This window comes from Spea bombifrons, chromosome 5, assembly GCF_027358695.1.
Source record: "Spea bombifrons isolate aSpeBom1 chromosome 5, aSpeBom1.2.pri, whole genome shotgun sequence".
NCBI classification, from domain to species: Eukaryota; Metazoa; Chordata; class Amphibia; order Anura; family Pelobatidae; genus Spea; species Spea bombifrons.
In genome coordinates, this window is record NC_071091.1 from 80,202,471 (window position 1) to 80,274,559 (window position 72,089).

The following is a 72,089-nucleotide window of genomic DNA, read 5'->3' on the forward strand; positions in this document are numbered from 1 at the left end:
GTGACCATGCTGTACAGTGTATTGGCTGTATAGTGTATACAGTATATACAGCTTCTCAACTTAATAAAGTTGGCAACAAATATATAAACATAATATAAATGAAAGGTTTTGGTAATACAAATTGACCAAAGCATAATTAAGCTCACCCACCACATCAAGTACTATATAATTAGTGTAAACAAGGGAAATGAATCTGATGGGATAGGTCACTAAGTGTGATTGTTTAAACTGTCTCTGCAGAAAAGGTCCCGAGTGACAAGAAACATATATTAACAGGTGACAGAGGAAGCCTTGTGACAGCTTGCTATGTTATTGGCAGTGCGGTGCCACTGAATGTCAAAAGAAAAGGTAGGATAAAGGTTTCTTATACTTTTGATTCATATTTAAATAATTGGCATATACCACTATTATTACATACAAAGTAAAATAATATACAGTATATTTATTCAATTACTTTTTTTTTTAATGCTTTAGGGATATCGGGGGAAAATCACACATTAGTGACCTTGATCTTAGGTGGTCACAATGTTCATCCACGCCAGAGATATTGCTGTGGCTCACATAGAAGACCGTACGTTCTTCAACAGTGTGAGTGTTTCCAATCATAGTCAAGAGATTGCAAGAGACACTAGAGCTGTCCAGGCTGTTCTGATGTCCTGTATGATAACTGTGACTGGTACTGGAAATGCTCTTGTAATCCTTGGATTTGTGACAAACAAAAAACTGAGGACACCCAGCAATTATTTCCTCTTGAATCTTGCTATTAGTGATTTCTTCACAGGTAAAAACTCAGGTACAATAATATGTTTGTAGAAAAAATAATTAATAATAAGTGATTCAAAACTGATCTCATGCACACCACAAAATCAGTTTGACTAAAACACATTAAATTTAAGTCATATTGAAAAATACTGTATTTGCTCGATTATAAGACGACCCTGATTATAAGACGACCCCCAAAATCTGAATATTAACTTAGGAAAAAAAGAAAAAGCCTGAATATAAGACGACCCTAAAGGAAAAAAGTTTTACCAGTAAATGTTAATTCATGTAAACTATTTTTTTTAATAAAAGCTATGATTGAGAAAAATATTTTTTTTGTTTTTATTTCCTTGTATTTTCCAACCTGTCCCCCAGTTACGCACATCTGCCCCCAGGCTTGCCACACCAATATGGCACTATGGCCCATGATATGCCTTTTAACCCTCTATATGCCACTGTGCCCCATGGTATGCCTTTTGACCCCCTATGTGCCGCTCTGCCTCCAGAAATGCCTTATACCCCTATATCTCATTCTGGCATTTAGGGGGTTAAAATGCATATTATGGGGCAGAGTGGCATATAGGGAGGTATAAGGCATTCCAGGAGGCAGAGTGGCATTAAGGGAGTTAAAAGGCATTGTATAGAGCACTCTGCCTCCAGAAATGCCTTATACCCCTATATGCCACTCTGGCATTTAGGGGGTTAAAAGGCATATTATGGGGCAGAGTGGCATATAGGGAGGTATAAGACATTTCAGGAGGCAGAGTGCTCTATTAAATGCCCCCTTAACGCCACTCTGCCTCCTGAAATGCCTTAAACCTCCCTATATACCACTCTGCCCCATAATATGCCTTTTAACACCCTAAGTGGCATATAGGGGTATAAGGCATTCCAGAAATGCCCTATGCCCCCATTTAACACACACACACACACTTACCGGTGCTTCCAATTTCCTGCTGTATTGCCGGGGCAGCGGGTTGACGTCTCCTTCCGCTGCAGCCGGAAGGAGGTGGAGTTGGCAGCGGGGGTTTGTCTGCGTCCATTGCGCATACCTTCCCCGGCTATCAGAGATCAGAGTTCCCCGCACCGGTGCGGCACCGACGGACTGGCGCAATAAGTATTTCATTAGGTATAATAGTGCTAAAGTCACTTTTTACACAAACCCCCCAAATTGTCCTGATTATAAAGATCAGTTTGACTTATAACAAAAGAATTGTTTCTTAAATAAAATAATGATATCTCTGTATTAACTCTGATACTACTAATCTGACTAAAATATATAAAGCACAGAATATTCTGAATATATATAACTGTAAACCAGAATAATTTTACATATTGAGTAATGGTAGTGATCTCTGACTGCACAGCATTTATCCTAACTCTGATCTTCTTTGGAATAAAATAGTTATCTGACCCATTATATACTTAAATATTGTATAGCTTATGCTTGTATCTGGTTATTCAAATCAATGTACTGTATAATTATTTGTTGAAAGAAAATGTGTTCATTTCCTTCTTGGAAACCTGAGTAACACATTCTTTATACAGAAATGAATCTGACAACTTTTGTACTAATATTATCCAAAATGCATGACCCAAAAAATATATCTGACCCAAAAGTATTGAAATAAACCATACTTTGAAGTAGAGCTGTTTAAAATGTAAAGTTTAATAATTCATGTATCATATGTGATCAAATATTATATATAATTCAGTATTCAGAGGTATTTTGATTTTGATAAAAAATTTCCAACCCATATCTGATTATTTTTTAATGTGTAGGAAGCAAGAGACATTTGCATTACGACTTGATATAAGCAATTACTATTATAATATAAACAAATTGTGACATTGTATAAGCAGCCACAGCTCAAACATTCACAAATACATTGATTCTCCGTGTTTTCCAAAATTTGGGCATTTAGTACATTGAATAATTTGCTATTATAATTATTTAATTATAATTTTTGTTATAAATTTAACGCGATCAATAATTAATGAATTATATATCTTTCTTAGGTATCTTTTCTCTTCCTCTGTATTTGAACAATTTCATCATCAATGAAGAATGGGTCCTTGGAAAAGCTGTTTGCAAATTGTGGTTGACAATTAACTATACATTGTGTCAGTGTACAATTTACAACATAGTTTTAATAAGTTGTGACCGCTTCTTGGCTGTGACCAAAGCCGTAAGTGTTTAACTCCCCCCCCAAGCATCTTATACCATATTGAAATGCGTTTATGTCAGAACATATGTCTTTTAAATTCTTACATTTTTTAAATTGTATTTCTAAAAATGAAGCAGCAAGAAACATTTGTGAAGAAATATTCTTTGTAAACTGAATTATATTGCTTCTAAAAATTGAAGGAGCAGGATATTTAAATACGGAGTTAAATCCAACATATGCACAGGTTTAATAACCAAAGCAGAGGCCTTAACCCCTTCAGTCCCAGGGGTTTTTGGTACCTCAAAGCCCGGAGCAATTTTGCCATTTTTGCGGTATGTCGGTTCAGCGATTATTCTCCTTTCCTGCGAATAGTGTACCCATGTAAACTATAGAGCTTTCTTTTGATACCATAGTTAGATGATTAGCTAAAAATTTTGGATGAGAAATTTAGTAAAGACTAGCGAAAATCTGAAAAAACACCCTATTTTTTATATATATATTTTTCCTCTGAATCCTCACAAAATTACGTAAAGTGATGAAAAATCCCCTCCAAGTTTATTAATTCAGGTGTCCTGATTTCAGAAATACCTAATTTATATAGAATTTCCATACTTCCCCAGCACATCCCATAAGGGAACATAATATAAGGTGTACATTATTCGTAGAATTTTTACATATGATGGGATTGCAACTCTAATTTTATACTTTTTAGATGTTGTGTTAGGGCAATGGGATGTAAGGTTTTTTTTATTATTATTATCCTTTTTATATTTTTGTATTTTATTTTTTGTATTTTGTTATTTTTTTGCACTGTTATCAGTGCAGTGTGGTTAGAGGTCCTTTTAGGGACCTCTTGAACATGTTATTAATGCCAGTGATGTCACAATGACATCACTTAGCTCACTTTATTGTTTTTTAAAATTATTTATTGTATTATTTTAGTGATTTTTTTTTTCTTTTTCTAAATCACTAACAATTTTTTTTCTTTTTTTTTTTGCTGATTCATTTTTCATCGGAGCAATCTGGAAGACCCTGCAGGGGATATCCTGTCCTCCGATGACCTTCCGGGTGATGTCAGCAGTGACGCAACCCGGAAGGGAATTCCTGATCATTTAATAATGTAACAGTTTTCCAGCATTCGCGGAAATTACTGGCTGAATGTGTTCTCCAGATATGTAAGTCTCTAAGGACTGTTATAGAATCCAATGCTGATGACAAAAAGGCTAAGACTGAGACCAAGAGTAAGCCAGCTTCTAGAAAGAGTTTCAAGCTTGAGCCACTTACCAAAGAGGAGAAACAGAAAAGACTGAAAGAGAATTTGTGCTTTTGTTGTGGGGAGACAGGGGAACCGTAGCGAGACAGGGGAACTGTAGCGAGACAGGGGAAATTAGAGATAAGCAGCTCTGCAGCCTGAATGGGGCCTGACACTGGTTTACCACTTGGTCTAGGACCGGCCCTGGCTCCAAGAGCCCTTAGTTCCAAACACCACTTGTGGTCTTTGTAACAGGGTTTTTAAGAGGACATACAAATTGGCAGGACATATATAGAAAATGGACAACAAGTGCAGAAGATTGTTGACATTAGTGGAGGCTAATTGGAAGTATGTATATATAACACTAAACCCACTCCTTTCCCCCTTAGCAGACATCCAAGCATGTATCTAGCCTGCCTTCTGGCCTTGCCACCAACACACATTAATAGATGGAACTCCTGGATGTTTTGGGAGAGAAGCACTAATGTCCAATAGATAATTTACATTTTACATTTTGGCTTTTTCTACTTAATGTAATGCACTGAACTAGCATACATAGTTTTATATACAGTGTTTTATATAACTGTCATCGTAAGCCTTTCCATCATTTTTATATAGGTTAAATATCGAGATCAGCAGAACAAAATCAAACCAGCCTTTTTGAAGATGGCTGTTGTGTGGATTTTAGCCTTTTTGAATTTTGGTCCAGCAATTCTTTTTTGGGAGTATGTTGTGGGTTACAGTCTTGTACCCAATGGTGAATGCAACCCTGAATTTTATTACAGTGGAAATTACCTTCTCTACTCTTCAATCTTTGATTTTTTCACCCCAATGACTGCAATAGCATTTTTTAACTTAAGCATATACTTTAACATAAGAAGACGTACAAAAGATAAAGTTGAAAAGAATGCCACAGATTCACATGACAATGGTATTTTTGTCATTCAGTCAACAAATGGAATGGATCTGTCCTCTACAACACGTACGCACTGTGCATCCCCGTCATGTACGAGCAAGAAAAGTATGTTGCAATTCATCACAAACATTTGTAAGGGCAACACTTGCAAATCAATGGAAAATAAAGAGGAAGTAAAAAATTCGGCATTATCAAAAGATAAGAAAATGGCAAAATCCTTAGCAGTTCTTGTATGTACATTTTGCATATGTTGGGCTCCATATTCTTTCCTTACGATTGTCAGGGAAGCTTTTTGTATGATGTGTATATCTCCTGAGTTATATAATGTTACCTGCTGGCTCTTTTTTCTTAACTCTTCAATTAATCCATTTTTATATCCATTGTGTCATCCTGCATTTAAGAAAACCTTAATGCAAATGGTATGTTTTAAAAAAAGTGGTCGGGAGATTCAGTGTTTAGTCAAAATAACAAAGCACTGATATTAAAATAACACTAGTTGGTTTGGAACAGAGTTATATAAGTGTGTTATAGTTGCTTTTAGAATGATTTTGTTGAAATATATTCTTATATATATATATATATATATATATATATATATGTATATATATATATATATATATATATATATATATATATATATATAGTCTTTTAAAGGGCATGGTAGTACCGTGTTTCCCCGATAGTAAGACACCCCCGATAGTAAGACGTATCGGGAGTTTCAGAGGGGTCGGCTAATATAAGCCGTACCCCGAAAGTAAGACATATGTCTTACTTTCGGGGAAACACGGGGGATTTGCTGGAGCAGCAATAATGTTTTCCGTGGTCCATCAGGACCAGGGCCGGCCTTTGGGGTGTGCGACCTGTGCGACCTGTGCGACCGCACAGGGCGCCACACTCCAGGGGGTGCCGCCGCGGGGTCCGCCGCAGCGCGGTCCGACGCCACTGCCGTCGCGGGGTCCGCCGCAGCGCGGTCCGACGCCCCTGCCGCCCCTCCAGAGACGGACAGTAATGTCCGCCGCTGGAGGAGCAGGCTCGCAAGGGAGCAGTATCGGAGGTCTTTAACAGACCTCCGATACCGCTCCCTTGTGATCCCCAAGGCAACAGCTGCTGTGCGCCGGGGTTTGCTGCCAGATCCCGGCGCACAGCACTGAAGCCGCGCCCACCGGTCTCCGTGCCCTCTGACCCGGAAGAAGAGAAGACAGAAGAACTAAGAAGAAGAGCGAAGAGGCGGCAAAGAAACTGAAAGAGGAAAGGTAGGAAAGCATAGAGTGACAGTGAGAGTGGATTGGTGTATATGTGTGGATTGGTATATATGTGTGGATTGGTATATATGTGTGGTTTGGTATATATGTGTGGTTTGGTATATGTGTGGATTAGTATATATGTGTGGATTGGTATATGTGTGTGGTTTGGTGTATATGTGTGGTTTGGTGTATATGTGTGTGGTTTGGTGTATATGTGTGGATTGGTATGCGTGTGGATTGGTATATATGGACAATTTTTTCCCAATATAAGACATACCCCGAAAGTAAGACATAGTGGGGCTTTTAGGGATAAAAAGAAAGTAAGACACTGTCTTACTTTCGGGGAAACACGGTACTATTTACCTCCCAAGTGTACTTATTTACAAGGGACTCTTTGAGACTGAAATCCTCCTATTCCTCCTTCTCCTGATGCCCCTCTTTTCTAGGAGCTTAAGTGTATCACAGTGTTTTGCAGCCCTGAGTCACAATGTGTGTATAAGCATCAAAAAATGTCTTAATTCATTTTATTTACATAATATAAATTGTCATCTAAATTGATTACTCAGTTTAAGCATTCCCTTCCCATCATGAAGGAAGCAACTTTGTCTCCAGAATTCCCATTCAGCTCCCCAGTATCACATCTTTCCCCAATCAGCCCCTCCCAGTGTCACCTCTGTCTCCTTTCAGCCCCCCATGTCACCTCTGTCCCCATTAGGTTTAGTTTTTTTTTTAACTTATGTTAAACCACATTTGAATCACATTTGTATTTTTATTATCAATATGCTTTAGAAAATCAGGAAAAGATGGGCTGATTCGGTGGCACAATGGGCCACTTGACTTGACTTGCCCCCAGGCCTTAGGCTGCCAGCCCTCCCCTGGTAGAGGGAGTCATCCAGCTCCAGTGCTTATGCTGTGAAGAACCCTGCGTTCTGTCCCAAACATGCCAGTGCAAGAGTATTGAGGTATGTGGGGGGCTACAAAACAGTATGTCATGGAGAAAGGTTTCCCCAGGGTATTAGGCTCCAGATCTTGAACCCAATCCCTCATATTAATGCCAGCTGAAAAAACTGTTCCAGTATTAGCTGCTGCACACACTCATCAAAGGTGGTGGACTGCCACCCCTGTAATTAGTTGCAACAAGCTCTTCCTAGCATGAATGCCTATTCCATATGGTCATCAAAAAGTCAATTCCGAGTCTTTCTGGATTGTTGACAATATGTATCTATCATAACAGCTTCTCGGCTGAGAAGCTGCCTCTTTACTATCTCATAGTTTCGGCTCAACTATTCCAGGATAGCTCCATAGGCTACCAGCTACCAGCCAAAATAGGCACTCAGTCTTAAGAGTTCATTTTGCTGAAGCTGACATAATCTCTCAAAGTCGTTTAATCCGTCTATATCTCCAATGGAATTGTCAAAGCTCTTGAAGGACTGGTGTGTGACTATGGTGAAGGTGCTGCTGGAAAACTCCAGATGGAGGCCTTACTGTCCTCTGCTGTCTTCATGTTGTTGCACTCCCGTCACGTTTTCACATTTTTTAAACTTTTAAGTTGACAAATGTTTTACTGATATGTTCGCTTTCTCACCACTGATTCCCAACAGTGTTTATGATGGACATCTTTTTTTTTAATGTTTTAATAATTTACGTTCTAATGATGTGAATATTGTTCTCAGTGAATACCACACCATGTTATGGAATTCTCTTTGCCGAAAAGCAATCCAGTTAATTCCTTAAAGTCTGCATAGTACTAGGGTTCATCATATCCATAAAAAATATATGCATAGAAGTTCATCCTTTGTTTAAGATGGAATCATGCCTCATCTAGTCTTAATAAGCGATGTTCTGTTTCCTGTCAATGGAATGATAATGGCCTCATATGGATCTCAAATTAAACTTGTGCATGCAGATTCATACAAGCTTTTTAATGAGTTTCGAATCCTTGAAAATGATTAGGCACCCCTCAAAGAAACAAATGAAAATGAACAATAAAACTCTGAAAATTTGTTAGGATTTGTTTATTAATTTGTCTGTTTTGGCACCATTACAACATGTTATTGCGCTCTTTCTATAGGGAAGTGGACTGTTTATAAGGGCACAGAATAAGAGATTGATTGTCATGAAGTGCAGAGACAGTCTCATTGGTTATGGCTGTGATTGATAGCCTATGGGTTTTTTCTTTATTTTTTTTTTACTCTGGCCAATCAGCATTTATAAGTGAAAAGGACAACCATAGACATATAAGCTTGAAACAGTGTCAAGCATGACTGGCGTAACATCGAGTGATCTCAACATTCCCCCTATCCCCCACTTCAAATAAAGACGCACAATCGCATGACATTCTTTTGACAATGTGGCCACAGTATTTATTAACAAAGAACATAGATATAAACAATAGTAAAATGAATTGCACATTTTCTTAACCTCGGCTTCCAAGTAAAACCTGCAATACAAAAAACACCCTATAGCCTGAATTATCCAATAACCACCAAGTACCAGCTGCAGCCATACCAGCTCAGTGGTCAGACCGACAAACATATCCGTTACAGTCCCTGTGAAATGTTGTAAGAATGAGAGAGGCAGGATACATGTCTGGGCAGCAAGCGTAAGGAAAGGGTATATGCGTCTAGACAGTTTTCAACTTTCATTTGAGAATGCCCACTTATTTGTGTTCCTGCCTAAAATCAAGTGATTCGGACGAACTAACAGTGAGCAGTTCTTGTTCAGCAGTCTCAGTGTTTGCCCATTATTGAGTCTTTAAACTAACAAATGGATCTAAAATATGAGCTATTGCTGTGAATAACAAAAACTTCCCAGTTTAATTTTTTACATTTTTCTCACTAGTAAAAAATAGTGGATTTGTTAACATTAGTGTTAAAACGACCCATATGGCAATAGAATCCAGGTACATTTCTGTCTAAGAACAACTAGTAATAATAGATGGAGATCAGCATGGGGCCAAATGGGATAATGTTATTAAGTTATTTAAAGTGATGTACATCCTGCAGAATATACTGGCCCACCTTGACTAGGCCTAGGGTGGTGGGTCTGGATGCTACAAAATCAGAGGCAGGTTGCCAAAGTTTTGTGATAAAAATTCTATTCTATTACTTCTAAATCACTCAGTTACAAGTGAGATCTGTAATAACATGATGTACCTGGTGCCACACATCCTTCAAAGGTGGAGTGCCAAGATGTGAAATCATATCCAGGCAATCGGCAGAAAGAACATTGGTTGTGGAGGTACATCTTTGGGGTGGCCTCGGCGCTGCCCTGGGTCAGGCCTTGGACAGTGCCCTACCTAAATACACCACTGGTCTAAATTCTCTGCTAAAATACTGTGGTCCTAATCGCTTCCATGGACTTACAGATACTATCTCCCCCTATCCTCTACAAACTAGGCATAAAGGTATTACAACTGCTGTACTGGTAACTGTTTATATGAAAAAAAACAAATTCACATAAATCAACTGAGTAAATCAAACCAGATCAAACCGAATGAAACAAAAACATGTTAGATCCAGAGTTTAGAAAAGTGTTTAAAAAGTTGTCCTATTTGTCAGAGCATAGAAATATGAAACTAGATTAAATGGAAAAAAAATGTTATAATTTCCAGACAAACAAAGAATTCTCTATAGATTTTCCTTTTATTAAAAAATATTATTGCGTATCTAGGAACATAAGAAAAAATATTAAACAAACATTGGTACATTATTAAAAATATATTAAAGATCAACCTGCAATACATTTTCCCCATAGGTCATCAATATGAAAAAAAGGAAAGAAAACTACTAGGGTTGCTCAAGAGATTGCCCAGTTAAACATTTTATTTAGAGATGACAAGAAAAAAAAAGAATATTGGACTATGTGAAAAATTATTTGTCAAAGGACTTTAGTTTTCAGGCTGAGAAAATGTTGTTGATGGCGGAATTCCATAGCACTGTGCTGCAAAGTTGCTGTCTGTGTCTGTCTGTGTCTGTCTGTGTATCTACCAGATCCATGTGTATGTTGTCTTTACATTTGTGTTTCTGTATTTCTGCGGCAATTTTACCGTGTCAGTGGTGTTCACCAATATCACCTCCAGCCTGGTACTAGAATCGGTCTATAGATACCACGATGGCAACTAATGTAATGCCATAAACATGCACCGACCCAGAGTTCCCATTAAAAAACACAAAGGGAAATGCTGCCTAAACTCATATCTTTGGAAGGAAAAAACCTTCTGGTAATATCCCAGAATGTTAACATAAGAGCAGGACAGGTGGATGTGCCATGCAAGTCCATCCCTAACCCACAACAGCATGCATACTCCCTAATCATACATCACTCCAATTATGGTTGACCTTTAAGCTTGACGTACAACCAAAATCATGTGAGATGAACAGGAGAACCCTATTGCATTAATGTTTGTTTCTTGTCAAGCTGAATGCCGTTGGGTAAATACATCATGACACAAAATGAAGGGTTGGCTGGTGAATATCTGTATGATTTCTCCACTTTCCTGGCGTCTGTAATTTCTGGTGCACATGGAAGGAGCAGAGAAAAGGAAAGTGAGCAACAATACGTTTATTCACAACAAACTATTCTACTATAAATTATGTTTGTGTTATCTTTGATTCTTTAATCAGATCATTGTTTTTGGCATAGCCTAAGTAAAGAATTGCATAATCAATTGTTGATAATGTGTTCATTTTTAAGAAACATTTAAGATGCTGTAATTTTATTTATAAATTATGTGGTATGTGATTTTCAAATGAAATAATTAATTTTCCTGTCTTCATAGACTCATTCGTTTCTTGTGACTAATTCTACTCTATTCACCCTTTATGTAATTACTGCAAGCTCCTCCCCCTGCTTCCCATTGGTCGACAGGAGGTTCCTCTTGCCATGTCCTATAGGTTGTAGAGCAAAATTTTGATTTGAGAACTACAGACACAGAGAATATTAATTAAAATAATGCCTACATAAAAGTGGTCAAACAAAAACAAATATTTTGGAAAAGGATTTCGTTTTATTTGGTTGTGAGTAGTTTATAGCATAAATTCCCTTTGTGAAACTATTGATCTAAAAATATCTAAATGCTGTCCTGAATATAAACACTGCTGAAAACTTTGGTGCTGCTTTGCACAGAGTTATTAAAAAATAAGGTGCCGGGATATTAATGGAATATAACTTGTAAGGAAAAATTAGGATGTAAGTATGAAAGTGATTAAATATAATTACCATATTTATAAAAGTATTTTAATAATAATTAAATGTATCCTTTTCAGCGTTATTTTACATTTGCATTACATGATTGTAAATGCATACCCTAAAAAAAAACATATAGATTCTGGGGTTGTCAGGTATTTTAGGCTGAAAATATGTATATTATAAATTAGCATGCTATACAGCACTAAAAAACAAAATAGAATCAGAGCCATCTTGTTACCTTTATAGAAAGTGATGGTAGATAAGAACCAGTTAGCCCATCTAGTCTGCCCAACCGATAAATATATATATATTATATCACATAAAAGTATTATTTTTTTGTATGTATTATTATTTGTTTTAAAAAAAAATTCCTATACTGACAGCAAAAAAGTATTGTGATGCTAAGTGCCTTATTAAGTATATCCTAATTAAATCTATGGCCAAAAATGCAGAACGTGGGTTCCACAGACTTGCTACATTTGCTAGACATGTGAAACTAATTAATAACTAGAATTGTGCATGACGCCCAAAATAATTGTTGGTTTCGCCGTTCACTAATTCGTTTTGGGGAAACTAATTTTGTTTCCTGCCCTTTCACTCCAGATTAAATGTGAGGGCTTTTTTTTTTTTTACTTGGAGACGAAATTCAGGGCCAAAAACACATCTCTCACTCTTTGTCCCCCAGTCTTGTCTGAGCCCCTACATCCCCCTCTCTTGTATCTGAGATGCAGAGACAATGCTGACAGGGAGCAGGGAGCAGTATGTGAGACAGTGTCCTATTGCATGGAAAAAATCCAATATAAGTTGGTGTTTTTAAAGATATTATTAAATGTTTAATTTTAGAGTGATCTGAGATAGGGGTTTTTCAGTATAGATATGTCTAGCATTGCAATGGTTAACTATAGCCTTTTTTCTTTTGCAGTGAAACAATGGTGTATATAAGCAGCACACACTTCCCTAGTATCTCACAATTAGAAGAAAAGTATACAAAATAGAAAAGTGAAGATGTGCACTGAAAATAATCAAATAATGTCTAACAGTGAAAAAACACTCTGTGTAAGATAAAACAGACACTCCAAATGTATATCAGTTCTCCTTCACAAAGGATCAGAACCTCACAAGGAGACAAAGGGAATAAAGTGCATTGTGCAGTATTGTGCAGGATTGTCTGTATCAGGATTAAGCACATATAGATGGGGGTATGGGGTATTACTCCATTTATGTTTTCATTTTATAGATTGTGTTTTCACAATAAGTTATATCTTGATTAGCTATCGTTGTGGTATAATATGTTGTTTTGAATTATACATTTTGGCGTGATCTGCAAAGCTTTTGTATCAGAGATAAAATATAGGGTATGTCTCTACAGTAATATTGCGGGTGTGGTTCTAAGATAATGAATAGTGCCAGAATTTTGCATATATGATAAAATATCATAAAATATTAGTTTTGCATATTTCATATAGTAATTATTCCTAAAGGGTGCTGCTGAAATGACCAACGAAGAAATCAGCACACAACACAAGAAGCAAAATAGTATTTAAACTGACCTATCTGAGGCATAAATAGTAGGGATTCAGTCAGACTGTATAGCCATATATTGCTATGTCCGACACTACATTAAAGCTTCTGAATTTTGGCGAGTCCTAACTATTATGTGGCCATATTGCTTATCAAGGAGCTGAATTGGTGGGACTTCTCCCTTTTAACACACTGAGACTCGCATGCCATTTAAAGCCCTCTCCAGACACCATTAATGAGGCACCAGTTGGTAGGTTTGGTCAGAATTTGCAAACATGTGCAAAATATACAGAAAAGGGAGCACAAATTAAAAAGCATACATTCAGATTCCAGGCTGCTGCTGAAATGACCAACATGTACACACAACAAAGCAAGAAATCAGCACATTCACCCAGCAAATACTTTTTTGTGTGTGTGTGTGTTTATATGGCATCACGCAGTTGCTGCTGATTTGCCGGCTGTACAACCATGATGCGAATCTCCCGCTCCACCACATCCCAAAGGTGCTCTATTGGATTGAGATCTGGTGATTGTGGAGGTGCTCATTGTCATGTACAAGAAACCAGTTTAAGATGATGTGAGCTTTGTGACATGGTGCATTATCCTGCTGGAAGTAGCCATCAGAAGATGGGTACACTGTGGTCATAAAGGGATGGACATGGTCAGCAATGATACTCAGGTAGGCTGTCGCATTTCAACAATGCTCAATTGGTACTAAGGGGCCCTAAGTGTGCCAAGAAAATGTCCCCCACACTAATACAATACCACTGCCAGCATGAACCGTTGATACAAGGCAGGATGGGTCCATGCTTTCATGTTGTTGACCCTGCTATCTCAATGTTGCAGCTGGAATCGAGACTCACCAGATCAGGCAATGTTCTTCCACTCTTCCATTGTCCAATTTTGGCGAGCCTGTGCGAATTGTTGCCTCGGTTTTCTGACAGGAGTGGCACCCAGTGTGGTCTTCTGCTGCTGTAGCCCATCTGTTGTGCTTTCAGAGATGATATTCTGCATACCTTGGTGGTAACGAGTGGTTATTTGAGTTATTGTTGCCTTTCTGTCATCTCGAACCAGTCTCCCAATTCTTCTCTGACATCAACATTTTTTGTCCACACAACTGCCGCTCACTGGATATTTTTTATTTTTCAGACCATTCTCTGTAAACCCTAGAGATTGTTTGTGTGAAAATCCCAGTAGATCAGCAATTTCGGAAATACTCAGACCAGCCCAGCTGGCACCAACAACCATGCCACATTTAAGGTCACTTATGTCCTTTCTTCCACATTCTGATGCTTGGTTTGAACTTCAGCAAGCTGTCTTGACCACTTTTACATGCCTAAATGTATTGAGTTGCTGCCATGTGATTGGCTGATTAACTATTTGTGCTAACAAGCAAATGAACAGGTGTACCTAATAAAGTGGCCAGTAGGTGTGTATGTATGTATGTATGTATGTATCTATCTATCTATCTATCTATCTATCTATCTATCTATCTATCTATCTATAGTTGTCAGTGGTCCTGCAGGTTTATCCAAATATCATGGTTCTATTGCTAAACAGCACTGCTTAAAAAGGATATGAATGATGTTGTTAGTAGAAATGAGATGAGTCTTTAAGCTTTATAGTTTATTAAATCAAATAATAATACACTGCTGTCAATCCTCCTGCAAAGAGAAATTAGTAAATAGGTATTATTGAAATCCATATCTTGGTTTAGACAGAAATTATGGGACACAGTGGATTTTACAGTGGAAACAGGGCATAGCTATTGTTATGGTCATAATTCTAGATTTTAATTATCTGGTGCTTGGACTCCATCACAATAAAGCTTCATTATGTGGGTGATTATATTTATTTAATTGAAGCTCTTTGAACTAGGTTCCAGAGCAACTTAGATCATCTTTGCAACTGAGAATTATCTGTTGATGAAAATCATAAACAGCATTTGCATTTGTGATAATTGATGGAAACACGTTAGACATGGAGACTTCACTCGCAAAGAGTGAGAACTAATGTTTATATGTTCCAGATAAATTGGTTACTACCCATTATCATAAGCATTGCAATTCCACATAAACATCAATCAAATCTATTTGAGAGCTTGAAGAAGTTACAATGGTGCACGCAATGCACAATAGTAAACTATCTCTCTCTCTCAACATCAGTGTTGCTCTAAATATCATTAAAATAATATGTGCTTTTAATTATGTTTAGTTGACTATTAGTCTAAAAGTGAGATTGTGTACCTATTCTGCTTAAAGATCCCCAAAGCTTCCAAAAAATACACACTTGTCATATTTTCAGCTAATGTAAATTGTTGTACAATAACCATTAAGCACTTGCATGAACTTTGGGGTTCTTAAGCTAGACATGTGGTCATATGTCAGCAACGAGAACATTATATGAAGGAAGATGGATAACGTTGTCATCAACTATGAGCATTACAATTATTTTCCATTGTCATGGTTCCACCTATTCTGACAGATGGCAACATAGTAAAGCTACTTCACTGTAAAGTTTTTGGATACAGACTTCAGGATCTTAATGAGCACTGAAGGCATTTTACATTTTGGGGTTTATACTCGAAAGGGAGAGTATTTTCCAATCTCATTGACTTCACTATAAATGGGGTTTGTATAGTTTACTGCCTCATACCCATACTTTAAATAAGTAAGAACACACACAACTTAATCAATAAAGAATAGGGGTTTATACATTATTTCAGCCAAACCATAATATAAAAACAACATCAATTCATATTATTTTATTAAATAAATAGTCCCAGGTAGGAACATCAGCGAGACCACCCACTGACGTCAGTGGGGAGTCCTGGCCGCTACCCGCAAGGGTAGGCTCCACGTAGCTGGAGCCCACAAGTGCTCATCTCCCAAACCTCATCTTGCAGCTTCTGTTGCTGCCCTAATCCTAAATGAATGGAATGAATAATGGACATTCTCTAAAATCAACTCCCCTAAGCATAATTTTAAAACACTTATAAACTGGAATTTGGTTAAGGGCAAACCATTCTGGTGCAATATAAAGGGGGATCCACTATTTGGATGAATTGCTAAATAAACTAAAACTGATGCTAATGGGCCACCAATGCTGAACAATGATAACCAATTTACTGTATCGAGCTGATCATTCTGATCATTCTTGGACCTGCTGATGAAGACTCATACCTTGTCCTCACTAATGAAGAAATTATCCATTGTGCTCACTAATGAAGAAATTATCCATTGTGCTCACTAATGAAGAAATTATTGAAAATTGTGCAACACTTGAATCTGGACACCAACTCCCCAATGTGCAAAGCTGGAAAGAATTTAGCCCAGATATCTATCAAAATCAACCCCTGCTATACTGTATATACCTGATCTGGAATAACCCTCCTGCATAAGGTATAACACAAGTGAAATTGCAACATCTTTTTTTTAACCTTCCGCAGATCCACTCCCATAGCCATATTGTAGCTTTCCCAAATTGAACAAGTCTTAAGGTAATCTGTCCCGGTAGATTCCGCTGGACACCTTCCTCTTCTGACTGAGGGATCCTCACATGGAATGCTGAGATCTGCATGAGAGAAACAGTGTCAGTGAATAGATTACTCTTACCTGGAATATGCCTAGCTTTAAAAAAATCTTAAGCTTAAAACTGTTTAAAAAACTATTTTTCTCAATAAACTCAATACCAGTTTGCTGTTAGAATACTGATTGAGCTGATGACCATAACTACACACATGTTGTCACAACCAAACATGAGACGCCTTCCACATTACTTCTCTTCAAGTACAGAGCAGCTACTATAGGGAATAACTCCAACAAAGTTAGCTTTTTTTGTCAAACCTTCCTTGACCCACTTGTCCGGCCAGCACAATGTCTTGCTCCATATATATAGTGGATAAAATCATCTTTACCGTTGTGAAGGGAACATATCGGCCATAAAGATGTCTGGAGTGTTAGCAACCTAAGACCCATCACCTATTCATGACCACCCTATGAACCCATAGAAATTCTACCTATTGAGGACAATTCAGACCATGTACCCTGTAGGTTTTAGGGTAAAGATTTAGGGTACATGTTTATAATAGTTGGTGATGGTAAAACATATAGGTATAACCACAAATTAAATTTTATTACACTGTTTAAAAGTTATCTTTTTATAACTACAAATACAAAAAAATATATATATGTGGCGGTATAACCACAAGGGAGAAGCTTAACCACTAAGAGGTGTGGTCATGATATTGTGTGGCTAAGGGGGATCCATTACTTTTAGTTGTCCGGGTCCTTGGATGGTGTCCGCACCTGGCTGTGGCTGCTCAGAATGTCCATCTCTCTGGTGTTTTAAAAGACTGTTTGCGATGATTTAATTGGGGCCGCAAATCAACTCTGCCCCTTCTGTTGGAGATGTTAAGTAAAATTGAATCCAGTCATAATAGAGAATGAAGACAGAGACCTCATAACACATTGTTTCATTCACTAGTAGATATTTCATACTGTATGCAGGGCCGGCCCAAGACAAAATGCCGCCTGGGGCGATTTTTAAAATGCCGCCCCCCCCCATTATCTACCCTTCCTCCCCCCGCCGCCTCCCCCCGTACTTACCTTTCAGCAGTCCTGCGGTGAGTCTCCCTGCTCGGTCTCGGTGCCGGCTTGTAATGCTGAGCGCCGGAAATGACGTCATCTTCCGGCGCTCAACATTACAAGCCGGCACCGAGACCGAGCTAGAGGGCTCGCAGAGGAGAGGGGCGCCGAGCGGGTACTGACGACTTAGTAAGATAAAACCACTCGGCGCCCTCTTTCTCTCTCTTCTCGGCTTTAAAAGGGCTTGGGGCGGCAAAGTGGCGCCCCTTCAAAAGTGCCGCCTGGAGCGGTAGCCCCACTCGGCTCCATTGTCGTGCCGGCCCTGACTGTATGCAGTAGTGCATTTACTTTCAAAAATAGCTCTGTTTATTTTGCGTCACCAACATTTTTCTTTCCCTTCTATTCTAACTTAACAGTGCTTCAAAAGGAACACATCGCATACAAAGTATGATGTATCTGTATGTATTAATATATATTTGTTATATATGTGTTAACCACCCCACTTAACTTGTACAGAACTGTGTAATTTGTTGTTATTTGTTATGTTACCATAAAATATTAATAAAGTAAATTATTACAATTTTGGAAAAACACATTGTTATGTGACTTGTATAAACGGCACTCTGTAAAGTGATTTTGCATGAGGAAACCAGAAGATGTCACTGTGGTCTTATGCATCTATCTCCTTGTCTGCTGTGAAATTAAATTAACCTAGCAAAACTGGTATAAAATCATTGTGTTCTGTAGTCATTACAAAGGTCATTTGTTATTATTATTTATTGATTTATATATCGCCATCATATTCCACAGCACTGTACAATGTGCATGCAGGACATAACAAGAAGTGCAAAACATAACAATTTGGCCTCACAGAAAGAAAAGGTAAAGAACGCCATGCACCATGGTTTTGTAGCCAAATACTGAATGTTAACAATTTCAGAACAACTTATTCAACCATTCTATTTCAAAGGCTTCATTTTTTTCTACAAATGTGGCCCAATATTTATGCAAAGTGGGATGAATGATAGAGCAGGCAGGGACACAGCACAGGTCAAACAAGAGCAGACAAGACTTATGTTAGGGTATTAAATCAGTTTTATAACCAAAAGACCAGCCCTGGCACCCAGATTGCACACATAGGACTTGCTCCAGCATGCAGATTACATACATAAGGACTTACCCAACACCAATATTGTATACATGGGACTGACCAGCACCTAGATTGCACAAATAGGGCCTGCCCCAGCACCCAGATTGCATCCAAAGGACCCAGGTTGCACCCACAGTGGATGTCCCTCTCAGTTTGTCTCATACGCACCCTTTATTCATTGTATACCCTTTAGGACCAAAACAGTAACAGTAATAGATAGACTGTCAAAATACACACGTATACTTTATCATAACACACACCTGCCCATGCACACATACATGCACATTCACGTTTGCCCCTACACATAAACACCCTATATTACACTTACCCTTGCATCTACATACTTGCTTGCCCTTAGACATGCTGGCCCTAACATACAATTTAAAAACACAAGCATCTCTCTCCTCTTTCTCATAATTTCTCCCCATCTCATTAACTCTCCCATTCTGTCCATCTTCCCATTCCTGTTACCTAATTTATCTCCCCTTTCCCTTAATCTACCCCCTTCTCTTTGATCCTCCTCTTGCTCATTATCTCTACCATTATTTTTATCTTCTCTTGCCCTTTTCTCTTTATCTCTCCTCCTATTTCTATGTACCCTTTCTCATTATGTGTCTTCTTTCTCCCTACCTCCTTTGTCTCCCCCTTTTCTTTCATCCCCTTCTCATTATCTCCTTTTTCTTTAGCACCAGCAGCATTGTGAGGGAGCGCAGGTTAGAGGGAGATCCAGTGAATCTCCAGTGACTCTACATCTCTTCTGCAGTGAAAGCACCATTGCATAGATCTGTGGTCTAGGCTGGCACCTACCGTATATACCGGCGTATAAGACGACTTTTTAACCCCAGAAAATCTTCTTAAAAGTGGGGGGTCGTCTTATACACCGGGTACTTACCAAGCCGGAGGTTCCCACGAAGCCACCAATCTCTAGGGGAGGGGCGAGTGAAGAAGCCGCCTCCCCTGGGCCGGTCTTCAGGGCCGCGGCGAGGTAGGTGCAAGATCGTGATCTCCCCAACTAGCCCTGATCAGCAGGGCTGGTTGGGGAGATCACGACATCCCTCTAACTAGCCCGACATTAGGGAGCTCGAGGTCTGGCACTTCAGACCTCGGCTTCCCTGCTCTCTAATCACTACGCTCCGGCTATTGATGCCAAGCGCAGGGATGACGTCATGTCCCGGCGCTCGGCATCAATTGCCGGCGCGTAGTGATGAGGGAGCAGGGAAGCTGAGGTCTGAAGTGCCAGACCTCGCGCTCCCACAACTGGATGGAAGAAAGAAGACAGAAGATAAGGTAAGAGATGGGGAGAAAGGGGTGTGAGTGCAGTGTATGTATGTTGGTGTGATATGGTCAGTGTATTTGTAAGCTTGTGTGTGTATATACACACACACACATGTGTGTGTATATATATATATATATATATATATATATATATATATATATACATATATATATATATATATATACATATACATGTGTGTGTAAAGGCAGGGGTGTGTGGTGAGGGCAGTGTATAAATGTGTATGTATGGACAGGCATATGTGTAGATATATAGATATATATATACACACACACATATATATATACACATATATATATATATATATTATATATATGTGTGTGTGTAAGGGCAGTGCATGTATGTATATGTCAGCAAATCAACCAGCAAATCACCGGTAAGGTACATCGCTTGTCGTGATTGGCTGGTTGTTGTACGCTGGGTAGAGGGGTAGTCTTATACGGCGAGTATAGTCCAAACTCTATATTTGAACTGTAAAAGTTGGGGGTCGTCTTATACGCCCAGTCGTCTTATACGCCGGAATATACGGTACCTTGCCTATAGGTAGCGCCGGCCTTGCTTAACACTATGCTTAGCTCTAAGTACAATGATTGTGGTAAGTTATGAGAAGTGATAAATTATTCTACCAAAAATATACAAATTGGCTGTTCTTTGTTTCCAAACTGGCTACAGATTGCGGAAGCGTTGCCAAACACTGAGTTACATCCACCAGGCAAGCCGAAAGACTTGTTTTCCCAAACAGAAATCTTGTAGTGCAGGAGATTCTCGGTAGGTAAACGCAAATCAGTTTAACAATGAACAACTCTTTTTGCCTTTAAATCCACATTATACATGGATCCCTTGGAGCTCCTGTCTGTAAGACCCAGTGGAGGGGTTTTTCATCACCTTTCATATTTTGAGTGGTTAGAGAAAAGTGTAAAATGTATTATGATATTGTCTTATTTGGGAGAGCCCCAGCTATTTTAAATGTTCAATTATCTGATTAAAAACGAAATTTCATGAAATATGAACAACATCTGCATTCATTAACGGGGGCTAATGTGTCCGTAATGCAAACTAAAAAGCTCTTTAAGATGTTTGCTTAGCCCTAACAAAAGACAAAAAAAAGCAAACAAAAAGAACATAAATTCAACAAAATATAGCTTACTGTATTGTACTTTTAATTATCACAAACAATGAAAGACATGGTGATCAGCCCTCTTAGATACCCTAAATTAAACTAGAAATACCCCCAGAATAGTCTACATCACCCGTGCATAGCTAGAACCTAGCTAGAGCCTCCTGGAACATATATAGCCATTAAGTGCTAAGTTCTTTGAACACCGCACATTCATGTCTGAATAAGGGCAGCTTATTAGATGCTGTGGTGTGTACGTTTTCTGAGTGGGTGAAGTACATTAGTGTGCCCATTATTTGTCATGATAATGTTTTCTGCCTTTTAATGTCTTATAACATTGCGGCTATTGGTTTAAATCCCAGTAAAATCTCTGAAGCCTTTCATCTATTTGAGGAACATACAATGAGAACCAATTATACTGGAACTGAAAACTGAAAATGCGCTTTGTGTTTTTTTTAAGGATAAAAAGTCTATATAAATGCTGCTTTTATTATAATGAAAGTGCATTTCACATTATTTTGATTGATGGTTGGCACAAACTATATCATACTATACAGATCCATTATTTGAACACCAGTGGCCCCAATCATTCTGCTCTAATTTGTCTACAGATAAAAATAGTTTTTTCTTAAAATCACATTTACTGCTAATTTATGTCTAGAGAGGTAAAGAAAAAAGTATTGGGCTATAGTAATAAACCTTTTAGTGTAAAAAAAGATTAGAAAAACATTTTGCATGGCAGACCTGTATAATTAATATTTAAATTATAGAATAGATACATTTTGAATATAAAATGTAGCATTGTAATAAAATTACTTATTGGAAAACTTAATGGCATATATATAATCATTTTAACCTTTTTAAGTAACTCTAGACATCCATTTTTAGTGTAAGGATAGATTCTTATTACTATTATTAAAATGAATGCCATTGTATTTTAATAATAAAAAAATGTAAACAATGTTTAAAATCAGTAGCTTATTATATATATATATATATATATATATATATATATATATATATAATGATGTATAATAGTATAGGAAAGTGTTTATTATATTATTAAAATAGGGGATATAGGTTTCCCTAACGTAAAGTTTTTATGATTTCAAAATGTCTTTCGGGGCAAAGATAATTGACATTAGCAGCCCTAGGGTTTCTAACATCCTAGGTAAACTGTGTCTTTTGTGTGCAAGCTTATTTATGTAATTTGGCAGCCCCCCTCCTTAAAGTGTCATTTCCAGTCCAATCCAGGTCTTCAGCACCTCCTCCTTACCTTAGAAAAGCACCTCATTATACCTCCAAACACTCCAAACTGGCCAAGTGCCTGAGCGGCTGCTGGCATACTTTCTACGCACCCCCCCCCTTGTAACCATATACTCTTCCTCATGACACATACTCAGTGGATTTCTCTCAGTCTCGCTGTATCACCGTACTGACGTGACCTCATTTCTTGGCATCCAGTACATGAGACACTGTGGAGAGGAAAAGCCAACTGAATCCCTAAACCAGATCGCTACTTTGCAAGATAGCAGGATAGAGTCCCAAAATCAAGACTATCACACATGAATTAGGACATTTGCAAAGTATGGCCTGGCCCCTACTCACTCTACACTGCCTAGTTTGCCTATAAGGCAATTCTATAGTGAAGTCTAGAGGTGTGCTTACATTTAAAAACTACTATCAAAAAATTAATGTTACACACATATATATATATCGATCCGCCATAACATTATGACCACCTGCCTAATATTATGTAGGTCCCCCTTTGCCCCTTTGGCCGCCAAAACTGCTCCGAAGGTGTGCTGTGGTATGTGGCACCAAAACGTTAGTAGCAGATTTTTTAAGTCCAATAATTTGTGTGGTGGAGCCTTCATGGATCGGACTGGTTTGTCCAGCACATCCCACAGATGCATGATTGGATTGATATCTGGGGGATGGAGGCCAAGTCAACACCTTAAACTTGTTGTTGTGTTCCTCAAACCATTCCTGAACAGATTTTTGCTTTGTGGCAAGGTGCCTTATCCTACTGAAAGAGGCCAATGCCATCAGGGAATGCAGTGCCCATGAAAGGGTGTACATGGTCTGCAACAATGCTTAGGTAGGTGGTACGTGTCAAAGCAACTCGCACATACATGGCAGAACCCAAGGTTTCCTAGCAGAACATTTCCCAAAACATCACACTGCTTCCACCGGCTTCCCTTCCTCCCATAGTACATCCTGGTGCCATATATTCTCAGGACACCTTCGGAGGTCTTGTGGAGTCAGTTTGGCGGCAAAAGGGGGACCTACACATGATATTAGGCAGGTGCCCATAATGTTGTGGCTGATCGGTGTGTGTGTATATATACATACATATATATAAATATATATATATATATATATATGCAAACGCACACAGTATTTACATAAATACATAAATAATATATAATAAATATAATTTCTAATTTAAAAATACTACAAATACTTTATTTAAGGTTCTTTGAACCTTAAATGCACAGTCATTTAATGCTCTTTCGGATAGGTTATCAGGGGCTTCTGATCTGTATCTGACCACAGACATATTGATTTAATCATTTACAGGAAACAATATTCCTAAAAGCTTCTTAATATGTGCATTGCTGATTTCTGCATTAGTTAATAATTTGATAGTATAAGAGACAGGTTGTAAACAATTTCCGTACTTCTCAAGAACTCTTAATTCAAGATCCTCAGCTGAACCCTGTTCAGATTTAGCACTTAAAGGAAAAGAATGCAAAAGTATCTGTTCCCTGTTACACACAGATATGCATGCATGTGAATATGTGATTCTTGCAAGCTCCATGCATCATTCATGTATACAGGGCTGCGCCGAGGCAGGTGCATAGTGCCTCTCCTCCGCTTCCTGCTGCTTATATGTATATGATGTCATATAACAAGATAATAAGGAGGAGAAAGAATTGGGAGATATAGGTGGTCAAGTCCTATGAGTGCAATCTAGGTGCTGTGCAAGACCTGTGGATGCAATCAGGGTGCTGAGCATGTCCTGTGGATGCAAACTGGGTGCTGGGTAAGACTTTTGGATGTACCTTAGGTGCTGGGCAAGTCCTGTGAATGCAATTTGGATGCTGGGGCAAGTCCAATGTGTGCAATCTGGGTGTGTAAGTAAGTAAGATTGGAAGAAACCAACAAAATGTAAACAAAAAAACCCAAAGCTCTTTGCTTCATTTTCGTGTTTTTATTGTGGGTCCCTCCACATTTTCGGGGATCCGTAAGAATTGCTAACATTTGCTAAGTTTGTTAAAATTGCAATTCATATGAATCTGAGTGCACAAGTCTACTGGATTTCTAATGTAGTAGGACCACACATGACCACCAAAGTGCTGGCCATGAGGTCTGGCAAAATGTGTTCTGATCTACAATTGGATGTAAACCTTTATTGAGCCTGCTCATAATAATGCTCTAGTCAGCTGGTGTGTTTTGTTGGGTCTTCGCCATGGCTGAAGCTAACTAATTTACCCCAGATTGAGGGCTAATGTAGGCAGAAGAGGTGAAGCGGAGGAAGACAGTGGAAATACAGTGGTAAAAGACACAAAAAACTCAAATTGCGCTACTATTTTGTATTTCTCTATCATATTATTTTGGCACCTTCTACAATGTCATTAAGAGAAGGTTGTCACTTTCTCAAAGCATGTGTACAGAAAATGTTTAATGCAGGGGTTGATGGAACCTCTACCCATCATAGCACTTGGGAAGTACAACACATGCAATATGAACACCAATGTCCGAGCAATCAACAGCGCCCTTAGGTCCTTAGCAAATCTTTTATTTGTCACAACATAATACAATGTAAGTTCAAGGTAAGTTTATTTTAGCTTGTTAGCCTCTTGGATAAAATAGTAGAAGTCTTTTCAAACTTTATGAGTTTGGTGTATATTGCAACTAAATTGATCAGAAAGTAAGATTCTATAATAAAAAAAAAACACATTGATGATAAATAATTGATGTATTTACACCACGGCTTTTAGTTCTCCAACAGAGACACAAATCTTTACCTACTCCAAGAGATTACTAAGAGAAAATGAGAATTAGGCATAATACTTATAAATAATGCAAGCAATAGGCTTGCCTGGTTTTAGGAAAAAGCAATAAAACGCATTGTATTTTAGCAATGAAATTCAATAAATAAAGCAATGGGGCTATTGCTATCAGAATTTAGATTATGATATAATCCCCCAAATCATGCTGTGTTTTTGGTAAGAAATATATCAAGATATTTGGTTTTGTTGTCATCTCAACTAAATATGGGTGATGAGGTCCCTTTAAAGCCAGTGATACCTCTAGGAAGCAAAAGGATAAAAGGAATAAAAACCTGTTTTCTAGATATTTCTAATGGCAGTTAAACACCGTAATGTCCTGCTTTATATGCTTAGAATTAGGTTTCACCAGCATGCACCTAACCATCTTTAACAAGTTAATTTAATTGGCATTATTTTAAATACACAGTAACTATCTTAAAAACACTATGATGTTACAATGTTAACACATTAGCCCCGCCATTTGCTGGATGTGGTCGATTTATGAGACAAGTCAAATTCTTATTGCTTGGAATCATTTTCTCTCCTCTACCTCTATTTCTGAATTTGTTTCACTGATTGCTATATCAGTGAAATCTGAACAGCTTTTCAGTGAGCAACACTCCATTTGTACATGGCTGTTGTCTATGGCTTCCACCACTAGCTCTGTTTACACATGTACATGGGTACTTTAATATGTACTCTTTAAAAACAATAGAAAAGTACTTACCATAGAGAGAAGCTGCAGCTCTATGCCATCTCCAACAATTCTCATCATGGATTAGCTTCTCAAAGCAGCCAAGCACTGGCAGGAATGTGTTGCCATTTAAATGAATTGAATTGATGTGCATTGCTGTTTCTTTAAACACCCATCGACCTACCTAAAGCGTTCGCCAAGCCAGCACTGAAGCTGACTGGCATTAAGTACATGACATGTTGGGAGAGGTGTTAGGCAAACACATCACCATACCTGGAAATTTCTGGGCTCCGGCTACCTGGAGCCTTCCCTTGCGGGACACGGCCAGGACTGCCCACTGACATCAGCGGGCGGTCCCGTGACGTCGGTGGGAATTCCCTATAACGTCTGTGGGAGTCTCCTGACATTGGTGGGCGGTCCTGCTGACGTCAGTGGGAGGACCCCCAATTAAATGGAAAATGGGTGGGGAGCGGGCGTGTCAAGACCCTGCTCCCGTGACCTGGAGGATTTGTGTCTTGACCCAGGGGAACCGGAGAAGCAGAGCTCACCTGGCAATCTCCAGGCAAACCCGGAGAGTTCCCAGGTACGCACCTCACCTGCACTGAAAATAACTGGGGGCAAATGCACATGATAGCAGTCTGCAGAATAAGCCCATGCATTTGAAAGGGGGAAATATAAAGAGACCTTTCAGTTATCATAGGCATTAAAGTGCATATGATGGTTTGAGTGCGCCTTTTAAATATCATATCACTAAAACGGCGCAGATTGGAGTTTTTCTAATATAAATATGCTACAGATATGGAGAAGCTGAGGCAACTTCAGTTTTTCTGTATTATGAACACAAATGCAAAAAATACACAAGCATCGTTATATAAATAACAATTTATAAAGCATTGTTTTATACTTTATATTGTTATATAAATATGTAACTGTAAATTTACAAGTTTCTCTAAAATAGAATTTTTTTTTTAAAAAGTTAAAAAAATCACTACACCGTCAATCACTAAATGATTCACTAACAAATTTAGGTGGACTTTTTTATTGATAGAAAAAAATGCTACCACTTAGAAAAATATAAACCCTGTTAGAAAAGTACATTGCATTATAAACAGTTTATATCTATAAAAACAAAGAGTGTAATCATAATTTGACATTGTTTTCTCATTTAATAATATCTTACCTAGTTTGACACTGCTTTTAGAGCTTCTCAGTGGTACAGTTTCTGTCTTTTGACATTTATTCAATCCCATGGTTTTGAATTTTGGATAGCGCCACAGTAGAATTTTTATAGCTTTAACAGCAATGCCAATTTTCTGTACCACATTTTGTCTTCTTAAAATATTACCTTATAGATGTAGCTGCTGTGGGTTTGTGTTGTTTCCATTTTATCTGTCGCTACGTGTGTAGGTAGCATTAAATTTGATATGTCATGTAGCTTTCATCTAGTCTACATTGGAAAACACATTGCTTATGAAATATTTAAACTCTAAAGTTAATTTAGTCTAAAATCCATTGAATAAAACAAAAATATTGACAAGTTACATTTTAACGTAATTTTTTCTTAACAGTGAGAAAACGGAAATTATGTTTGTCGATGTTATTTCATAAGAAAATATAGAGCAGTATGTGTAAAATCTGCCCTGAAACCCGAAATTCTATTTAAACAAATAGCTTTCAGCAGAGAAGTAATTTTGTAATAAACATTTCCTACTAGATATTTAAAGTGCTGATGACAGTGTTATCTTGGAAACAAATGGTGTTAGTAATTTTTATTTTGTTGAAAGCAAACATTTGACCAACTTTCACTGATTAATGGTTTATACAGAAATTACAATTACATTTTAATGCAAATGTAACAAATGTTACGCTTCCAGGTCAAATAAAAAGTGTGAGGTCAAGGTTGTTTGTGAGACAAAATGTTATGGAATATAAAGATCTTGATAAAGGACCATTCTGCGGTCCAAAATAGCTAGTCTTCTAACCGTTAAATAAAGCATTATTTTGGACATTATATGTATCTAACAGGAGCTGCACCCGGGCAAGTAGTTATTATTTATTCATAAAAGCTGAGTGCAAGCCTTGAGTGCTGTTCCTCAGCAGGTCTAAAAATTAGGTAAATACAACCACAGATGAACAACAACACTTGACATATTACACCACGTCATGATTTATTCAACAAAAATAAAGCCAAAATGGAGAAGCTAAAAACTAAAAAGGGTATACTTTCTTTTTTGCACGTGTATCGCTCTCTCAATATATATATATATACTCACAAAGTCCATTGCACACCATTCCAAATATTCCAAGCCTGGTGCTAGTAACCAACAGTTTCCATACAAAGCACTCTCAAAGGATGGTCAGCACTCCAGTTCTTCAAGTTAACAACTTTACTTTATTCGAAGTCACTTGACTTTGTTTGAAAAAAGAAAAGTTGTTAACTTGAAAGTGCTTTATATATATATATAGTATCAGGGGTGAGGTAGTGGTGTCTGGGAGAGGAGGACCAGGATAGATAGAGTTTGTGTGTGTGTGTGTATGTATGTATATTTTTGGTGTTGAAGTGAGTGTCCCACTAATTATTTTTAGTTAACTTTGTTGAAATAGTTTTTCTTTAATAGCGCAGGGTTCAGGCAAAACCTGCATAACTAATAACGTTTAACAAAAGCTGAATAATAGCTTAATAGGAAGGAACATTTTGTAAAAAAAAAAAAAAAAAAAAAAAGATTACTCCTGCAAACATGGTGGCAAATAATCACTATGATTTTCCTAGTTGGAATACAGATAAAGTGAATTTCAAATGTGTATATTATATATGTCTAATAGTAATATATTTAAACCGTATTTGTCATTATATTGGCTTTTTAAAATATTACCTGGTAAAATGTAAGATTTGAGAGAGTTTTTTTGTGTGTGTGGATACAGTATACAGAAAATATTTTAAATATACATGTGTATTATAAAAATGTATTTTTATCCTATATTTATGTATTTGCCAACTTTCCAAATTAGCAGCATAATTCATAGAATTAGGAATACAGAGAATATAGTATCACATTTATAATGGACACCATAAAACTGGATTAGGAATAGGAAGGTCGGGTTTTACTATAGTTGTCTATGTAGAGTTAAAGTAATTTGTATTTCTAGTTGAGTATTCATTATACTTTATGTTGTGTGCAATCAGTTCTTAAATATACCTAATAACACACTATTAGATTATTTTGATATATAGTGATTTTTATGACTGAATGGATATTGAATATGGTCTAAAATATTTCTGATCACTGCCAGGGAAGGAGTCCCTTGATCTACTCGGCTCCAGTCAGCTCCAGACCTGGCTCGACAAACACTACCGGTCGGGTTCTGTGCGGTGTGTGCTTTTTTGCCACCAATTGGCTATTTCAAGAATTGACTGACCACAGAGGAAAAGGACGGCTGCATGGCTGTGGCTCCTACCTTAAGAAAGCCCTTTATTTTTTTTATTCATGTTTTCATTTTTGAAGAATGTTTACTAAAGTATTCACAGAGTACCTTAATGTTAGTATGAAAAATAACAATATAGTATTAGTATTAAAACGTAATAAATGAAACTACCCTAAATAGCACATTGTACAATATAGTTTCCTTTGTGAGAAAAACATTCACTATGTAATAAAAGCTTGCGTGTTTTTTTTAAAAGCAAACATATTTTGGCAGAATTGACGACATAGGAAAATCCACAATTTGTGTTTTAGTGGACAGTAAATGTTTTGCAACAACATCAGCAGTTATCTGTTTAAATCCTTTTTTTTATTTCTTTGGATTTTAAAATTGAGTTTAAAGAGTTTACATGACCTTGCTTTTGAATAGCAGTTGCTTGTTCTATTCTAAGACGTTCTGTATTCACTAAAATCACATAGCCACAAGGCTAAAAAAAATACACAAGCCATTGAAGTTGAACCTTTGTAAGATATTCCGGTATGCGCTGATCCTGATAAAGGCAAACAAAAAGGCTGCTAAGCTTTTGCCCTTTCCTGGAATGTAAAGTTCTCCTGAGAAGAACTTTTATTGACCTTGAACACCTTTGTGAACTCCGAGATCCGTACTTATGCGCCTGCTTAATGTGCAGACTTTTTATTTGCTTTATGGCAAATGGCTTTATCCTTTATCTATAAGATCCTCCAAATTGTTAGAAATCCACAAGATACACTGTATCACTAATTTAATAGGCTCTGGACCACTAGTCTATGCTTCTGCATGGTTTATGATCCTCCCCATTAGGCATTTGGACAACATTGCTCTGGATGATGACAAATGACATAGAGATGGTTACGTCCCTGGAGCGGCAGCTCTCTAACCTTGTAAATCTCAGTGCATCTTACCCTGTATGTTTCATAATTATCTAGCACATATAAGTGATCTGTAAGCAGATTGTTAATAAAATGGATAACAAATCTATATTGTCTCACAGAGACATTAATTATCACAGCATATTAAAACCAAGAACAAATAAATAATAATATTTCTATATAAATCATTGGAAATTCTTTTGCAATATTTTTTTAAAAAAGCATGCTTTTTTAATTTTGTAGAAACTATGTTTTCTGGTCTGTTTTGAATAACATGCTGGCCCTAGATTATCTTCTGACAACCCCCCCCCCATGCTATTAGCTATTTAGAATATTTCTTGGATATATTCACGGAACTATGTACTTAAAACAATACCACATCTGAGGCTAGACCCTTGGTCAGAGTCCACTAGGATAAACTCGGAGAGGAGGTTTTCTACCTGTAACATCATGCTCCTCTTTGTGCCTCCAGTTACTGTGTCCATGAAAACTCAGCTACTTCACTCTAGCAAAGAAAACCCAAGGACAACTTAAATCGAAGTCACAAAACAAGCCAAGGGCTCAGCAAAGGACCTGGAGAGGTCAACAAACTAAGAAGCTCACCCAAAGAGCATAACAAAAGTCCAATGTGTTTGTATATGTGTAAGTAAGGTGTTAGGTTGTGCGTGAATAACATGTGCAACTCTGCATTGTGAGTATAGATCACAAGATCACAAGCTCATATATCACACGCAATCACTGCCTTGCAATCAACATACAGATCAACAGAAATGCCTGTAATATTTTGTAATAAATATCCTATCAAAATGTATAGCGTTGGAGTGGCTGCGATTTCATGTATGTATGTGTAAGTAAGGTATTAGGTTGTGTGTGTAAATTTATGTGTGTACGTATGTCTGTTTATATCCGTGTGTATTTATGTGTGGATCATTATTATCCTGTTTTGCACCAAAATCTCCCCCCTATATGGGAGATCTGTGCCTCAATCGTCAGATCTCTTTTACGGCTTCTGCAGATTCGGGGCTATGGAGTTGAGATTCGAGGCTTCAGCCCCAGTAGCCCCCCTAGCAAAGCCACCGGCTTCAAAGATTTTCCGTTACCACAAACCAGTCTATTGCTGGTAATCATGGTGGACACGTGAGATATCTGTCTGTAAATGACTTTAAGCATGCAATATCTATGGCTTTAGAGAAGTGACCCAGCAACCAGTGATATTCAGAGGTATCTATAAGATCAGGAAGAAGTAACCAACCGACAATCAATGGAACTCTTGATCATGAAACTCTTGGAAAGTATCAAAATACTGTCCAAATGTTTGACATTTCTTTGATGTCTAAATAGAGAAGTTGAACTATTGAACGATTGTATTGTAACTATTCATATTGTGTGCTGATCTGTTGTGTGTGTCTATCATATTGCCCTCAGAACAGTGGAAAAATAATAAAACACTTGTAAAGGTTAAGAGTGAATAAAAAGATATTATACAATAACTAAATGAGATATTTTTTAGAAGAAAGTGGCCCAATATACGTTAGCCCTACAACTACAAACTTATACAAAAAATCAACCCTTCCCTAATGTAAGGGATGAATGTGGCCCTCTAAACATAAACAACTATTTGTGTGGGATATGACTGTAATCAATGTTGTTGAAAATAAATCGGGTTATTGTTTAGCCGTGGCACCTACTGTGTAGAAGAAATCCTAAGTGAAATTGCCAAAACGTTATTGTTTTTATATTTCAATATAGGTTTTTTTTACCTTCCTAGCATTTTATGTATTTCTGTGGCTTCAAAAGAAAGACTTTGTCAGCATTTGTGTGTACACTTCTTACAGCTTTATTTCTTTGCCATTTTCAATATCGCCAATGCCTACTTCAACCATCAGTCATAGCAGCCAGAAGCTAAGCAATTAAATGTCTCTTTGTTAGTATAGCCACAGTTGCATTGAGAGAAATTACTCAGTAATCCAACTCACTAAAGTTGAAGTTGCGGTAGACTGATTGTCTGCAAATGGCAAGTGTTTGGCAGTTTTAACAATTGTGATTGTACAATAAATTGAAATGCAATCACTGTGCGTCGACAGGTGTATAATTAGCAGGAGCCATGCTTCTGAATAACGGGATGGAGAGTCAATGAGTCAGTTTGCAGGTGTAGAAAAGCAAAGATACACTAATTAAGGAAGAAGATAGATTGATGCATGGTATCTTCATACTCTATTGGAACCCCATTCCATGCCGAAATCAATGAGAATTAGACTATGTTAAATACTGCGTGAGCAAAACGACATTAACTCATTGTTGCTTACAGCAATAAAACAAATTGTTCCAATATTTATCCCAAAGAAGCCCCAGTGTTGTTTTCACTGGGGGGTTCTTAAGGACAAACACTGAAACTCTACAAGAAAATGGAAGGCACTTATCAAGCAACCCTAAAAATATACAAATGCATCACTTTTTATGTTACGTTAGTGTTACATACTGGCAGTTATTTCAAGCTTCACTGTCTTGTAAACAATACCAATGCTTTAAAAGGCACACAGAATGAAACACTGTATATATATATATTTTCAGAATGGAGAAAGTTTTTGTCTATACATTAAAATCTATTGTGAAATAATGCCATATCGATGATGTCACCACATGCATATTATCTGTAGTAACTTGGAAGACTATCATGGAATACAGGAGTTGTGCTCATTCTAGTGTATTCTTGGAGCAGGTTACAGAAATAAAAAAAAGGAAATGGTTGTGGATTAAAACTAAGCTTAGATTTACTCATGACTCATCGTACACATTAATTTCATTTTTACTGCGTGGACTGGCAAATTTAAAGCAAAAAATCTGATTTCCACAACCAACCATTAAGACAAACAAATTGGGTGCTGAATAACTTGATTTTATTAACCTTTAAACCAATCCAAACAAAATGTTGGCACAGAATGTAAATTGAATAAGAGATTCCCGTTTGCTAAACATGTTTTCTTGTATGTTAGAGCCAGTTCTCATCATTCCACCGGTAGTGAAGTTAGTGAAGCCTTGTAGCTAGGCTGATGCGTTTGTCTATAATAAACCAAGGGGAGAATTAAGAAATAAGTGGCAAATTCGCAAGAAAGACATCTTCTTCTTTGGCGAGCATATATATAAAAAAAGACAGGATACTGCAGTATAATCTCTACTTTACTGGAAATTAAAAACAAGATGTGATTTTGTAGGTCATTGGAAACAATAACCTCTGGCACTAAACGGCAGAAACTCCACTGCCTTAGGATGTTGGAAACCAAAAAAATGTTTCAGGCAGACATATTACCCTGGGGAGTAAAAGAAGCACTTTTATCGGACTGAAAGCACAGTAACAAGCACCGGGAAAAAAGTATTGTTCGGTATAATCAGTTTGGTATTTCAACATCAAAAGGAGAGGTTATATTCATGTCTTAACCCGCAGAAAAATACATGTTTAACAATGTAATTAATTATTTATTATCCACGGTATATATTTTATTTTCAGCACTAAGCTGAAAAATATTAAATAACATCCACCTTCCCACTAACTAAAAGAGAAATTCTGTGGGAAAAAATAGACAATATTAGATATTTTCTGAACTTTCTATACATATGAAGATAGCTGAACTGCATATTATTACATCCAGAGAGTTAACACCATATTGGTTTTTAATAGTTGCCACTTTTTCACTCTCACTCATGCTCTGAGAGAGCCCCCGGGCACACCCTCTCCCTCGATTGGACTGTTCATTTTATATGAAAAGTGTTAAAAGAAAAAAAAAATTGTTCAGTCGGCAGAAACATTTAATTGGCTAATTGTTCTCATTCACCATTTATTCATAAGCTCCTCGCTGCTGGTGGGAGTGACATCAGGTAAGCATGTCAGAAAGTAATGTCAGCCAGTGCAGTTTCCATTTCTGGATCCTACTTCATTCTTTGACATTGAATTAAAGCAGAGGCTGCTGATTCATTCATGCAGAAGGGATTTCCCTGGCACAGTTACATAGTTACAGAGATTGACAAAAAAGTCCATCAACCTTTTAAAGCACCCATTTCTAATCTAATGTCTGGAGACTTAAACATTTTCTCAAGACATGCATACTCAAGGTATGGTCTCACCACTGATATGAAAAAAAAAGCAATCAAATGTTATCATCCCATACGCACACAGGGGTTGTATGTTGATCTAGATTGTCCATAGAAGTGAATATAGTCTGCTGCAATATATGGGATTTACCGATGTGACAAGTTGGTACAAGTGAACTAAAACTTAATTGGAGTGTGCATGATCTTCTAAGACGTTTGCTGCCTATGCTGAGTGACCATTTCATGGCAAGTGAGAGCCTTTAACTGGTGGTCCCTGGGTGCAGCATTTCTTTTGTGCCCCCTAATCATCACACACCCATATAAAGCCTTCAGGCTCGCTAGAACAATATACACTAACACCCATACACTCACACCATACAGTTCTAAATACACATACACACACACACACACTCCCTCTTCTCCTCCTCTACTAAGCCTAGGCTCAACACTAACACTCTAAGACCATACATTGACACACATACTCGTGGTAACAATGTACACTTTCATCAACACGTACCCTAACACCAAATACTAACATGCACATTCATACTAACACCATACATTTACACACACTCTAACATCACACACAAATGTAAACACCATGGGCATACATTTTAACTCCATACAATAACACTCACTCTTAAGACATGAGACTATGCACACATGTGCTCAGACAATCAATATTTATTTTAAATATATTTTAAAGTGATTTCATGAAGACCGTGATTAACTGTGAAATTAGATTGTGTGTCACACTCTGGAGAATGCAACAAAACACAAGGACTATATTTAGGAAAACTTTGTGAACTTGTTGAACTTGATATTGTTGCAAGTAATTATCTTCTTGTGAAGTTTAAACATTGCATTTACCGTATTTTAGAGTTAAATTGTAACATATGTATCCAAAATGTGCTTGCATATTTATTTCCAGCGAAATGAATACCTTGTATGCTATTCCGGAGAGCAAATCTTTATTGTAATGTCGAATATTTACAGCATTTTGTGCTGTGAGAGGATCAGACATCTGGAATAGGTTGTACAAACTCTGGAAATCCATTTCTGAGCTATGAATGCCGATGCACGCAATTTATTTTTAATGGAAAATGATGATGAAAGTGACATACTTGGACTAGACGTGCCTTCTGTCACTCTGCTACTAAACCCAATCATTAGAACCTAATAACGTACATCAAGCAGGTTATTACTTTAAATGTTAATACAAGTCATATAAAGGTCATTCTGTTTTCTTTGCGTCATAGGGGGTCTTTTGAATTACAAGCGTGTAAATATGATATAATATGTATGTTCTATATGTGTGTGGGGTTAAAATGCAAATAATTTTTAAGGAAACATGCAACAGATACATTGGAGGAAGGGTATATAGCAACAACCCCACGACAAACAAAGACTTAAAGATCAATTGTTAAGGAATTAGAATAATATTCTTGGCTTTTCATTACCCCCTGGTGTCCTGTTCATCATGTTCTAAACTGCATGAGCTTGTTTCCAAATACTTGTGTCATTACCCTATCATTCAATTCCATGAGACATCTAAAGTGTAAACTTTTGGGAACAAAACACACGCTAAAAACATACTCACCAGAAAGTGATTCCACTCCCAGCGCACATAGGCACTTTTTACTTGTTACCTTTGTGATATCGGTACCATAGCAACAATTTATGTTGAAAGGGTTGATCAAGTCTGTTGAGCTCAACCTTGCTTGTGATCGACAATACAAACTGTGCATAAAAAAGGGAAAAATGCCTTACAGACTCCAAAGGGGCAATTTGATTCCCCACTGGATCAAATGCTGTAATTAATCATATCCTTATTGACCTTTATATCCCTGTGTATTTGTCTGTACTAAAGAAAACTATACCTAGCTTATTTTTTTAAAGCATCAATAGAATTTTATAGCACAACCTCTGTAGGTATTGAATGCCACATGTTTATGCATGTTTTTTTCTGCATAATCCTAATTTTTCAGGATTTTTCAGGTATATATACAGAATTCTAAACTTTTGCAATTAGGTGGCTGTTACAATACTAAATATTATAATGCAGTGTGATTTCAAATAATACCTAGGTGCGTAGGTTATAAGCATTTAGGTCCTGGAACATTTTCATTAAAAAGCACATTTCTATCTCTATGCTGTGTTCTTTTAAAGCTCAAACTCTGCTATAAAGATCTAAATAAATCCCCTATAAAAATATTTAATATTGTTTAAAGAATATGTTATTTTGGCATATCTTTCTTTTGGCCATAAAAAAAGAACCTATCCAAAAAACAGAGCAAACTACTGCCATACAAAGCTGGTCATTTCAGATCAAAGAACACAGATGGTGTTTTATGTTACAAAGAAAAGATGACTCATGCAGGAAGTATCCACTTTTCAGGAATATCTATCACAAAAATATTGATTTTGTGTTTTTGGTTTTGCATTTTGTTCTCACGCCTCTAGCGCTTAAATAATCATTTGTGTTTTCCGGAATCTCTACATGTAGCATACAGACCAATCCAAATGCTGTTCTTATACTTATGTGTAATAAAAGCATTGCCCAAACGTGGCAAGATCATACCCTTATTTCTAATACATTTACAGGTCTTTTGGACATCTGGCGATCATTGTTCAAAGCCTTAAAGTTGCATTTCCATTTTTGTTGAGATGTAGAAAATGACGCTAAGAAGGCTTGATTAATTAGGAAATGTCTTATAAGTCTAATAAATTAGTGTTTTTTCCCTCTGTTGCTAAATGCAATGTTTGACTTTTCCTGAATGAGTTTTACGCAACTTTCATAATAAAAAAAGATAGAACTTCTGCCCTTTTGCAGAAGTTCACCATGAGTACACAGTCTGGAACAGAATTTTTTAATTACATTTTAATGACTGCACATATGCCAGTCTGCACCCATGGTAAAAGCGAGGCTGCTCACACACTGCGCAATGCCAGGGAAATGAGGGGGGGGTAGTGAGTGGGAGGATAATGGAGTGAATGGGAGGGGAATGACAAACTGTTTAGCAAAGATGGAACAGACAGCCTGTTTGGAGGCACTAGTAAGCTGTTTTGGTGTAAAAAATGGCAAATAAAATTTGTTTTGAGGCATTGACAAGATGTTTGGGTACAAAGACGGCACATACAAGCTGTTTGGAGGCAAAATGGCACAGACAGGCTGTTTATGGGCACTGACAAGCTGTTTGGGGCAAAGATGGCACAGGGAGGCTGTATGGGGGGCTATGATGGAACAAACAGGCTGTTTGGGAGCATGAAGATGGAGGGGGATGATTGTGATGCAATATGGGGTGATAATTATAGGGGTGGAAAAGATGGTGGGGAGGAATATGATAATGAGCGATATGAATGTGATGGTAGGGGGATAATGATTGTGGTTGGGTATTGGAATGAAATAGGATGTTGGGGTATGATGATGGTCAGGGGCAGCTCTACACTAACACATACATACAAAAATGCTAGCAACATACAGATGCATACATATATGCATACCCACTAACACTTTTCACATACATGCATACACACATTCTTACAACATAAACATAAAATAACACACTAACACCATACACTCACATATACATACATACATACACACACACACATACACTTATGCATACAAACACATAACCACTCTAACACCATGCATTTACACACATACAAGTACATGCATACGCGTATGCATGCACACTCTAACATTACACACTTAAATGTACATGCACACACAATCTAAAACCACACACATATACACATAGCCACTCTCACTGATAATCTATGCAGCTCACACATATTCCCCCCTAGCCTCCATCTTACATTTTTAGCTAAAATTTAGAAGAGCTACAAGTTTATTTGCGCTGCTTATTTCTCTGTTTAAAATAATGTTGTTTTTTATTAATTTATTTACATTAATTGCATATTTAAGATGTCTAGGCTTAACTTACCCCAACCTCAATTGCAACTCATATCCAAACCACGTTTTTTATCGACTCCACTGTTGATTCAAGTTGAGTTAAGTTGGCAGTCCATTGGAAGTTAGCGACTACTTAAAGTAGAAAGTTGGCAAGCCAAGGTCAATATACAGAGTCGGTAGTTAGGATAGCTAGGTGTGGTACACAAATCAGGTCAGCAAGGTACAAAATTGCAAGGCAGGGGGTTAGTCAGACAAGCCAGGAAACAAAACTAAACCTCAGGAACCAAGACACCAACAATGTATAGAAGGATCACATTAGAGTACCTCTGCATAGGAATTCTGGATTTTTAAATCCAACACCTAGCCTCCCCCTAGCCGTGCCCCCTGCTCTGCACAGAAGATCATTTGGTACGTTCATGGTGCATAGAGACATCACTCCGGTAGCAGGTCTTAGCAGCGTGACAATAGTGCTGTATAATGGGTAAAAGGCAGAGGCGTATCTAGTGAAAATAGCGCCTATGGCAAGCACTGAAATTGCGCCCCTGTCCAAACTTCCACACATTAATTCACACTCTTTACTACCCCCTTTCCCTCCCTTGTCACTTTCTAACCCCTTTCCCTCCCCTTTCCCTACTATCCTCTTCCTCTCTCCCTTTGTAGTTCTCTCACCTTGAGGTCCAGCGACGAGAGTCTTCTGTCTTCCTGCACTGCTGTGGTGCCCGCTGCTTTACTGCTGAGCGCCGTAATATGACGTCATATTTCGGCGTGAAGCAGTGAAGCAGCGGGCACCAGCGAGCGGCTTTTAAACGCTGTCTTTTTTTTGATGTGGGGGAGAACGAGGGGCCCCGAGCCGTTTAAAAGACCGTGTTTAAAAGCCGCTCGCTGGTGCCCCCTTTCAAATGGCGCCTATGGCACGAGCCATAGCTGCCATACCCTAGATACGCCTCTGGTAAAAGGGTATAACTAGTAAGGCATCACATAACAAATGGTAAAATGAGTTTACAATCTAGAAACAATAATTTAGTAACTTTAAATATTTATAAAATTATAAAATGTTTTATTCTCAATTACTTAGACACTTATACACGTGTAGGATGGTATCTTCAGTTTTCATTAGATGATTTTAATGCAGATGTTAAGATACCAGAAAGCCAGTGTTCCTGGTAAATAATAAATAATACAAAGTTTGCCTGTTATTTTCTGTTACTGTGAAAAACAGCAGATATACTCCAAATTGGGAGCCTAGATTGGCAGTCAAGGACACCATTTAGATACTTAACAAATCCCTTTTGACCTCTCCAAAGGAGAAGGATCTTAATGTCCAGAAATTGACATATTATTTTAAGCTAAATGAATCATCAGGTACCAATCCTTCCAAAAACTGGGAGGCACACTCGGTAGTTATAAGGGGTTATTTAATAAGTCATGCTTCATTTAAGAAAAGAACTAGATACTTCCCAAAGGAGACAATTAAAATGAATTAGACCAGGAAGAGGAATTAAACAAATTGTTACTGACCTTATCTAGGACACATGTGATTTGCAAATTATGCATACAGCTAGATGTCTTATTAACTCAAGAACTACACCTGGATGAGTATGACAAAATATCCATTGTTGGTTGGTCATCTTTCTTCTTTTTTTTAGTGTGGAACCAATTAACATATCAGAGATTTGGAAAAATGAGACAAAAATGTAACACAAGTTTCTGACATACAATGGAGCTATATTATTTCTCAGTACCAAAAAAATATTGGAAATTGTATTCCATGGCGTACATTATTGCATTGAGACACCTGTCAGGTTACCCATGTCTAAAAGTATTGGCATTCAGACCCTATGTCCAAGCGGGGAGGGCTAATTTGTGAACAGTGCACATTTGTCGATACAACTTTTACACCTGGGTTTGCAAATATGTCTGTATTACCAAATTTTCATACACGCACACACGCTTTGACAGCATGCCTGAACATATATATATATATATATATATATATATATATATATATATATATATATATATACATATTATAATAAATAAAATGATATGAACATTATTCCTGCAGTAACCAGTGCTCGGTTGTTATGGCCTAGTTGTTATTTCAGAACAACAGGACAACATTGTGGGTGGATTTAAGAATCCAGAGTGTAGGAATAAGGATAGTGTCAGTGACACTAGTTCTAGATTGAGATACCAAGACACCAGAGGCAAAGAAGTTGTTCAACCGTTCTGAGGTCAAAAGGTAGACTAACATCAGAGACCCCAATTAACTAGCCAAAGGTCAGGTTTACAAGCAAACTAGCCAGTAAACAAAGCAGGAGTCAATAGCAGAGATCAATGAGGAAATGAGTACACCAGGAAGACCTCACAGAGCCAGAGCAACCAAGCACTAATTACTGGGTGAATGAAGTGTATATACTGGTGCATACACAAACACGGGCATAACAATTGCACTTACACAAGCTTGGATGTCTATTAGTGAGCATTCTGTATGTAACACAACCCACAGCGGTAGCCGTGAACCAGCCTGCTGCTGGCGCATAGAATGCTGTCAGACCCAGGTAACATGGCAAGATCTAGTGAGATGTGCTGCAAATTAGGAGTCTGTTCCATTCCCTTAGCAAAAAATAAATGACAACATATTACCAAATATATAATTGTTTTTAGATCCACACCGTAACATTTTACAGTAAACTTGTCATTTATAATAAAAAATAACCTTGTCAGGTGTTCACAATGCTGCATTTTTCACTCATTATAAAACAAACAGGATATGTTTATGGCTTCCAAAGCATGTAATGTGAAAATGGAAGAGTTCAGAACACAAAAGATTAGGCGTGTTATATAAATAATGGTGATTTTCCTAAATCCTTTAAATCCTATTCTTACCTCTCTGCTGTGAATGAAGTTGTCTGAATGGGTTTTATACAGGAGAACGAAGTGGCACAATAAGAATTTTTTATTCCGAAGGGATAGAAATGTTTTCAATATACCACATGTATATTTTTTCAATACTATGATTTTTTAATTGATACATCTTCCACTTAACGGATAAAAACCTATTTATTACAACATATTTTATACAACACAGAATTCGCCAACTGACATGGTACATATGCCTTAGATTAATGTTTTCAGTGGTAGTAAGAAAAGTAAAAAAATAATAAACAGCGTTAAATCAAAAAATATATGCATGGTTTCTTAGAATATTGTAATGGATTCTATTAAAAAAAAACTTCAAAGAAGAAAAACCATAGAGGTAGAAGCTGGCTAATTTATCACTTAACACAAAATCATTTATCAGAAAATAGGCTCAGGAGATAAACTATAATAATGTATAGATCATTATCTCATCATATAAACATTTTGAAAAAGATCCTGAGGGTGAATGATGTATACTTATATATAAGTATAACTGTATATCTGTATATATCGGACTCTCTGGCAATGAAAAGATTATACTAGTCAAAATAGAACAGTTTTTTCAAATTAAAAAATGCATTTTAGCAAGCAACTCCTTGCATTGCACTGTTAGTTAATAGCAACCCGAGGATCAGAGCTATCCAGCCGGTGGATACACACTAATGCACCTGGCCAGCGCTGTAGTGGCATGTCAGTTGAGTATGTGGTGCTGCCAGCCTGCGGCCCACCAGGCATTTGCCTGGAGTGCCAGATGCCAAGTCCTGACCTGGTCAACTGGATTAAAATGATTCTGACTCCCGTGTTCTTTTCGGGCGAACATTCGTGTATGTTCTTTGTGTTTGGTTTTTCTCAGTTTTTTGCTATTTTTTAGCAGGGGGTTAATAAGTAAAAATATGCAGCAGTTTTGGCGCCAGGATTTTAAAGGTCCGTGAGAGCGACTCTATTGGTTGCCAGCAGGGGCCTCCTCTTGCATCAACCAATGAAGGACAACTTTTCTTCATTGGTTGATGCCAGATGAGCCCCTGGTGGCGACCAATAGAGTCGCTCTTATGGACCTTTTACTCCTAACGCTGAAGCCTTTAGTCTCCCCAGGCCAAGTTGCTTTGAGGTGTAACTTGCCCTGTGCTTTGCTAGGGGACTCAAATCCCTGTTCCTCAGAGGCCAAGTTGCTCAGAGCGGTTGTCTCAGACTACTGCTCAGAGCAACTTAGCTTGGGAGGAACAGGGATTCTAGTCTCCCTGGCAAAAGCCAGGCCAAGTTACACCTTGAAGAAACTTGGCCTGGGGAGACTAAACAGTCTCGAAAAGAAATGGCTTTTGGAGGAAACTGTGTTAAGAAGCAGTGACCGGTTTTAAAGACTCTGGCTAAGGTGGCTGGGTTTGTATAAGTTGACAAATATGATGTTAAGGAGGTTTTGGCATCCCATAACCAAGAACTGACAAATGAGGAGCTGTGCAATTGCAAGAGGAATGGATATGAATCGGAACTGAATGCAATAAAAAATGGCTTGAAAGTGAAGTTGTCCAGAAACTGAACATGAAGCACTTGTTTAAGATTGCAGAAAAGCATGACTTTCATATTGAAAGGGCATGTAGGGCATGCCTTCAAAAAATGTATAGTAGAAAAATGCATGAGGCTATGTAGACATACTGTCATATTTCAAGCCTTTCACATTAGCCACAGTAGCTGACAAACCTCTATAACCTTTAAAATCGAGGCAGGCAGGTAGAAGAAGGTGTAGGGTTTGATGACCTTCTTGCCCTGATGGATTCAGATGTTGAATATACTCTTTCTCTCTCTCCTACACCCCATTGCCCTTCAAAGTCACATCACCCCAACCTCCAACAATGCAGTCTAATACACCATTATTACCACCTCTCAATGTTCCAGTGGGCTTGCTGTTTTCCCAATTTTAGTAAGTGAAACTACCTACATTATTTTTACACTGTCTACTTATCATATCATTACTGATTGTACTATGTGCTAGTGTTATTTTAGGTTTTAGGTGTTTTTTGGTTGTTTTGGGGTCTGGGAACGGTCAAAAAAAATACCCAATTATGAAATAGTAGGTTTCATAGGAACACTACTTTAGGATAGCAGGGTAAACATGTAATTCCTGTGTCATATTTAGTGTTCTCCTAAAATATGGTGCCAATGGTAATGTAATCCATGACATCATATATTAAATAATATAATTGAAAATATATTCAGCAAAGCAAATAGAAGTGCAGTTAAGAAGAAGAAGAGTTTCAATAGCTTTTTTTTTTTTTTTATTAGGATATTTTTCCAAATACATGAGTTTACTTACTGACACTTGGGATCCACGTGAGTCTTCATTGTTATGCATAGAGAGATTATAATTTCTGCCACGTGAATTAATAAAAGACATACAGACAAAGAATGTCTCCTATACGTCCATGACTATAATTTGCAGACTGTGTTTGGTTCACAGGTTCCCGACTGGTAAAAGATGATGAGAATTATAGTCTTGCCACAGCTGGAGAACATCTAATTGGCTCCCACTGGAATTCACCATTATGGGTGTCAGACTTGCAATCTGTGAGCTAACAGATTTCACATAGACTAACATATTATTATATGAACCAAACCAACCACAGTAATGCTGGAAAATTAAGGTCACACAATGTTTAACCTTCCTTTTCTAGAATGTAAATGTTATGTTTCTGCAATACAAATTAAGCAATAGATTTTTTAATATAACCATGGAAGCCTAAGAGAATAAAGATCAGTCTGTGGCAAGCCAAGAATACAGAGATAAACTACTGCAGGGCACTAGCTTTTTATTTCTGTCAGTAGTAAATTCTCCTGGTCAGCAGGGAGTACATAGTGTTGATTTGCTGAAAATCTGAGATTATATCAGCACAGTGGTGACTGCAGATTGGAGAGGGTAAAGGTAGAGGTGTCGGAGAGGTGAAACAATGCTGAAAGCTACAACAACAGTCAAAAATGTCTTGACATTTAAAAAGATTCTAACAGGGTTCTGAAGTAAAGTAACACACGGTGCGTTCTGTCCTGCAAAATATTAAAAACATCTGCATTTAAAGGAGTGAAAATAAGGTGCGAATGTCTAAACAGCTGCAAATGTATATCAAACTATACAGATAAATCTATCAATTCCATTGTACAGTGCTGCAGAATATGATGGCGCTATATAAAACAATAATATATACATATATATATATATATATATTAGACGTGCAAATGGGTCAAATATGATTCAGACAGCTTTTTCGGTTTGTTTTTGGCCCATTCACTTTCAGCCAACGATTTTCATTCCCTGCTCATTCGGTTCAGCCAAAAATTCGGGGGCATTTTTAGTTTGGGAACAAAATTTGTTGCCAGGTACCCACATTCCCTCTCATTCACTCTCACTCACTCACTCTTGTTCACTCTCATGCTCTTTAAATGTTCTCCTACCTTCTCTGCCGATTACTTCCGCTTCTACATCTTCATCTACATCTGAATCTTCATCTCTTTCTCCCTTCCCATCTCTGTTCTATATTCAATCTTCAATCCTTAATCTTCTTTGTTTGTCCACATCTTCGCAGCAACCTCCGCCAAAATGGCAGTGCTGCGGTGACATCATCTTCCTGAGGAGATGACATTACTGCAAGCGCCATGATTACGGAAGTTGCCGGAAGCAGTTTCTTTCTTTGATGCTGTGTTATAATTTATTCCATGGGAATGGAATATTCATTAAAAAATAAATACTAAATAAATAAATATTGGAGTGGCACTCGACTCTCTGTGGCTTCTTTTCCTCTTGCTTTTGTTTTCTAGTAGAGAGCAGAATTCGTGGTTACATATTATTATATGGCCAGTTCACAGAATATTATACCAAAAGTCTTGGGGGTCATCAAGATGTTCTTTGGCAACAATATGACAATTTTTTTATTTCTTGTTGGACAGTTTTTTGGTAAGTAACTCTACCTTGGATGCCATTTTTGCACAGTTTCTTTCCTATTAGGCAACCCACTAGCAACCTAGACACTAAAAACAATTATTTACTTTATATTTAAAATAGCACTTGTGGTTACATTTACCCAGTTATACTAAGTACGTTCCACTCAATTATAGAGTTAGTAAATGTTTTCCTGTCGGCAACTATTGTATGACTCCTGCAGCTAAAAATTCTATAAAGATTATATCAATGCTTAGGGCCTTTCTCCTTCCTCTGCTCTTCCTTATTCTTTGTTTTCCTTCTTTCTTCTGAATTCAGGATTATCAGTTTGCATCGGTCACTAACCTCTGATGAAGCCGCGAGGGCCGACGCGACATGACATAATTATATAAATTATTTGAAAAATGTTGCATATAGTTTTTTTTAAAGTTTGTGTGCTGTATGTACTCACTAAAATTAAATATTTTTTTTTTTTTTTAACTGAAATGCCGTCACCTTTTTTTCTACAGATCACTGATGTTTTGGTCCTAATACTGGCCAACTCTGTGGTTTTCCATATGTGATGATCTTATAATTTGTCTTTGTATTCTTAGTGCTATGTTTTGCCTTTTATAATAGGTGTGAATATAATTTATAAGTTTTAATGATATCAATTAAATTTTAACAATAGAATATAGAGTTTTTGCCATGTTTTGCCGTTATCGTTTAAGCAGAATTTATCCTAAAAGTGCCCCCACCGATATTTATTCCCTGGCAGTAATCATGTCTGAGTGTGTCTAGTGAAATTGAACCCAATTATCAATTACATTTGGTTAACTGTTTGACTTAGTAACTAAGGGGCAAATAATTTTTTTTTCACAATAGACCAGTTAGGGTTGGGCAACTTTTTTTTACTTCTATACATGAAATATTCATTTAAAAACAACATCTAATATTAAATTTACTTTGATGATCTGAAACATTTAAGTGTAACATGTAAGTAGAAAATAAGAATAAATTTTCACAGCACTGTAATCTATTGAACACGTTTGGGAAGAGATGGTTTTGTCGTAAATGTTGTTGCTTTATGTAGTCATATTAAATACCTTATATTCATAGACAGGTTTTTGTCTCTTACCTCAAAGGCTAAAACCCTAGATGAGACATCTTTCGAAAAATAATAAACAAATATCCCAGTGCACGTATAAAAGTGTAATATATTTTTTAGATTTCAAAACAAGTGGTTTTTCTTATAAAAATATGTTGTTTTTTGTGTTCTAATGATAATACATCCACCATCAGTCATGAAGTTCTCAGCAAGATGTTGTAAGCAGCAGCTGAATCCGTCTACCATTCAGTGACTGCTGTGGGATTCCTAAATACTTTTAAGAGAGTGAAATCTCCTATTCAATTCATTTGAATTGCATCTCCACACAAGATTGAAGCTTCTCTCTGTGATATTGGATACACAGAGAATATAAATTTCCTATTATGCCCAAAAGTATGGATAAAGGGACTGGCGCTCTAATAACACCTCTCAGATACAACAATACATCAAATTTAAACAAAAGCACTACTGACAAAATATATAAATATAAAGAATAAAAACACAGAGCTTAGCGGTAGATATGTATCATTTTAGGCTACTACTGTTCCATATTCTATTCTAGACTTAACACCCAGTACCTGTTTATTTGTTTGATATCAAGGTTGTTTCGCAAGCCAATCTTTGGCCTTCTAATGTCTTATTGTGTGTTTCAAAAAAAACAAAAAATTACTATTACTTATCAATTCATCCACTTGTATTTTTATATAAGCAGAGCTTCAAGTCAGATTTGATGAGGTTCACGATGTGACGCATACATATTATGAACCACAGTAGGAATTAGCTTTTATCTCAGTGCATTAGGTTAAATTTTTAAAACAATAGTGTTAAGTATTTTGGAATCTGGTAATATGCCAAGTAGGATTTCATGCCTAGCCTTTTATAGATAGATCTAACCTAATTGAAATTATATTATGTTGTGTATTCTCTTTGTGTTTGTATCAATATTTTATCATTGATCAAGTTGTATGTTTCTGCTTTCTTACAGCTTGACCTAGTAAACATGAAATTGTCACTCCTTGTGTTACTGGTCTCCAACATGAGTGGATGAGAGGCAGTAAGTGTAGAATAATGAGAAGCAGTCATTCAGTGTCATTCTAGCTCTTTGGTCATTTTTGTTATTTACATTTTTTTTACAAGCATAACACTTTTTATAACATTCAGAACATTAACAGATTCTTGGATTCACCTATAAATTGCTATTAGTGGTCTTATTTACAATTTCAGATACTCGATCTGCATACTCATTTCTATTTACTCCAATACATCCAAAATTCACATCACTGTATCTAAAGCATATGTTCTGCTGGATAACAAAAGACGTGACTGTCTTCCACTAGACCATTTCAATAAACATGTTCTAATCACCAATGTTCTGTGTACTGTTTACACCAGCTCACCACACCAATGATACATGGCTGCTGTCCACCATTTCTGTCTTTACACCACATGGCACAATATATCAATCAAACTAACATAAAGTGAAGTCCCATATTACAGATACACAAATATATAACCATCTTTTTAACTCATTGTTTTAAGCTTGGTTAACTTTTTCGTTGCTCAACACTTGCTTTTAACTAAACAGATACCATGGATGAACCATTATACATGTTTTACATATCAGTTTTAGTTAACCTTCTATTATTTACACAGTTTTGCATACCTGTAAAATAATGAGAAGCAGAAGCCTGTATCATTCAGCGTCATTCTAGCTCTTTGGTCTTTTTTTAATTCCACTTTGGCCAGAATGTCATTTCCCTCCCCACTATAGCCTCATATGCCCCCTACATGATGCTTACAGCATACATGTTACAGTGCTCCCAGAACTTAACTAATACGACAATTTTTTTTAAAAAAGGTTTAAGGTTGTTTTCTAGTAATTTCCACAGTCCACCTCCAGACCATCACACTTGCAACCATCATTTATGAACTCAACATTGAAATGATCATGGCCAACATGTTTACATGTCCCTAAACTCTTAGTTCAAGATCACATTCTGGTGGCTAGGTTTTTTATTATTAATACTTCATATAATCTAAATCTAGAATAATCACCCATTTCTTATTAGAATATAGAATTTCTTTTTTGTATTCTGGCACATACAAATATGACTTGTGTAGAAGACCACAGCCTTTATTGGCATAATCAGTGAGCAGTTGAAGTTACTCTCACAATGCATTTACATGCGCTCATGTCGTCTCCTCAGGCTCTTTGAGATCATCAGGAGCCATTTTATGACAGTGAATCCCCCAATCTCATTGCTCCTGGCACAAAATTATAGGTTTCAAAGCAACGCTCTACATTTGTAAATTGTCCACAACCCACCATTTCCAAATGTTTTGCCAGAAGAAACATAATGATTACATTGTATGATTGCTCCCATTTCATATACTTTGTGATTTCACATATGAGATAAGTGGTTGACCAAGTGAACACTAGAGACAAACCATGTATAACATATGTGGAGGTAATGTAATCCCACCTTGGTTTCAGTGATTATAGGGGGAAAATGCCTTATGTAGAACAAGGCTGCCAAATTGACTGCTGACACAATCAGCAGCACCACTTCTCACCGCACGTGGACATCTTGAATTTTTTTAGTGCTTAGTGATCTGGGAATGATTACATTTTATTAATAATAAATATTTGAAAAAAGTCTCCACTTCAACACCCCCATCACAGTGGGCATTGTAACCCTATACTGTGTCAACCAGTGCACGCTTAAGCATGTTGATTCTTTAAACAAAGACTCTCAATATTTTGCCTTCATGTATGAAATGACACCTTAAGTGGTCAATATAGAGAATTCCTCCAGAGCCTTTTACATTCCGGTGTATAATGCACACTGGCAATATCCCAGGCGGCATTTAAATGGTTAAGTGAGCCAGAATAGAGAACATCATTAGAAGACCATAAAAAAGGTCAGATCCCACCACTGGTCCAAGAATTATGTTATTGTCACTTTGAGCTTTGAATCCGGCTGGGCCAATTACTAATTAACATTCTTTTCCCCGACACCAATATTTTCTTCTAGAAAAAGTAATACCGCACAATAACACCTCATCAAATCTGATCATTGGGCCCCCTGAACAATACTTTCCTTCTTACATCAGTGTACTGAAATAATTTTGAGCCAGAATCTATTTTTTTTTTTACATTAATATAGATTTTACATGTTGGATGGTTATATACTATGAGCTTTTTAAACAATGTTAAATGGAGGTCAATGTGTGAACTAAAATAATATGTTCTAATGATAAAATAATTCACCCTCATGTTTTGCTATTGTGACAGTGTGAGCCCCAGGGAGATGATTTGTTTGGTGCAGTACAGGTGCTGTACAAATCATCCAGCCCTGGATTTTCACAAAACCTGCACGAAAGTGTAAGACATGAGTGCTTAAAACCCATAATGCCTACAAATCAAGGAGACTGCTGAGGGGAGAATACGTTCCTCTGTGCTCCCAGGCTAAAGAAAGGCCCTGAAATAGGAATCTCTGCCTGGACATGTGTGCACTGTCTAGGGAGGTTTTCCAGATCCTGGCATAGCTGTGTCTGGCAAGGGAGAATTCACATAGCAGTAAGCCTGGTCCAGAGACAGGGCCGGCGCTACCTATAGACAAGGTAGGCACGCCCTAGGGCGCAGATCAGTTGGGGTGCCTCCTCTGCGGCCGACTGGACTTCCCTCCACTGAAGGAGCAGGGCCGGTTGGGGACATGATAGATCTCCCTGTAACCGACTGTAAGCCTGACGTCGCTGCTGACCGACATTATTCTCCAGCAGAGCATTTTCCAAAATGTCTTGGTATGCTGAAGGGGACATGCCAAGACATTTTGGACAATGCTATTCGTCCAACTTTGTGGGAACAGATGGGGGGGGCATTTTCTATTCCAGCATGACTGTGTCCCAGTAAACAAACCATAAACCCATAGTTGGATGAGGTTGGTGTGGAAGAACTTGACTGGCCCAACACAGAACCCTGACCTCAACCCCATTGAACATCCAACATCGATGCCTGACCTCACAAATGCTGTGTTGGATGAATGGGAAAAAATTTCCACAGAATTTGAATGCCCTTCAAGAAGAGTGGAAGCCGTTATAGCTGCAAAGAGGGAACAACTACATATTAATATCTATATAAAATGTGATTAAAAGTTGGTGTAATTGTCCTTTTGTCCATATGGTAGACATTATTGCATTATTTTATTCTAGCCTCATACGAACGATGATATGTATAAGGTGCAGATGAGGTATAGCTTTTATTTTTGTCTAGAGATATGGGATGAATGAATAGCCTTTAGGTCTTGCTTTTGAAGGAAGTAGTATAGTTCATTAGTGATTTATACGATGCTATGTTTTACTGAATAAACTCTTCTCATGATATTCTACAGACATAACCAATTTGCAGCTGAAGCTTATGGGAGCATGGCTCTAGCTATATTTGCATTTATGCTTTAGTGAAAATCGAGCATGATTGGTTTCCCAAAAGGATGACATAAATGGGTGATGTGATATAACTGCAGAGGACATTTCTTCTTCTGTAGGAGCTTTAAATATAATGTGTTATAGAGCTCAGAAGAAAAAGATGTAGTTCCATTGAAAGCATACATACCAGATGAGATCTAATTTTGGATAATGATCATACTGATCCCTCTGAGACAGTTCTCTTTCTGTATATACCATACCCTGTGGTGCTAAGTGATGCCTTTAGAAACCAAACCCAGACTTCACTATGCACTGCTGCTTCAATTTGGCACTTCACAAATTCTTACTCAAACTTTCATCTTCACTCTGTTGCCATATAGTTTTCGCAACATATTTTAGAAGATATTTTGGAGTTTTGCCATCCCAGCAAGGATGTTCTTTTGAAATTTCACAGAAAATATAACTGGCATTGTTCAAAAGTAGTTTACTTGTCGATGATTGACAGCTCACTGGCTGTAAAATTGTCTCCACCAACAGTCACTTGCCAGAATCTCACTTGATACCTGATGCCTATTACGATGATTATTTGTTTTTGTATAAGGCACAGCAGCAATTCTACATGAACTGTCACACATGCCTTAACTCATGAAAAGTGGTCAAATCATTTTGATGACATTCTCTCATTGTTATGGCCTGTGTGTTTTTACATGTTGTTGACGTCAGGAGATGATAAATTTAGCAGGAAGCCATTTCCCAAGTAAATCACAATTATCTTTCTCGTTAATAAACCCTAAAATCATTAAACATCCATATGAGTTAAGAGTAATACTATTTAATCTTAAGTATATTTTAATGCTTACCTCTTTATGGAAGGAAGAAGTCTACATCACATGCCAGGGTTGCATTGGTGTGAAATAAATACAGTGTAGAAGAGTTTCATAATTCTAGGAAAGGTCAATGTTATAATTAAAGTCAAGGTAACATCGTGATCCAGTGTAAATTATTGGATGACTATTGTTCCTTGTGCTGGATTTTCCAATAAGTAGGTACAAACTCAATCCGCACAGTCCAATAGTAATACCAAACCATGTGGCCACCCATCAGAATGAATATATTCAATTAGAAACAATGAATAAGTATGCAGTATATGAAATATAAGCACAAATAATATATATAGTAAATGCGGAATACTTTCACAATAACAAGTATTCATATGATGCAAATGTGTCACACATATCTCTTCAGTAGTCCAGCATGGTCAACTTGTTTTGCTACCTTAGTTATCGGTAACTTTCCAAAGTGGGAATGAGTCTTAGCTTGGAAGGGTTTACAGGGTTTCTATTTTTATTATATTTTACATATCTCGTGACATTTGAAATGGGTTAAGGGGGATGTTGTTAGATGAATGACTAGGGAGCAGGGCTTTACTGCATCTTTTAACATGACTGTTAGCTATTATTTTTTTTAGGTTTTCACAAAATGTATCACATTACAAAACTATCACAATTATCTTTAATGTTAGTTTACACTAATCATACAATGAGATGTTACAATGTTTTGCTGCATACATTGTGAATGCAGATAATATAGGATTTTCTCCTCAATATGATGGTAAAAATACATTTCTACAGTTTCAGTTAGAAAAAAAATGGTCTCTTTTATAAATATTTAAATGAGATACTCTTTAAGGTTAGAAATAAGGTTTTAACTGTATAAATCTCATATTAATCGCTCCTATAACCTTCTAAAATCTTCAAAAACAAAATACCTGGCAACTTCACAGGGTTGGTTACTTGGAGCTCCCTTGTTCTTAATGAGCAGATTCATTGGGGGGGGGCAGGTGTAGCAGCAGACATAATTTAGTAGGAGGGAACCGGGCAGGTAGTGGGTAGAACATGAGTGGTGAATGGGCACGGCCACAAACTGGAGAGCAAGCCAAACTCAGGAGTCAATCCAGCTCCCTTCCGGATAGTACCCAACAAAAAATATTAAAGAGAAAGGCACGTTTTGAGAGGGTTTAAGTTTCCGCTCATTCCAACTGATGTTCCTCTTTGCCCCTTGCTCCTGAATTGAGTGTTCTGTTTCTCTAGCCTGATAATCAATTGTTTTAGTCAACAAATTAGGAGGTATTCTTGCACTGTGCAAAAAAAAAATGGATTACTAGTAAGCAAGTAGAGTGTGACATATAAATAAGTTTGTAATGAAAACCACATTCAATACAAAATTGCTCTAAAAAAACCTCCACAACCTAATTAGAATTTAATTTTAATATCATTCCACAATTACTGGCAATTGCAAGTGACGTATTCTTTGTTGAATCAAGGAACCATAATTGAGATGATCTGACAAGGCATCTGTACATTGTACTATTAAAACAAGAGTGCTTATTATATAAACACACAGGTAATATGTGCCATTATATATATATATATATATATATATATATATAGTTTTCATATTTTATAAATGATTTATATACAAGTGATTATACTGCTATTTGTGAGCAAGATGGATACCTAGTTATTTCCTTGACTGGATCCTACTATTTAACAATTCCCTTTGTTTGAGCATAACAGATTTCCACAACATGGACAGTTGTATGACAATTTTATAACAATATAACAATTCATACAGACTATTACTACTAACTACGATCACAATATACTATGCGGTCTGTTGGAAACAGGAACCAGAGATGCACTACTTTAGTAAAGATATACCCAACCTTTAAAAGACAGCCATGCAACTCTTCGCCTGCCAAAGCAGCCGATAAAATCACTTATAATTATTAAATCATGCTAAAAATAATAATATCCATGTTGACGATGTAACCTAAATGCAACCTTTATTTTTGCTCAGTTTGTAGGTTGACTCATCTTAACAGAACTCACTGTTACAAAGTAATAAGAGTTTCACGAACACACTTAATAATTCTACTCTTTATTATAGTATTTATATAGCATATTTTCCATAAACTGATAACCCTATAGTGCTAGCTGAAGTCTACACAATACTTTGTTGAGCGCCAATAAACACCTTCTGAACAGTGCCATATTTTGTTTGACATATAGAAATCTCTTATGTGCATCTTCCTTCCACTAAGCTGTGAGTACTTATTTTGTACACATTTGCTTAACCTTGCCTTTATCAATGTTGAACCTCATTCTCCAAATGAATAATGTGTCTCTAAAACTGAACATTCGGACATAGGTTTACATAAAAGTTACACACAATATTTCCATCTACATATATAACTGTACATTTAACAATAACAATATCAGAATTGAATTACCATCTGTAAACTTAGCAGCTCTTTCAGTCATTCTCCAATTTCAGAATCAGAGCTATCCAAAACCATATAGGCAAATACCTGTATTTTTAGTACATTAATACATTTCCACATCCAAGAACAATGTACAGTGCAAAAACTGTGTTTGGCAGTAGGAGGCAAAATTGAGCTACAGGAAAATTCATAAATTTACAGAAAGATGTGACAAGCCTAACAAAAGATACATTTCTAGAAGTCTTTTAGAAACAAACAATTATAAACAAAAGTTTCTATTGTTTAATACAATACATCCTTTTTTATTATACTTTACTACTTAGCTCTCAATTTTGCATTTAAATTTGTTTGTACCATATTCATTCAAAAGTATAACTCCCTATTGTGATTGTGTGTAACATTTCTAAACTAAATTGTGTACATAAACTTATGTGGCATTGATAGATTTTAAACTATGTGTATTACAAACTGGTGAAACTTTGAGAAAGTCAGCAAGTCTTCTAAATTTATATTTTTAGTACACTATATGTAGTTGTCACGGACATGTAGGGCCATTACTTGCCACCTTGATGTTAGAGGAATGTAGACACAAAAGGAATAACGAAACAACCAGCCTGACAGCAAAGTCTTGCCTGAAATTTTCAAATGTCATATTTTTTGTTATTAAGTCCTAAGCCTCCTGGAAATTCCGGGAGTCTCCCATAAATGCTGTTGATTATACTGCCTCTCTGAAGCACACAAGAATATCTATGATGCATGCTCTTTCGCAATGTCTCCCTACCATTTCCGCATACCGCCTCCATGTCCCTGTCTCCTTTTCCGCAGCTCTGCTTCTGCTTCTGGCCTCTTCTTGTTCTTCTGTCTTCTCTCTCCGTTTGCTTCTCCCCAGTCTGCAATATTCTGCTCCATTCAGCTCTGTTAACCAGGCCTCCCAGAGCAATTCCTCAAAAGGGTGGAGCCTATGCGCAACCCTCTCCCCTGATTGGAGGAAGGGGGAGAAGATGTCTGTTGGACGTATTATGTGTCCACCTCTTTGGAAGTACTCCAAGAAACCAGAATAATGTGGATTTGCGGAGATAGAGAACCATTTACGCACCTTAATTTTAATTAGCTTATCTTAATTAGCTGCTTTCATACTGGGCCAGTTGGTTTTATTTGCCCCCTATCCTGAATGGTGCCAGCTCTCCCCTGGTTAGGCTACCTGACCATTCCACTATTGCTTTGTTTACCAGAATCAAGCAGTCGGCATGCATGGACATGCTACACAACAACATATCTAACTTTAGGAGATTCCGCCCCATATAATATTGGTCACTTTGTGCTGGACCGTACCGCATGATATGCTAAGACGTTGAAGTAATAAGTCTTTACAGACACTGGTTCTTTACAACTACTAGCTTATTGTAGGTATAATTGGTTACGTGATACATCGGTTAGTAAGTCTGGCCTTTTCACAGCTCACTTACTTGAGCAGGTCCATAAGGTGTCTCGATGGTGTTTTAGGTTTAACCTATTAAAGTTAAAATGTTTTGACAACTCTAGAATTGGTATGGGATGATTTCTAAACATCAACGGTGCATTAATTGCAAAGTGTTTTCCACTGAGAGAAAGCATATGTTTAGCAACTCTTTTCATTTTTCTTTACATCTGCCAATTGCTTTCCAGATCTTTTAATTTGCTACGGAGAATGCTCAAAATAAGCATGTATGAAATCTTACTTAATCTTAGAATCATGTAATTAATTACAACATTTTTATATTTTCACAAATAAATGTCTAAATACATATATATATATATATATTTTATACAGTTGCAAGTAAAACTGACAGTGGGGGTTTATGAACTAATCCATATGCTGTATAATAATGGTTTATTGTTTAGCTTTAACCTTTATTCTTTGCTTACTACGAATGCATCTACTTTTATCGTCCCCAATTGAAATATCTGTAGTCAAACCAAGAGCTATGTCCGCTGGAACACTCATGGTGCCCCAGTCTTTTATAATGAGACATCTATCTCCATGCCAGCCAGGTGATTAGACTCAAATGTATCACGCCTGGTATCCATGCGTCCTTTCAACCGTATAATGGATTATTGTAAATTAAAATGTGTAAATGAAGATGCAGGAGGTTTTTAGTTTCTCAATGCTCCCAAGTTCTTCGTATACCTCCAGCTCTTTAATTATTGATCACTGACTCCCCGTAAAACCTCCCTTCTGTTGATATGGATTTCTATCGAAGACAGAGGGACAGAAGTTTTTGAAGTCTGGGGTCCAATTTTATACCCTGTACTCAGTTATTGAGGTTCTCGTAGGGGCACCCACTCAATGATGACTATAAAAGTGCCATATGGTGTGAAACCCTTGTCATACTTCAGCATTGTTAGCTGCCACCCCTTTACAAGCAGGGTATAGCAAGACCAGCCATATAGCCAATTCCATGATGTTCAAGTTAAATATTTTTTTGTGTGAATGTTCCCCCATAACTTTGCAAAAAAACTAAGTTAAAACTGACATACTCTAGATGGTAAATTTCTTAAAAAACTGCTTCCTGCACCATGGTTTGCTAATGTTGTTACGCTACTGCCTTTATCAAGGAAATAGTGACCAGAAAGGCATCAATCCTGAAAGTTATTTCCTACTGAAAGTAATACTGAAGGAATACATAGAGCTAAATAGAGAATAATAGACAATAAATTGAGCATCAGTTCACAACAAAATCATTCTGTACAGCATTGTTGTCTACCCCGTATTGTTGTGTCTTTACATGACCTAGATCAGTGACAGTGAATATTGTTGGGCCTGAGTGCACCATTTTTTGCATTAAACCTACAATCTAAAGGAGTAGTATGGATACTTGAAACAAAAGGGGGGGGGGATTGAAAAGTGGTAGTAGTATCTTTTGTGTAGAAGTAATTAGGAGTAAGTGGTTTTAGAATGCCGAAAGAGTATGTATAAGTAAAATACTCAGAGGGGAGGGTGGGTGTATACAAGCATAGAATAGTCTGGATTATATTTAAACCGTCTTTTTGTATTTTAAAACAAGGGCAGTAGCACACGTGTTCATTTTGAGAAGCCACCAAACACCTTGCACCCATCCTCTTTAATCTAATATAAATGCATATATATATATATATATATATATATATATATATATATATATATATATATATATATATATGGAATATATATGGAAATATCTTGCACCCATCCTGTTTAATGGAAATATGTTTTTATACATTTAGATTAAACAGGATGGGTGTAAGGCGTTTGGTGGCTTCTTAGAAGGAACCCATGTGCTGCTGCTGTCTCTATCTCTCCCCTTCCTCCACATCTCATACCGTTAATTCCTGTGGTGGAAGCGTGAGACCTAGATTTCAGTTCTCTGTCTTGTGCACAAGGCTTCAGAGCTGAGCATCAATAGCTGGTGGGATTCTTGAGGGAGCAGTGAAACATAAGTCTCGACCTTGCACTACTCCTTTTATTTTGGGCTCATTAATGGGTCACTCGACAATCTGCCCGTGTGCCATAACAGAGGCTTGGCATACCTGTTATGCCATGCCTGCTATAGATTCGCCATTTCTGCCCCAGATGGAGTCTTAAGGCAAAGGTTACTTCTTTTATTGGGCCAACACAAGAAAATATGTATTAATATAAGTTGTTAGGTATCCATCTGAAAAAGAAAAGTCTCTACTGCTTATTTGACATCTGCCATACTACCCACAATAGCTTGTCACTTTTATAATATTTATTGCCGTTCATTTTGTTTTGGTATGTATTATTCTGCTTTACTCAGAGACTTAAAGGAAGATACAGAGCTCCAGTCTTCCAAAAATGTATTTACTACTGCAATTTGGCAAGATGTCACTTGACACAAAACACACAACGTGTCTTCATTTTTACACCTGGAGCAAAACTGTTCATAAAATATTTAATCTGTAATGGCAACATCTGAACTGTCACATATTCTTCAACGAACCCTCCGCAACTCAATTCCTCTATCTCGAGTACAATGGGCCTTATTTGTACTTTAATATTAGAACAGCTATATACCTGCTGTAACAATGGGCTCCCCTGGGTTGTCCTATTATATGCTATCGAACCCATATGAGTTTCTTTCGCTATAGAGGAGAGTCCCTTGCTCATGAAAGTGTCAGATTAGTTCATTTTAACACATATATCTCAACCCACACTGAACAACATTCAGTTCAATAAACTTAAACCATAGGAGAAAGGCTCCTAATTTATTATTCGGTTATCCATTCAGCTCATCTCCAATGACCTTGCTGGCCTCATTTCCAAGAATTTAAACCATGAAAGGAAATTCCTGACCTTTATTGAAAGTTATTTGTAAGACCTTCCCTGGTCTTATTCTTCTGCAATAATTACAAGTTGCAAGTCAATGCTGTAGGGAAAAAAGACACATGTATGGCCTATAATTATAACCATTATTTTTATTGTATTTGTATAAAGCCAAAATATTTCTTGCACTATAACAAAATCATTATTTGTTTTCTTTGAGCTTGGAATTCTTTATAAGTAAGGGTATTCATGTACTGGCACCCTCTTATCAAGCCTTCAATTGCCATTTTTAATGAAATTATAGCAATTTGCAAGCTGAATCACATGTATTTAATATATTTTGTTCTGATTAACATAAATAGCTTTCCTTGGATTAACTCTTCCTTTTCTTCAATTATGTTTTTTTATTAAAGGTCTTCTGTTAATATCTATTTCAATGTGGTATTATGGCAATGGGAACTCAAAAGAAGAAAATACAAAGTGTGCTACAGATAATGATACATAAAAGATGTTCCACAGTATATATCATGTAACACCAAACAACTGTGAAATAAATCATAAAATTATATTCTATGTATCATTATCAGTAGCACCCCTTGTATTTTAATTTTTTAAATTTTTGTATTTTGTTTTCTAACCAGGGGGAGAGACACTTGTTAACTTGGTGCTGCAGGTAGGGAGATTTCAGGAGCAAATTATATGTGTTGGTGTTATAGTGATAGGGAATATCTTTAGTAAGGGCAATTTAATCTATTGCCATGGAAACATATTTAATCCCTATCCCTATCCCTTTTTAATCTGATTTATGTATTGATGAGGGGTAACTTGTTCAAAAAGTGAGTTGAAGAGACAACTTTGGCCAAAACTGTGTAGAAATGTTTTCTCTCTCTTTGACCCGCGTGAATAAACAAAAGCATGATAAAATCGTTGAACGTCTTTCTTGTATTCGTTAACGTGTATCGGATAACGCAAATTCAGGTCTGCAAATAAGTATAATCACATATTTTTTTTTACATTAAAATGTCTGTCTAGGTCCTGTGTAGAATCATATTTTGTATTGAAGACACACGTAGGAATTTTCCAGGGTTGGATCTCTGGAGCTCCCCTTCTCATGGGGTTGTGGCTTCTAGGCAGCAAAGCTAGTCTCACAGAGGGGCAAGGAGTGGGCACAACCGAGTAGTGGCCATGACCAAACAGTGCTGCTCAACCAAATGTGTTTGAGAGTGATGAAAATCCATTTCCAGTCCTAATTCATTCACATTACAATATTCAATATATGTGTCCCTTAATAAATATCTTCTATATGTAACACCAGTGACTAAAGGACATTAGATATGAGTCACAGCTATGAAATCAGTATTGTTAGAACCAGTTACTTCCACTAGTATGTAATCTTCTATAAACCTTAAAAGTCTAGATGACATTATTCTCCCATTTACTTATATTACAGTGGTTTTAGAACTCCCTCTGTATGTTGTCTTTCACCAGCTTCCAACAGATGTTTCAGTTTGTCTGTCAAATAGATTTCTCGCATACTTTATGGTCTATATCAACCCAGGCTTTGATTGTTGGTGTAATATAAAACACCATTGATAATAATACTAATGTAAATCCTTAATGTGAAGCTAACGTGTGCCAAATATCTTCTAGAATTAACGCTTTATGTGACAGATATCAATTTAAAAAAGATTATGAATTTCCAATCACATTAATGTATCTATAAAATGTTGCATAGCATTTCCCAGTTGACGGATTGATAACAATGACTTGTTTGAATCGCTGTCATGCTTCTCATAGAATTGAGGCAGTTTCAAGAAGCTTTGGGAATTATAGTTAAAATTGACTTTTTCCATACATACCTTTGTATTCATGTGTTGGGGTGTGATAGACAACTTTAAAGTTGTGGTGGTACCAAGTGCCAAATCAGATGAATATTAAGCTTCCCCCTGAGCTCGTACAGGGAATGTACCCTAAATTGCCCCGAGAATTTACAGTGTATCATTATTACCGGTATTTATCATGCACATCGGTATATTTTGGGTCCTTGGGGTATTTGGAGAAAAAAGGTGGGTCACTGGTCCACCCTACATTTTCAAAATAGACAAGAGGTGGCTGGTAAGGAATCTGGACCAGGAGTTCCAATGCTCCCTGATGTTCTGTTAATACTGGCTTATCTAAAAATATCTCTGATCTAAATCCATGCAAATATTATACATTACTTTAAATATTCTGGGCAGAGTCCTGCAGATAATGTATAAAGGTCCATCTTTATATCAAATCGTAAACCTCATCCAAGGGGTCCAAATTGGAACACTTGTGTTGGGGTGTGTTAAAATCACAAGATTATTTATAAAGCAGCCATTTATTATTTTGAACAATCACTGTGTGTTTTTAGAACCTCAAATTACTATAGGATCTTTGGAATCTAAATACAGTATATCCACAAGTAAAACCATGCATTTTCACCTTCCTGCAGAGCTTGTAGCATAACTAGTAGAGATATCTGATATGTGGGTTAGGTAAGGAACTACATAACCTCAATAACGCAGGATATTGCAAGGAGTTTGAAAAAGTGCAGAGGTGGGCTGCAAAATTAATAAGGGGAATCTGATGCCTTAAGTATGAAGAAGTGGCTAGAAAAGTTGAATCTTTATACTAAAAAATGTCTTATAGGGGATATGATAGCATTATGTAAATGCATACGTGGACAATGCAAACCTCTCTCTGATGACCTGTTCTTTATTAGGACCATAAATCTTGGATAGATTTTAGCAAAGAAGAATGTATAGTGACATAAAAGTTAATATGGATATTATTAATTACAGTTTATTAATCCAGATGTGGAATTCACTACCAAGATAAGTTGGAATATCAAATTCAATTGGTAGATTGGATGAGTTTTTAGTAAAAGAATATACATATATATATAAAAATTAGTATGAACATTATTAATTACAGCTTATTGATCCAGTGAGACATTAGACTGACATTTGGACTCAAGAAGGCTTTCCTCCTTTTTTAAATAAATGATTGGAAATTGGTTCAATGAAAGGTTTTTGCCATCTTCTGGATCAACAGAAGCATTGTACTTGATGGTGTCTTTTATATGATATATAGTAATATAAGCCTCACAAGAATAACATAAAGGATTCATTATATATACAACAGAGTATAATGAGCAAATAAAGCAAACGGCTTGTGTGTAAATAATGATTGATTTTGCTTTGCAACAAGGCATTTTTACAGATGTGTCTAATAGCGCTTCATAAGGGATTGAACTTGTCTCTTACATATACAAAGACACTTTTCCTTTTTCTCTATTCTTTCTTATGTGTACAATAGTACGATTCTTTCATAGCTGAGCACTTCTCTCAGTGGAGTGTGTTTTATGAAGCGTTTCAAGAGGATGATGTACCCTCCTCTCATAACAAGCAGCTAATACTATTATGGCTAATACCGCACTTTATGGGTTGGATGCTCCAGCTGGATATTGCAGACGCTGGGGACTGCCCAACCAGCTCTAAAGAACAATGGGGTTATGTATGAAACATTATTTGTCAAAAAATATAGGCTGCACAACACTAAGGTGGTGCGTCAAACTGGCTATCATAGCTTTAGGTGTGTGCATTTTCCCGATTGGATTTTTGGGGCTTTGGGAACAGGAGTTGGAGACTATACCTACTGAGTGCCCTGATTTTCATGGTACAGTCCCAATATTCAGGCACTGCCCCAATGTCCCATGTAGATGCCCCACTGTCCAGCTTTTACTGGCGGTCAGGACCATGGATTTGGGATGATCATTTGCTCTCCTCTTACTGGCCCAGGAGGCTGTAAAATCAGTCCATTGGAGCTCCCAGATGGGACACCCTGTGGCACACCTCTGAACCTACTCCCATCTCTGCCCCTACCTGCCTACACTTGTCAACACAGGTGTCCCTATTTTCACATCATTTTTTGCCTCATGGCCAAGCTTGTTATGGTTCTACTGACACTACAGAAGGGACATCATATCATACCCCCATGGCATCTGTAGCAGGGAAGTTCTGTACCATGAAGACACTAAAATATGGGTCTCCACTAGTATTTTCTACTGGAAATCTTTATGTTAAAAAGTTGTTTTTTTAGTTTATCTTAATATTCATATTCAAGGTAAAATAAAATGTCCTAACTTTAAGATGCAAACAACTGAATGCATGGGGACTTTTATTTCTGAATATCTATATCTATAGTTTTTTTTATGTATGATTTACCGATTTACCATTAATCCATAACTTAAGGCACATCTGCAACTCAACATAGTAATATATAAATATACATAAAATTAAAAGAATACTACAGAAAAATGAAGCTAGGGAAGAATTATACCTACTGTAAAATCTAACTGGCAATTGCTTAATTTTTTTTTTAAACATGCTCTGTTTTACATATCAAACAATATACATTTATGCTAAAAATGCACTTTAAAAATATAGATAATCTTTGAATTTGGGTATGGTTGCTTAGGTGCCACATACAGTAATGGTTAAATGCTTAAATAAGCTTTTATCTTGACTGCTGTAACCTTACTGCCTCATGGCGTTCAACTTGTCTGTTTGAAAGGAAGCCGCTGTGAACATATCAGTATCGCCACCTCAATCATTGTATGAAATCTGCCTGCTTGCCCCCAATTAAATTCCTCTTCCACTACAATATCTATCTGGTGCCATAAAAACCTTTCATATTATGAGTTACAGGATCTTTTTTTTTTTTACCCAAATATGTAACTAGTTTAGTAACGGTGTTAGACTTTATTTACTACTAAATCTGTTGATAGCTTTATAACATATCTGCCTCAAACTATTGAAACTATTGATATTTATAGTTTGGAATCTAATTGCATAATGTGCCACAGAAGTTTGTTTCAGTAGAAGCTATTGTTCACTGTGTAAGTGTCAGGTGGGAGCAGTGTATTTATCATCAGTGATAGCACAGTTTGTCGCTCACTGAGATACCAGCATGATCAGCACCCAGGTGGACCTGATCTGAGGGCTCAAACCACACGTTGGACTTCACTTGGTCCAAAAGACTAAACTTCCCCGTATCTCACAGGCACTCACTTGATCTTAACCAAATAAGACTGATAAACAATCACTTCACCTTATTCTTCTTCTGCCTTACTCTATTGCGTACGAAGCTATTAGAAAGTCACATATAAGGTCATGTTCAAGACCTGACCCTAACTATGCCTCTCACCACCTCTAAAATCAAGGAACACACTTTGGAATGACAATTTTTTGGTATGAATGGGTGTTATAGTTGTAATTTTCCCATATGTATTTTAAACTATTGTAAAACATTATACACCATCATGATACAGCACTCTGTAGGAAAATACGAACTTGTCAAACGTATAAGGATATGTAGGGCATGAAGATGTGTGATACTAAAAAAACCCAACATGAGTTAATATTACTCTCATCAAACATATTTTAGCTATTCAACTTCATAGATCTTAAGCAGTGAAATTAGCCGGTTGCTGCCCTCTCCATACCTAAACCTGGTATGGAGAGGGCAGATGCAAAGTTGAATAAAACAGTGAAGGAGTTATGTAAGTAGCAATTCTAATGCAAACCTTTAAAATAGTGCACTCAAGAGTAGCATCAAAGTGATTGCTATGCTGAAAAGAATAGTATAAAGTAACCCTATATGTGAAAATGGATTAGTGAGTAAAAATGAATAATCTATGATCTATGGAAAACGCTCCAGTTAATAATCCATTCATCCAACTCTACCAAACCAAATTTCCTTGCTTTTTATATTATTTTATTAATTTCAGAGGGTAACACTTGAAAATCTCTGTAGGTCCCCGCCAAATGTCAACCCCAACATACAGTTCCTAACTACACTTGATGTATATATATATATTAGTGGAAATGATGACATATAGCCGAGTACAAAAGATGAGTCGGTGGATACATATTGTGAATAAACGATCTATGGTATAGGTCCAAATATGTATGTATAAGAAATGTGCCTGGCCACATTTTAAGCCATGTTCTGTTGTAAAGACAAGGCGAATATCATCTTAAGAATCTTCAAAAAGTGACACACCATGGCTTCTCCTGCTATCATCATAGGATTTGCCATAAGAAAAAGATGAATATTTACACACCAATATACAAGCAAATGTTCTCCCAGAGAGTTTGACTTTATGCAATTTCCTTGCTCCATATTAAATCAAATTCAAGACTCTATTTTTCTCCTTCAACCTTTATTTCCCCCAAGAACATAGAGAAAGTGCAAACTGCAGACAAAGCATTGCTTTGTTTGCAAGATTTATTTGGAATACATCTTTCCAGTTTATCTCAGTTCACACTAGTCCGATATCACGGCTCAAGTAAAATGGCTAAACTTTCCTGACAGGGTGTCGCTTGTGGTTTTTACAAATATTATGTGGGGGTTTTTTTTCTTTTTAATTTTTTTTTATATTTTTTCGATCAGACACACTAAGGGGAAGGTCTTAACTCCTCAGATTTCCCAAGATAAAAAGTTTAATATTAAAATCGAAAGTACTTGGGAGAAGAGGCGCTTGTTCATATTTTATATGTAATATTTTAGTCAAGTGCAAAAAATAAAAATGCTAGTTAATTGAACGAAAGTTATAGTGGCGAGAAACAAATATATGTCGGGATTAAAAGCTTCCTCCAGGAAAGGCTGTGGAATAAAAGTGACATTACACTAGTTAGTTTCATTCCCGTATATTGAATAAAAGTGAGTCAGAGATGCCGTCCATAGACAAATTATCTGGTTTAATAGGGAGAATGCCTGGGATCTGCATGCTGAATGCAGCCCTGTATCGTTATAGTTGTGGGTCCTGATGTGGAGGCATCTTAATCTGGCGGTGCCCATTGCGGGTGAAGAATAATTAGTATGCCCAGAAGAAGCAGGACACTTTTGTTTTCCAGGGTGTATTTAAAGGTGTGTTAAACCATGACACTGAGATATATTTGTATATTTAACAGTAAAACATTTAGTATTTTACTGACACAGATTTGCTGCTGTTTACATATATACTTTTTGTGACTCGCATGGCTGTACAACACTGATTTCTTCATATACAATAACCCATTCTGAGTTCCTAGAGTAACAAAGAACAGGGTTTCTTTTTTGCTATGAGATGTTACATTATCTCAAAAGGATATCAAAATGAATTCACATGTATGACAACAATTTGATCAACAATGTGTTACATTTTAATTACATCACAGATGGTCAAAATACATTATTAGAAAATTTTTTACTAGTGGGGGTGATAAAGAATTGCTTATTGTTATATATCCGGTGCCTTATATAACTTGAACTTGCACAATATCTATGCTGCTGACCTATTGAAGCCATCGTATGACTTTTGGGACTAATTGAATTTCTAAAGAGAATACATTTTAAAGGGTACAGAGAGGGACGATACCATTACATTAAGCAGCATGATCATTTGCACAGATAGCTGCATGCACAGTTTTCCAAACTAGAGCAGTAACTATTAATCAGCCCGGATACTTCTTTTAATTTGCCATCAGCAAAGCTAAAATCAGGGTTTTTTTTTTATCCTACGTGCACCTCTGTAGCATCAAACATTCTATGATGCGGATAAGAAAGCACTGTCCTATTAGCAAGGGACCATGAGCCCTGCGCAGGATAACAGAACTATTGTCTTTCAATCTATTGAGAAAATATTACAGCTGTTGCGTGGTAACATGGGGTCTGTTTCCACTGGACTTCTTAATGTAATTTATGAAAATTTCCTGGCAACAATTGCCTTTTCAGCTGACATCTTCTAAGCAACACTGATTTGTTAGGTCTCCCGAGATTGTCAGTACAAAACTGATAATTATATTAAATATACATAGACAATAAAGAGTATGTTTACATAACTATGGCCATAAATATCTAACTGAACAGTCATTGTTCTGAAACCACTTTTAAGAAGCCCTTGGAGGAATCCACTTCTAATGACATGATGGTTTAAAAGATGTTGCTGAACTCTTGTTCCATATTTAATTAACTTTCTTTTTTTAAACTTATGATGTCGGAGACAATAACAAATAAGTGTGGGGGAAAAAAAAAAAATAAGTTTTGCGGGTTTGTTTTTGTAACACAAGCGAGACCCTGGCGTATTTTGCTCTCTAAATAAAAGTGGAAACTATGCCTTGGTGATTTGTTGACCTGGGATTATTTATCCACCCTTTGGGCATATTTTTGTATTTCATAGATGACTGGCGCTGTGTAAGGGAAAAAGCAAAAAGATGAATAAAAAAAAAAAATAGAAATGAACACTGAATCTGTAATGCTTCATTGCTTTGCATTTGTTTCTCTACAATTCAGTTGAACAAACATTTAAAGAGAAAAATGAGAAAAAAGCCTTCTGAACATATAATTGAGCATTAAGGTGTGAATGAATTCATTAAAAAACATTAGGGACATCTTACTGACTTTCACTATATAAATTCTTTTAAGGACACAGACAAGCCATTTGGGCCTAAAAGGTCTCATGAAGGTAGGTATTTTTTTTTTTATTTTTAGGTACTTATATAAAATTATACAGCATACGTTTTACCATGGTTGTCCAGCGCATAGCAGAAGAGAACCTGCAGAACCCAGGAGAACAGAGCTAGATGCCATCTTTCAATGTAAAGCACAAAAAAATAACACATGCAACCATATAATTCACAGAATGTATGATACATACAGACGACTTACAGAATATTGGCACTAACAGCTGTGCTGCTGCTCAATGGGCCCGTGATATGGATGTTTTCTTATCTCCCCAACAGGCCCATTTACACTATGGAGGACTGCATCAATGCGTTACACAGAGCGCAGGGACATCCTATCCCGGCACTATCCAGTGAGCATGGTAGCTGCAGAGGGGGCAAGCTGATCAAGTAAAATAAATGAAACCTGTGCAGTTGTACAATCTGTGGATAGTGGGTACAGCCTTTATGTGACACAAGTTATTCCACATTAACTTTTAGAGGAATATAAATCTTTATGAAAACAAGCATGTGTATTAGTCTAATGATTTCCATGTCTTCTATTTGGCCGGTCTTATTTCAGCAAAATGGCTGTGAAACTCATTATACTTTGGGCATTCTAGGCATTTCTCTAAACCTATTTCAACTTACCTCTGAAGAAGGTAAGGAGAAACACGTCAGAAATTTTCTTTTGCTACTAAATAGTTCAACTGGATTTGATGAAAATAAGTACATCATAAGTACATTACAATTAATGATTTGGAACTTTTGTGCATTTTATGTATTTTGGACAGGGGGATTTCAAAATGTTTCTCTAGCAACTTTATATATTCAACACCCATTGTATAGCACTGTGGAATATGATGACCCTATATAAAACAATAATAATAATAATTGATATTTATACCGGAATGCCAAAAAACATTTGCATCATTTATGATTTTATTTTTTGGAAGACTAAGTTGTATCACTGTAAATAACATAAGTCACTAGAACATCAGCTTTTATTTCCTTAGAAGGCATATATCTAATAATGAAAACGTGTGAATCATCTTTACAGAGTCTAGCCTTGCTCCCTAAGGGAAACGCATTTAATATTTACCTGACAAGTGCATACAATAAAAAGGATAACAATTACAGGGACTCCGAAAACATCACCTTAAAGTAAGTGGAAAAACACAGAAGCGGTAATTTTACCTCAGGTGGGAAAAAAAACCTGCCATTGTATCTAAAAAAATAAATACATTATAACTACGAAGCACATACATGTTTCTAAAATATGATTTTACCGAATAGCACATCGTCCTCAGGTTGTGAATATCAACTTTTTTCCATACCCCCCAACTGTCCTGTGACTGGCCCATAGCTCCCACATGGTCTCTTTGTGGCACATCAGGATATGATAGTATAGCCTCAGGTTCTGCTTTAAGGGGGTAAAGTATCACTTCAGCCCTGCCTCTCATTATGCCCCCCCAATGACGATATCTTTCTTTGGATACCTGAAAGGTTGGTGTGGGGGGGGGGGATATTTTGCGGTTCCTTCCATAAGTCGTAACTTCCTCTGATGACGTGAAAAAGACATTATACAGGGCCTGTGGATGAACAGCTACCGGAGATTGTGTTGACCTCATACATATTTGTATAACATTATCCCAATCCCTCTTCAACATTTCATTTCTAGAGCAAATGTCTTGCCTTTTGTGATAACAAAATAATTCAGTTCCTTTAGGTAATTTTGGACTTTTTGTTTTAGCTCAGGAATATATTTTTTGAGAACTAGCGCCCAAAATGAAACTGCATATTAAGGGTTTTTTTTTTTTACTTTACTATTTATGAAGTACCATTTCTACCTGATATTCATTAGCTCTTTTTATATAAAATACTCTGCTAAGTGGCTCCCAGGGGGATTCCCGCTTACCTGAGCCCGTTTTGTACCCTGCTTACACGCGGTGCAAGCTACCACGATGATAGGTAACCTCGCGTCCCATACAGGGCTGGCCCATATCATGGCAAGAGGGTCTATATTTCCACAAATTGTAATCAGAAATATATAGCATGATTCTAAGTTTGTGTTAGCAACAGAAATAATTCTATCAGGGTTTGCAATACTCAACAGAAAAAATAAATAAATAAAAAAATAAATAAAAAAAATATACACTGCATGTTTCTTTTACAAAGCAGGCTGTGGATAACATTGTCTCTTAACTAGAAAATGAAAACGCTTGCATATAATGGTAAATTGAATTTATTTTTTTCTTGAAAACAATTCCAGTAATCTCCAGGTTCAGACCGCAGAGTAAACATTAATAACAGTAACATACAAGTTAGTTTAACGGATTTAAGAATTTTGGCTGTGTGAAATCAATAAGGAAAGGGTTTTTCGACAGACAATGCTTCAAAATGGCTTCCAGGCGAAAAGTTTCCTGGACAATCTACATGAACAGCTATTGCATATACGATAATGCTGTCATACCGCAAGGCTTACAAATATATATATGTATATATTTATATAGGCCTCATTCAACACACTTATCTAAATGACGAGAAAAGGCTTTTTCTGCGAGAGAATCTTCTGCAGAATATATGTTTTTAAAAAAAGTCTTAGATTCGGCTGTTTGATAATAAAATGTATAGTAGAGACCAATATGTATCGGACAAGGTTTCTCAAGGTGTCACAAAGCCAATTGTTTTTTTGTACTTTCAGCAAGTAGTCCATATAGGTGCAAGCCTCACTCCTCACGACTCCATAATCTTCTTTTCTTCGAATAGGGCCCGAGTCATCTGTCTTTATTAGACTTGTTTAGTATTGAACAACATAATACATGTGCAACACTGTATATATACAAGAAGTTTATCCGGTGCTCAAAAGTCCAAACACATGAACATCCAACAGTTCCAATAATACAAGTTTTATGGTAAAATACAATGATTTTGATTAATATACATGAACAATCAAATTTTCGTGCAAAGATTAAAACATGTTCCCTTTTCTTTGTCTCCAAACATATCTTCCCAAGGATCCTGATTTGCACTAACTGCTGTGTTGGGTCATTGTGTGGTTCTGGAGGGAAGAAAGAGAACATACAAATTATATTTCAGTACATGAAAATATACGCAGGTTTTATAAGAGGCTAAGAATTCTAGGACTGCTCAACTGTATGAAATTAGTGACAAAACTAGGAAACAGGTGGGTCTATGTGTGACACAAAGTGGTAAATTGCACTCCAATCATCACCCATGTGTTACCTGATAAAGTTATGGGAAAGTATGGCAAGCTGTGCCTATTACAGCACAGAGTTTGGTTCTGCTAACCCTTCTTTCAGGTCTAGTGAAATCAGATATAGTCGTACACATAAACGGAAGGAGCATTGCTACTGCGATATATATTTATGGTAAGAATGTGTTGCCAAATGGCAATGTGTGCCCATGATTTAAGTAAATGAAAAGAAAGGTTCTTCTAGAATGCGGTGACTGTAGTTCAATGTTGATAAATAAAAAAATAAATGCTTGAGACGTGTTAATTGAAATGAAGAATATAGTATTTTGGTACTATGCTGTTGGGGACAACAGAGGAGAGCGATTTGGGTGCAGGACACATATTCTACTGTGCCCTATTTAAAAAATTATATGTTTTACCTTTCAAGGCTGTAATCACACTAGGTGTGATGCACTCCTGCCCAGTAAACATCCTGAGCTCTTAGAAATGATTTACATCAGGGCATGAAAGACAAGCATGGGGATATCGGTCTCAATAAGACCATCTCCCTATAACAACACATAAGCTGCCGACACTTCAGACCTGTCTCCCAAGAATCGACTACTGCTCGACACACCCTGGGCGAATATCAAGCCTAAGGGGAAGTCGTGACATTTAGCTCTGCCCGCTCTATATCTGGTTAATCGTACTTTTCATTCCTTTTTAAACAGAACTTGTCATTATTGACTAAACTTCTAAGAACATTACCGATGTTTCATCCATGCCCTCCACCCCATAAACAAACAAAAAAACATGCCTGTGTCTTATGATGTCTAGGTAGCTGTAACATCCACCCTTGTTAATAGCTCTATCATACTGTTCACAATAAATATATTAGTGCAATGACTATGTGAAAATCACATGAAATGCAACGCAGAAAATGTAATTAATTAAAATAAGGTAAATGTATGGACTGCTTCCTCAATACTGCTATAGAGTCTCAAATGGCTAACCTGGTTTCGAAATGACCACACGCATGCTGGCAGTATTAACTAGGCTTTAATACGCATAGACATACAGCCAACAGCCTATAGTATCATATAACACACATGTGATAGAGCATTAGAGTAAATGCATGGTGTTGTACTGATTATTTCACCTAAGCTGTAAGTGCTGTTCTGGTTGTATCTAGTACTCAAGTGATAACTCTAATATCTCTGAGAGCGATCTGTAAAAGTGAACCTGTCCGCTCCCGCAGTGAAATGTGATTTCAGATCATAAATGGAACGCCACAAAGCAAATCATTTTTTGCAGTTACTTTCAGTAGTTTTTATATTCTTTGCTCTTTTATCTTGCACCGGTTTTCAGATGAGGCTTTTCTTTTCCAGAATATAGACACAAAAAAAAAACAAAAAAAAAAAAAAAAAAAACATCCACTGCATTTGCGGATTAAAATCACAGTAAGGAAATCTAACTAGCCTGACCGCAATTTAAAGGGCAAATCAAAACACTCTTAATAAAATCTTTCAAAAGGTCAAAACATATACGGTAGCTGATCCATCATGGTAAACATACAGTGAAACCGTAAAGCGTAAATCTAAATGTATTACTCACAAACACAAGTAGCCCTTCCCCCGACTAAAATATGCCATGAGCTAAATAGAAATTAAAGTTTTAATCCGAACCAACAGATGCTCTCTACACCATTACATTTGGGTATCCGTAGCCAGAATGGAGCGGAAGATAACATGAGATGTACATAATTCTTTCAACAGATGGTGACAGCACCACGGCAGAATGATATTTCTCCCTAATTCAAGAACACAAACAGAAGTAATTCAGAATTACACATTAATTATACTACGCTTCATGTCACCATATTTTTTGGGACACTAATACAGCTGTGCTGTGTTCCACGGTTTGTAGAAGTCTATTTGTTCTGATACATACTGTACTACATCTTGGAAAACAAGAGAATTACAGTTATACACTTTGCCTTTAAGTGCTTTCCCTTGTATTTCTTTTTTTTTTAACAAAAGCAATTGGTTTCCAACAGTCCAGATAATAAGTCTTTTGACCTGCATTCTACTTTGACCTACTAAGGTCATTGCTGCGCTCAGACATATAGCTGATTTCGGAAATGCCTGCAAGTCCTGCAT

At 36.9% G+C, this 72,089-nt stretch overlaps 2 protein-coding genes across 4 annotated transcripts in view; one reads left to right on the forward strand and one right to left on the reverse strand.

Annotated features, from left to right (window-relative positions):
• Positions 1–525: 525 nt before the first annotated feature.
• LOC128497727 (histamine H3 receptor-like) lies at positions 526–42,562 on the forward strand. The gene is made up of 4 exons (XM_053467888.1): positions 526–781; positions 2,782–2,951; positions 4,801–5,203; positions 42,342–42,562. Exons 1-4 carry the CDS (start codon positions 526–528, stop codon positions 42,560–42,562), a joined length of 1,050 nt encoding a protein of 349 aa, XP_053323863.1.
• A 26,401-nt stretch (positions 42,563–68,963) lies between these two features.
• Positions 68,964–72,089, reverse strand: part of ZNF521 (zinc finger protein 521) — a 144,915-nt gene continuing 141,789 nt past the window's right edge. For all 3 annotated transcript variants that reach the window (XM_053468234.1, XM_053468233.1, XM_053468235.1), the window contains one exon: positions 68,964–69,795. In XM_053468234.1, coding sequence (XP_053324209.1) covers positions 69,766–69,795 — 30 coding nt within the window. In that variant the 3' untranslated portion in view covers positions 68,964–69,765. The remainder of the gene's footprint in view (positions 69,796–72,089) is intronic.

Coding starts and splice junctions, on each gene's coding strand:
- LOC128497727 (XM_053467888.1), top strand. CDS start 526: ATGTTCATCCACGCCAGAGATATTGCTGTGGCTCACATAGAAGACCGT. Junction 2,952..4,800: donor TCTTGGCTGTGACCAAAGCC/GTAAGTGTTTAA, acceptor ATTTTTATATAG/GTTAAATATCGAGATCAGCA. Junction 5,204..42,341: donor GTCATGTACGAGCAAGAAAA/GTATGTTGCAAT, acceptor GTGCTTTGCTAG/GGGACTCAAATCCCTGTTCC.